At 41.0% G+C, this 72,089-nt stretch overlaps 2 long non-coding RNA genes across 3 annotated transcripts in view; both read left to right on the top strand.

Moving 5' to 3' along the window:
• Positions 1 to 1,637, top strand: part of LOC308391994 — an 8,100-nt gene extending 6,463 nt beyond the window's left edge. Inside the window, exon 4 of one of the 2 annotated variants that reach the window (XR_013970736.1) lies at positions 701 to 1,637. This is a non-coding gene — a long non-coding RNA (uncharacterized lncRNA). The remainder of the gene's footprint in view (positions 1 to 700) is intronic. The other variant, XR_013970737.1, reaches the window with a different exon arrangement.
• A 46,387-nt stretch (positions 1,638 to 48,024) lies between these two features.
• LOC308392261 lies at positions 48,025 to 49,587 on the top strand. The gene is made up of 2 exons (XR_013970785.1): positions 48,025 to 48,198; positions 48,345 to 49,587. It is a non-coding gene; the product is annotated as an uncharacterized lncRNA (long non-coding RNA).
• Positions 49,588 to 72,089: the final 22,502 nt, after the last annotated feature.

The raw sequence follows: 72,089 nt of genomic DNA, 5'->3' as shown, positions 1-72,089 counted from the left end.
TCTCTCTCTCTCTCTCTCTGTACTTCAAGAACAGTTTCCCTTTCTTCATTATTCGCTTGCTTGTTACGCACAAGTCTACTGTTGCTTACAGCGCTGTCGGCCGCTGTTTTTTTCCCTTTTACATTCTTCCGAAAAGAAAACCTCATTTCTGCTGTTCAATACTGAACAAATTTAAACTTTTTAAAATTATTCAAAATGCAAAACGCTTAGCCGTGTCTCTAATAAAACCGCTGTAACGTCAGAGGTAATGTTCATATGTTGATTAATGGTTTTCTTTCGTTTTTGATGTACTGCAGAATATTTTTATAAAATCCCAGGCCAGGAAAATCACCTTCATGTTTTTCTGTGTTTTATTCTCAGCTACTTTGACACAAAGGCATCTGCTGTGACGCTCACACCTTTGATAAAGTCTTGCGTGTGTCAGCTTCCTTTTTATTGATACAAAAATATGTAAATGTACTGATCTGAATTATATTTCTGACTGTCAAAATTTCCCAGAATTAAATCGAATCGTGGATCGAAGCGATTCGGGACCTTGTGAATCGGAATTGAATCGATTCTAGAAATCAGTGACGATACCCAGCCCTAATTATAATCCTAAAAGAAACGTGTGACTTATGAAGATTCACACCTCTAATCAATAGCATGATTTGTGTCCTTGTGGGGCTGAACTCGTTCTTGTATTATTTTTGTTTTGCAGTCAGCAGATGGTCCAGACCTCACTGACACTCCTGTGGCTCTGCTGACAGTTGTCACGGATGACACTACTGATTCGGCCCTCTTCAGTCCCGAAAGCATCTGCATCGTCGTTGAGGATGAAATACTTGTGAATGGTCCCACAAATCTGGCTGAGTCATTTCTCCTGCTCTTTGGGTACATCTATGCACTAGACCTACAATACCCAAAGAAACTTGAGCTTACATTCACATTTATCCAGAAGGTTGTGATGTGCCTTGAGGACAACAAACCACTGAAAGGGCGTCTACTGATGCTGAAGAATGATTTGTTCAATGAGTGAATCACTCACAATGGACTACTTGTTGAGCTGAGTATTGAGGAAGCTTTTTTGTTTGTTTGTTTTTCCTAATCATTTGCCTCTTCTACCTCACATTTAAGATGAATGACTGTTCAGTTCACTATTCATGTTTAATGTTCTGTTGCCTAATACGTAAATGCACTGCCTTGATGTTTGTTCCCTATAAGTACAGCAGTGGAAACCAGTACTGTTTTTTTTTTTTTTTTTTTAATGTATTTTTAAAAAAGAAAGTGAGCTGCAGCTGTCAAGGTACAGTAAGTGTTAAATGCCTCAATGTTCTAATAGCTGCAATTGCTGTTAATACTGAAAATGTTATTGAATTTTAGAATTGAGATGGAGACCCTTGGAGTCTTTTTCTCTTGTTTTATTTATGAAGCACTTTTTTATGAGTGAGCTCTGTTGTTTGTGCCTTTTTAAAAGCACATTGTGTTTAATAAAAAGTTGTTAAATTGTTAGTGTTGTTACTTTCATGTTTTCTAACACTTTTAGCTGATTATAATTTACTGGGCAAACAGTTTAGAATTATTTGTAAGTGTATTTCCCACAGTATTTTAAAAATATTGAAGATTAAGTGTTATTTCCCATATTATAAGTTAGAAAATATGAAAAAGTTTGAGTTTATTTCCCACATCGTATGAGTTGCAATATGTAAAATATTTTAAGTGTATTTCCCACCTTAATTAAGTTGAAAAATATTGAACATTTTGAGTTTATTACTCCCTAATTATAAGTTGAGGAATATCAACATTTATGAGTTAACATTGAGGTAATTTAAGGCAACTGCAACTATAATTTTTATTTTAGTTAAACTTAAAACTTTTAAAAACATCACTAAAAAATTGTTGTGTAATCTGTTACACAACAATTTTTGAGTTCTGTGAACTTATTAGGTTTTACAGTGTGTACTGCTTAGCACTCTAGCTTGGAAGTAAAAATCCATCCATTTTGTTTATCAAGGTCCAGATTCAAAGTCAAAACACCTCACCTTGGAGGCACCCAGGAAGTATACTAGTCAGATGTCTAAAGCACCTCAACTGGCTCCTTTTGTTGTGCGATTCTTCTTGAAACCCATCCTGAATGGAAACGTGGATGGCATTCAAAGACAGTTTGATCTCCAGTTAACTTTTTGTGTGGATTTGGGCACATTAACTAAAAGAAATGTAAAAAAAACCCAGATGTCCTATGGTAATTTCTGAGCTTGGTTAAAGACAGCGATAAATCACGCTGAGATATTGCGTTACAGAGAATAATGGAGCTGATTTACCTTCATCCATTATCTTCCTGAATTAGGACATTTCCAGCAATCACTTCAGGCTGGACTGCGATTGGTTACTGAGCCAACAGTCCTGTTAATCACAGATGAAGCAAACACTGAAAGTTTCTAAAACAAATACTGGCTACGACTAAAACCTGTCCATGTGTTTGTATTTAATCCTCATCCAGAGAGAGATTTAGTGTGTGGGAGTCCCTGCTGAACATCTGAGCTATTCTTTAAACTGATCGTTTGTCTTGGTTTCATAAGACTTGAGAGTAATCAGACTCGCAAACTATTTGAAAATATTCTCACACCTTAATGCTTCTAACTGATTGAAGCATCGCCCGTACTGTGTTACGACATTTCTAAAGGCACCCACACACAAATGTAGTCAGAAGTCTCCAGTTGCATTGCCTAATGTAACCAATTAGAAGCGTGTAGGGGTCCATAGACTGGCTCCTTGTTTTTTTTTCTCCTAACTTTGGCCATAAATAGGGTGGGTCTTTTCTTTTAGTTCCTGACGTCTCTGCACATGCTCACTCTGCTTTAAACTGAGGGCAGACTTAATTATCCAGAATAGATGGAAACACCTGTGTTTCCATCTATTCTGGATAGATGGAAACCCCAGAGGTGTGCCAAATATTGGCACACCTCTGGGGTGCCAAATATTGGTGGTTTATGAAATACAGTTACCATGGATTCAAGTTAACATCAAAGTCATGCTGCTCTTTTTTTTATAGTAAGAGAAGCAAAGCAGTAACAGCTCTTAAATTTTAAGTATCGAATTATAGTGAAAATGTAAAGAAAATAGAAGAATGAGGCACCAGGTGGCAGTCACAGATATACTGGATTATAATGCAGTGGGGGTTCTGGGCATTCTGTATTACTTTCAAATAATTATCCTGAGCTTTATTTAATATTCCCTGGGGAGTCACTTTTAGGCATGATTTACTCTGTACATTTTTACCTGGTTTCATGATGACTCACAACAAGGGCAGGCAAGATCATAATAAGATTTGTTAGAAAATTACAAAAAACCAATGCACTTAAATTTCAAAAGCAAAACCTACTTGGTTTTTGTAGTTTTGACCTCTTTCTCCTTTATCTATCTGCTCTTGCATGATTATCAAGCAGACTGTGTGAACACATGGACATGGCCATAATTATATGAGAAATTTGAGGTGAGCTAATGTTAATGCTACAAAACTAGTTTGATTAGCATCTGTATTTCATTTCATGTCAGGTTTGCTGTCAGGAGCAATCGCAGGACTTCAAGGCCTGGGAACGCATAATGATTTGGTCTGGACCAGTTTGCGATGGGAGACATGAAAGAGAAAACAGACAGGCGAGACAGAAAGAACGACAAAACACACAGATACAAGGCTGCCTATAAAGGAAACAATGATGGCAAGACACAGACATGAGACTAGGAATAACAAAAAAACAGAAACTAGAAATAACCTCAGATGCACCAGGGAAAATCTAAACAATACTGAGCTAACACTTTCTTTCAATTCTTAAATGCAGCAGAAAGAATCATGAGTCCACAACAAACTCCAAACGTTGGACCATGACATTCTGACTAACATCAAACAGGCTTAAAACTAAACGTACCTACTGGTTAAACTAAACTCCTAACTTTTGATGGTTGATTAGTGCAACCGAAACCAAAAGATAATAAATATCATTACTTGTTTATTTATTGTTGTTTTGTAATCAGACGAGCACCCGCTGCTGACCATTTCAAGGAGTTACAGGTTCACTTTTCAGACCACCCCAAAAATGAATGATGAATTTAATCAAGGATATGCAGTAAATGTCTAAACTGATTTCTATAAATCCACTGGGCAGTAGAGGAGACATTAGGTCTAAAACATGGATGCTGGTATTAACATGGGGCCTGTACAGTGGCTTAATATCAATATCAGACAACTTTGGATTCTTATTTTAACACTCGGTCTTGAAGAAAAGTAAAAGCATGATGAACTCACAATATAGCAGTAAATCTGCTAAAGCTGGATTTGATTGTAGGTCCACATTTAGCTTCAGGTCATGCGTTGTGACTTTTCTACAGAAAGGTAAGCGTCACCCTGAGCAAGAGAGCAATGAAGGTCCTTGCATAAAAAATAACAAACTAATAAAATATATTTATGAGAATCCACAAAAGATTAGACCCTCTGTGATTAAATGAGTTTTGGTGAAAAAATAGTTAAAAAAAAATGAAAGTGAAAAAATGAGAGTCTAACTAAAGAGAAAGCAGAAGTAGAAACACAGCGAGGTAGGACATCGGCAACAAGCAGGATGTATAACAGTGAAATATCTTCTGAATCGATAAATGAGTCAATTATTTATTAAAGACTGACACAGAAAGTGTGAGGGGACACCTCTGAACTCTAACCTGGACACATGTGATTCATTTTCAGATGCGTGAGGAAATTCAGACTTCAGTTCAGATCCAACAGTTTAAATAATGACTCTGGCTTTTTGGCACACACACACACACACACACACACACACACACACACACACACACACACACACACACACACACACACACACACACACACACACACACACACACACGCATGCACACAGACAGTGACCTCTGTCTCTGTGTCACTGATTGGTTGGAGTAGAACGGATGGAGGTGGAAAGACAGAGAGCGAGCGAGGCCAGACAGGAATGATGTCAGGGATGATGAGTTTTGGTCCACTAGGCTGAGCTGAAAAAAGTGAAGTGCAATTCAACTCCCACAGCTTCTCTGTGGGTATTAGAGGTGTTGGGGGCAGTGGCTGTCACCTGAAACTGTCATAATGCAGAGAAAATGCAAAACCTGTCAGTGCAAATCATTTGATTTTAGGGGATTTAGACTGGGTTTAGGATTAATTTAGAGGTTAGAGTCAGGTTTGTGTCAGTTTGGTCGCTAAGGTAAGTCATGTAAAGTCCCCTGAAGTGATGAAGTGATAAGATCTTTTGAATCTTCACTCCCTTCTTTTTCACTCCCCACATTTTGTCACTACTAAATACCAGAATGCTTTAGTTACTGGCTCCTGTGGTTTGTTTTGTTCTGCTTGTTGCTAATGGTCTCCTCTTTTCTGCCTTCCTTCTCCTTACCCCATCTGGTTGGGTTGGTTGGACTAGAGGACTAACTGTGGTTGGACTAGAGGAGTAACTGTGGATTTGAAACAGGTTTGGGATGAGATAGAGATGGAAACAATCAGACACAAGACGACTCTTACTGGTAACGACACAGAGACAGAGGAACAGAGGCAGAAACACAGAAACGAGACAAAAGGAAGCAGTGACAGGGAAACACAGTGGAGACTAGAACAAAATAAAAACACAATAAAGCAAAACCACTTTCACTAAACGTGGAAGTCATCACTACAGTAACAATAAAAGACTCAATAAAACAATATTTCCAAAAGTACGTTCATCTGCATTTCCACACAAATGAATTCGAGTGACATAACATTTTCAACCCACAGACTTGACTATGATGTCAGCACACCCTTTGCCGCTGTAACAGTTTCAATTCCTCTGGGAAGGAGTGTGTTTATAGGAATATGTGACCATTTTTCCAGAAGCATGTTTGTGAGGTCAGACACTGATGTTGGACGAGCAGGTCTGTCTCGCAGTCTCCCGTCTGATTCATCGTTTGTAGAAGCAGTCTGATTGATTTTATACAGTTGTGGCCATGGAGCTGAATTCAGTGATTTGGATAGTTGAGTGAATACTTTTGGTATTATAGTATACTAAACAAAAAAACAACACAAAACCAAGACATCATGACAAAAAGAGAATGAGCGTGGGCCTCCAGGCTGATAAATGGGCACCTCTACTCTTCTGACCTCTTAAGGTGGTCTTTGTAGGGTCTCTATAACAGGACTGATAACATTTGTCAGCTGATATTGCTGTGTCCAATACATCAATGAACTCAAGCAAAAGACAGCTTATGCATAATGGCAAGACAACACCATGCCTTGTGATGTGCATGGGTCTGCTTTTTGTTTTTGTGATGTAAACTGGCGAGGCTAAGATGGTTTGGACATGTGCAGAGGAGGGAGAGTGGATATCTTAGACAGAGGATGTTGTAGATGAAGCTGCCAGGCTGGAGATTTATGGATGTAGTGAAGGAGGATATGCAGAGGGTTGGTGTGACAGAAAGGATGGGGTGATGTAGGTGTAGGAGATCTGCTGTGCCCGAGACAGACTTTTGAAACTTCTTCAAGTTGCGTTGCGAGCGGAGGCAGAAGAGAGGCAAGCGGGGAGGCCTGTGGGCACGGCTAAAGACTAGTCCGTTTAAACCACCACTCCCGATCATATTCCTCTCCAACGCCCGTTCAATCCGTTACAAACTGGATGAAATACGACTGCAGATCGCCACTCGACGGACTTTTAATAACTGTTCGTGCATGATTTTCACTGAAACCTGGCTGGACAGCGCCATTCCCGATGCGGCTATCGATCTAGCAGGCCGCACCGCCTATCGAGCCGACAGGTCTGCGGACTCGGGTAAGAAGACTGGCGGGGGGCTGTGCATCTATATTAACAACCTTTGGTGCACGAACGTCACGGTAACGGAAAAACTGTGCAGTACAGAGGTAGAACTGTTGGTGTTAAAGTGCCGTCCATTCTATCTCCCTCGGGAATTTTCTGCCGTTTACATCTGCGCTGTTTACATTCCACCAGATGCTAATGCTAAGCTAGCGTTAGCACAATTGAGCAGCAGCATCAATAACAGCCTGGTAGCACACCCGGACAGTGTCTTTATTGCGGCTGGGGATTTTAACCACGCGGACCTGAAATCTGTACTTCACAATTTCCACCGTAATGTGAAGTGTGCTACCAGAGGAGATAGAACGTTGGACCAGGTGTACACCAACATGGCGAATGCGTACAGAGCCCAGGCTTATCCCCACCTGGGTCTGTCAGACCATCTCTCCCTTCTGCTACACCCAATATACACACAAAAGATCAAGAGCACTGGGATTACAACCAAAACCGTGAGAACATGGCCGCAGGACGCTATTCCGATGCTTCAGGACTGTTTCCACTGCACAGACTGGGATGTATTCAAGGTGCAGGACACTGACAATCGTGTCGCATTGGACAGTTACACCTCCACTGTCTTGGACTACATCTGTTTCTGTGTGGACAATGTAACAACTTGGAAACGATTCCGTGTGTTCCCTAATAATCCACCCTGGATGACACACGGAGTTCAACAACTTATTCGAACAAGGAACAACGCTTTCAAATCCAGAGACCAGGAGGCATACAGTGCTGCCAGGGCCAACCTGAGAAGAGGCATCAAGACTGCCAAGCAGCAGCACAGGAGGCGTATCGAGGCCAGGTTTGAGAACAACACAAACCCAAGGCAGGTCTGGGAGGGCATCAGGGCTATCACGGACTACAAAAGAAGAACACCATCACCCTCAGCCGACAGTTCTACTCTGGCTGAGGATCTAAATCTCTTTTATGCCCGTTTTGACAGGGAGAACACCGACCCTGTCCTGTCCCCTCTCCCCTCAACCGACCCTGCTCCGGTCCTGAGCACTCATGAGCTGAGGCGTGTGTTCCGGAGCATTAACACCAGGAAGGCGGCCGGGCCGGATGGAGTGCTGGGCCGGGTGCTAAAAGACTGTGCTGCGGACCTGGCGGACGTCTTCACCTCTATATATAACACCTCGTTGTCCTGTTCACTGGTACCATCCTGTTTCAAAGCAGCAACCATCGTTCCCATCCCAAAACAGTCAAATGTCACATGTCTGAACGATTTCAGACCTGTGGCACTCACCCCCATTCCCGCCAAATGCCTGGAGAGACTGGTCATTAAACACATCAGAGCGGCTTTTCCACCATCCCTGGACTCGCACCAGTTTGCATACAGGGAGAACCGGTCAACCGAGGATGCGATCGCCACAGTGCTGCACACATTACTGAAGCACTTGGAACACAGGAACACCTATGCACGGCTCCTCTTTGTAGACTACAGCTCGGCTTTTAATACCATCCAGCCATACAAACGCCGTCCCAAACTCCACCAACTGGGACTTAACTCCTCTCTGTGCAACTGGATTGTGGACTTCCTCACTAACCGTAGACAGAGTGTCAGAGTGGGTAAGAACACCTCTTCCACCCTTGTGGTCAACACCGGTGCCCCTCAGGGGTGTGTTCTGAGCCCTCTGCTATACACTCTCTTCACCCATGACTGTATTTCCTCCTGCGCGTCCAATCTCATTGTTAAGTTTGCAGATGACACTACAGTGCTCGGACTTATATCCAACAATGATGAGACAAACTATAGGACAGAGGTGCAACAACTAGAGTCATGGTGCCACGACAATAACTTGGTCTTAAACACCAAAAAGACCAAGGAGATCATTGTAGATTTCCGGAAGAGGGGCCATAACAACCATCTGCCTCTCTTCATTGGCAGTGAGGCGGTGGAGAGGGTGAGCAGTTTTAAATTCTTGGGGGTAACTGTGACCGAGGACCTGTCCTGGGGCAACCATATCACCTCAGTTGTACGGAAGGCCCAACAGCGCCTCTACTACCTGAGGAGACTGCGGAGCGCACACATTCCCAGATCTCTGATGTTGAACTTCTACAACTGTGCCATCAGCAGCGTTCTGACGTATGGATTTCTAGTGTGGTTCCCCAGCTGCACCAAGGCTGATCAGCAAGCACTCCAGCGGGTGGTGAAAGAAGCTGGCAGAATTATTGGAACAAGTCTGCCAGAGATCAGTAATATCTTCCCCACTCGCTGTCTGAGGAGGGTGCACAGTATCCTGCGGGACCAACATCACCCTGCGCGCCACCTTTTCCATCTGCTGCCCTCAGGGAGAAGGTACAGGTCTATACAGGCCAGAACATCCAGACTGGCCAACAGCCTGTATCCACAGGCTGTGAGGCTCCTGAACTCTCTGCCCCCCTCTCACGGACAATAACCATATCCAACTTCTTAATAGCAATGAACTGGTCTGCATTGGTGCATCATATCTTTATTCTCTTCCCCCTCCTGCCCCCCCCCCCCCTCTTTCTTAAATAGATAACTATCATATCTGATATCATATCTCACAGTACAATAATATTGAATGGGTTGCATTGTTGTATTTTGTCATGTTTCTCAGGTCTTTGTCTGAATTTCTACGAACATTATTGCTAAGGATTGTCTTATTGCATTGGAGTCACACTGGGTTAAATATGTACACTTGGGTTTTAAGGGGTATTTATTATTTTCTTTTTTTTTTTGGGTTGTATGGAAGCCCCAAACGCAATTTCATTGTTCTTGACAATGACAATAAATAAATAAATACTAAAATACTAAATACTAAGTTCACGTGAGAGAAACCTGAAACCAAAATCTATAGGTAAACATTTTTTTGTGTTCGTTATACTGTGAACAGCAGAGATTCAGAAACACTGCATTCCTTGGTGTACACATCACTAACAAGCTCGCCTGGTCCACCAACTCAAGCTCTGTTGCGAAGGAGTCACAATTGTGGCTCCACTTCCTGTAAAGACTAAAGAAAGCTAGACCTCTGTCACTAATCCTCACCACCTTCTCCAGTGGAACTCTGGAAGTGGAAGCCTTCTGAGCACCTACGTCTCTCTTTGCCTGTGCACAGACATGCTGCCACCATGCAGTACCACACCCTTCCTGCACACAGATTGTTTGCAATGCCGCTATGGAATACTGTGAAGTATGCCATAGCGGCATAAATGTGCATGATGCATTACAATGCCAACTGCACTCTGAGATTCTGCAAAAACTTCTTCAACCAAGCTATCAGGCAAATTCACAGCCTCTTCCCAGCACCTGATACCTGATATGAGTGAGGCCTGAAATCCTGGTGGAACTACAGTGGAGACAGAGACAGTGGAGTTTTAGAGGTGGAGCTAAGTGGAGGAAATCTAAACTCTCATCATGGGGAATGTGAGGTGTTTGGACAATAAGATACGAGCTCTGTGAGCTTATTAAATCCCAGAGTGAGTGCAATTTGATGTCTCTAACGGAGACTGGACTGCAGCACGACTGTACTAGGCTTCGGACTTTTTGGGTGGATTGCACTGTGACTGAAAGGTGGTGTAATCCCAGACATGTTAATATGAAGCAATGTTTCTGTGGCTTGAATATTGAGTTGATCTGGAATGCATCCATGTGGATTCGTAAGGGGAACTCTGCGCATGCTGTTGCTGCTTGTATCCAGTTCGATTGATAAACACCCCGTTTGGCTTTCTCCATCTGGCTGTAGTGACTGGCTACAGATTATTAATGGCTGTTGACCACCCTCTGCTTCACTTACTGGACATGCAGCTGCAGAATTTCTCTAACATTTGTTTCAGCACATCCCCATAATGAAACTCACACCACAATATCTGCAGTGATGTTTAAGTTTTATTATTATTATTTTATCATTTTTATTTTACTTTCAATAATTAAAAAAATACATTTAATTGTATTTTTTGTTCATTTTTTGTTAGTTTTACCTTACAGAAATATTTAAATTTATTTTTTTGAGCAATTTGACTTTATTTAGGCTATTTTTGTATTTTGGTTGATTTGACACATTAATTTCCAAATGTTTGGGACTAAAGTACATCTTAGCATATCTTATTTTATGTCTGTATTTGTGAAAGCTTCTGGGCTCCAGCTCTCTGAATGTGTATGTATGTAGAAGTGCTGCTTGTTTGTTCCAGATAATTCAGCCTTAACTTCATTAATCCGTGAAGTGTCAGGCTGCTCTTTGGCAAACTTCGGCCTGGGCTGGCAGTTGCTTCCCCTGTGGTGTCCTGCCATGAACATCATGATCAGTGTTTGACATGCTTGCCAACACTTAGGTTTGCCTTGGTGCTGAGAGCCAAGAGTGAAAAAAATCCCTCCTTATATTACCATCAACACTACAGAGGTTCAAGAAAAGCACGGCTGTGATCCTGGTGACTTGCACATTAAAAACAGAAACTCTTCACTTTATCTCAAGCTAAATTTGCAGTTGCAGACAACAAACAGCTCCATGTTTAAAGACACTCAATCGTGTTTGTGCTTAAGGATGAATCATCTGCAGGGGCAAAGGAGAACAAAAGCCAGGAGGTCGATGAGAAAAAGTGATGAAGGACGAAAAAAGAGGGAGTGAGAAGGTTTGGACAAGACAGAGGAAAAGAAATATAATAATAAAGAGAATTAAAAGGAGAAGGAAGTGGAGGAGGAAGAACAATGAGCAAGAACAGAAAGAAGGAGTGATTAAAAACAAGTGTGAGGGGTGAGAGAGGAGGAGGGGAGGGAGGAAGACGAGGGGAGGGCAGGTTGTTAATTTCAGGGTTGGTATCTCTGAGGCAGCAGAACCTCCAGGGTCAGCAGGCCACCAACAGGACTTTCATACTGAAATAGACAGCCTGACCCTGGGACACATACAGAAGGAGGAGGAAGTGGAGGTTAGTGGGGGCTTAAGCTGTTGTCTTCAGCCAGTCAGACTGACTGCTTTGGCATGAATTTAATATCATATTTGCATTCATAAAATGTGAAGTATTCCATAGCGGCAAAATGTGCATGATGCATTGTGACAGAAAACACCAGGAACTTAATACCAAATCACAGCTTAATAATGTAAAAATATATATATGAATAAAAATAATCAGATATAATCTGTCCTCCCATCTCAGTGAGCAAAATTCCAGGATTTTATTAGTCAGTTACTAAGCAGTTATTAGCATACACATCTGTATGTTTGCATCCATCAGATTTATGGATGCAGCTCGCTAACTACCCTCGTGTCTTATCAGAATATGGTTTCACTCCAAAAGACAACACAATGGTGGGCAAAATGCCAGTGACGATGATTCAGAACCATCCTCCTCTTCCTTCAGCTGCTCCATGTCACTCCGTCCTTAGCATCCTCTTCCGTCACACTGACCCTCTGCATGCCCTCCTTCACCACATCGATGAATCCTCTCTGCAGTCTTCCTCATTTCCCAATCTGTCATTGGGAAATATAGTTCTTTGAGCTGGTGTTTCCTGTGTCCTCTGTCACCCCTGCACCACCTACAGTTGATTTACACCTAAAGCTGGGTCCTCTTTCCTCTTTCTAAATCACACTTAGCACTTTAAAAAATGTGGCATAAGAGATGTGCATTAATGTCATGTAAGTTGACTTAAAGGAACTCGGTTAACCTGCGTTTGGTTCAGTGAAACAGATGATTAAAGCTTTCCGAGAAGAAATGCAGCTCCTAAAGACAGCAGACGGCGGATGAATGTTGGAGGAATTTTTCTAATAAACACCGCAACCTTTAAAACAAGCCTGAAAATAATGAGAAAACATCAAAACCAAGAAACAAACTGAATACATAAAGAAGACACACAGGAGAGTGTAGTGCTGCTGCGTAATGACATGACCAGCTGAGTACACAAATAATTATCATATGATCAGTGTCACTGCGATCAAACAGTGACGAGTTCACTTTTGGTTTCTGATAGCCGCTCTCTGGGAGAAGGCAGTGCACAGACAGTAGATAAAAGGCTGTCTGCAGACGTCTGGAAATGTTAGCAATTATATAGTAACTTTTCTTGTGATTACAGCATCTTTCAAAACACTCTGATGGAAAGCATTTGTAGGAAAATTGTGTGTAGCCTTGTGTTCTTGTGTCATTTTTTTGGTAAACATTTCAAAAACTGTCAACATCAGAATATACACGTAGGACCTGAATGTGTTTAATATGAATGTCGTAGGCAGTGTTGGGACTAACGCGTTATTAAGTAACGCGTTACAGTAACTACGTTATTATTGTGGTAACGAGCACGGTAACTAGTTATTATGCCAAAACCAGGAACGCGTTATTCGTTACTTCGTGTGGTGGCTATCGCGGAGCTTCCACAGATTCAATAACATTAGCAAGTGGTGGAGGCCAGCAGGTGGATGAAGGAAAAGGGAGGCAAGAGGAGAGACCCGAAGCGGCCGCTGGTCCGAGAGTGTCAGGTGAACTGAACTTCAGGTAAGAAGTTATAACCTGCAGTCCATCTGGGTCAGATATGAACCAAGTTTAGGTGGAGTTTATTTTCATTATGCTGACTTTTTTGTACTGCGTGCTAGTGTAACCAACACGTCTACTCACCAAAGAATGAGTGAAGCAATATGGATAACAGCAGAGGACCATTTATTTAGGGTCTGATGGCAATTTACCATCGGTGTCCAGCACTTTAAAGGATTGATGGACTGGAGCACATCTGTCCTTAACATACCCTCTTAAACATCAGCTTGACACTGATACATCAAAGGAAACTTAACCGACTCTAAGTGCAAATGTTTCAACCTGAACAACTTAAAACTTCCATGGGATACAATGTAAACAAAGACAAGAAGAAGAAAAAAAATATTTCCATCAATAGCCACTTCTCCTAACCAGGAGACAAGTGAATATATTATGTAAAGAGTCTTTTTCTCAGTCCTGGGGTTGTAACTAGAGATGGACCGATCCGATATTACGTATCGGTATCGGTCCGATACTGACCTAAATTACTGGATCGGATATCGGAGAAAAATAAAAAATGTAATCCGATCCATTAAATATCACGAAAGCACCTCACAAAACTTGCAACACGCCGTAACTCACCTCAGAACGTTAGCACGTCGGAGCAGTATGCATCACGTGATAGAGCGGCTGTGGCATGCGGGACCTGTCGGTGGTCTGGATAGCATGTGGAGCTTCACTAGCAACCCGGCATTTCATCTCCGACAAAGTTATCCCGAGAGAAGTAAAGCAAGTGTGTAAGTCCATCTCTGAATGTTTGTAAAGCATTCCTGCGTTAAGCTTAACGAGCGATATATGGAGCGACTGCCTCTCCTGCTGCTACTTCAATCATGAAACTGCTTAACGATCAGCTGATCGGCTTTTCTGTCGCGAGTCTGTGTCTCTAGTTTGCTTTTGGCCCACTTTGCACCAGAAAGAGGAAACCAGCGGCTGAACAACAGCAGCACGTTTAAGCTTGATCAGCTATTGTTAGAATGTATTTAATATTACTTTCTACTCCAGGATCTTTTTCTACATAGCTGACGCTGGTAACTGTGCAGGGGCGGATCTAGCAAAGTTTAGCCAGGGGGGCCGATAGGGCATTAACAGGGAAAAGGGGGCACAAAGACATACTTTTCTTTCTTATTCTCATTTAAAATGTCTAGCTTTTAATAAATAATTATCTGACACCCAAAGTTTTAATTTGATGTAAAATAAATAGAAGTCAATTACTGTATATAGTAACTATTAAGTCTAATATACCCTAGTAAGCTATAGTACTTTTTCCTTTGGGACGGTACCATCTGTGCAGTCTGCAATTTTGTTGAAGAAAGATGTTGAATCTATTTAATATTTCTTGAAAAATAATTGATTTCTGTGCATTTTTTTTCACACTGCATCAAATTAAGGTTGAGTACGTCGATTAAGCATCATGAGGTGGAGCGTGAGGGGTGGTTCCCTATTTTTTATTTATTTATTTTTGTTGTTGCTGGGAGTTGGAACCCTATTAGTTAGGTTGCTTAATATTTATGCTAAGTACTCTTTAAAATACCAGAATAGGGAGGATGGTGTAGGTTTAAGTAGGGCTGCTCAATTAATCGAATTTTAATCACGATTACGATCTGGGCTTTCAACGATCATTAAAAATGACTGAGCCGATTATTAGCCCCTCCCTCATTTATCCGCGACACCTTAAAGGCCGGTCCGTGAAAATATTGTCGGGCATAAACCGGTCCGTGGCGCAAAAAAGGTTGGAGACCGCTGATTAAGAGGACCCGAGGGAAGCTCGGAAAGCTAAGCAGAAGTTATTTGGAGAGTGACTGCCGTTGGTTGAAAAGAGAGTTTAAAAAAAAAAACTTCAGTGGTGTTGCACACTATTTTATATTATTTTTTTAAAGTCATTGTTAACCCTTTAAAGCCGGTCAGAGCTGCATGCTCCGTTTTGCGTAACTATTTTTAAATCCCTGTAGAACCTGAACCGTGTAAGCTAGCGCAATAATTTGTTTTGCATATGAAACCGGAGGAGTTGTACTTACATCTGATGCCATCAGCTTGTCCTCGGTCACGGTTTCGTTCCACATATAGCTTTGCAAAAATTGCATAAAAAGCGCTTGCAGGAACAAAAACATAATATTCCAGAAACACGCTTTGCCGTTCCTATCAGCTGTTCGTAACACTTCCCACAGTGAAATGATGCACATGCTGTTTTCTTTGCAAATTTGCATCATAGGATTGTTTTTTGTTTTTCCCGCAGTATATAAAAATTGCTGTATCTCCAAAATAAAACTATGAAGACACTCAAAATAAATTTCCTGTTGTTGTAAACTATTTTTTGCAACTTTATTGTATTTAAAGTTTTGAGGGATAAACCTCTTAAATTTCTCCAAGTAGAAATATATGTAAACAAAACAAAAGCGATTTTCAATTTTTTTTGTAGTTTATTGCACTTTTTTGCAATTTATGTAATTACTATGGACTTAATGCATACATATTATTAAAATATGGGCTATAACAGTTGTATTGATGTATAGCAACTTGAAATGCTCCCACAAATGGCACTACAGCATGTAAAAAAATAATATAAGCTCTGGTGGACTTGGTTCTATAGTAGGTCTTAAAGGGTTAAATAAATATCGTCAAATAATCGTGATCTCAATTTCAGTGAAAATAATCGTGATTATCATTTTTGCCATAATCGAGCAGCCCTAGGTTTAAGTTTATTAGATTGATCAGTATTGCTGAACTATGAAATATTTTTTTTTGCATACAGGTATAACAGAATAGCTTTAGTGTAGTTGTTGTTTTAAACTTGAGTATGAACTTATACAAAATGCAGCAATATATTTAAAAAACAGTTTTGTTGATTAAAAAACACTATATCGGATACATATCGGTATCGGCAGATATCCAAATTTATGATATCGGTATCGGTATCGGACATAAAAAAGTGGTATTGTGCCATCTCTAGTTGTAACACCACAACCTCCTCAGTCAGTAATCAGAGAGTGTCTATTTGACAATAACCAAAATGTCTTTGGATAGTCTTTGTGAATGCAAAAAGAAAAAAAACAATGGTGTTAGCTGGCCAGCAAAATAAAGAGAGTGTATGGCACTGAGTGCGGGCGTGTGTGTGAGTACTTCGGTCCAAATAATCAAGGTCCGGATGGATGAATGGATGGCAGCCACCGATCCTTTAATGGCACCAGCGAGACAGCACAGCAGTAAGGCAGCACAGCAGCGAGGCGTCTGGCAGGAGAACGAACAATAGTCTTTTTTTTAGGCTACTGCAGGAGGAGATATTCCCCGCTAGCTCACCCAAGCTTGCTCTCTGGCCCAGCTACAAGCCACGTGAGCTCATAACCCCACTGTGACATACGAACTTGGCTACCAATGTCCGCTTAGCATGGCGGCTAATTGTCGAGCTTGATAGCTTATCCCCGATTAGCACCTTAATAACCATTACTACACATCACATCATAGCAAACACATGATAACACATGGAATAATATAATATACATACGAAACAGATTTTTACCTGGCAGGGGAACGAACAATAGTCTTTTTTTTAGGCTACTGCAGAAGGAGATATTCCCCGCTAGCTCACCCAAGTAGTGATGGGATTTCCGGCTCTTTTTAGAGAACCGGCTCTTTCAGCTCGGCTCACTAAAAAGAGCCGGCTCTTTCGGCTCTGAACCGGCTCTTCAGGTTGTTTTGTTGCTTTAATTAATAAGATAAGATAAGAGATAAGATAGAACTTTATTAATCCCTCGGGTGGGTTCCTCTGGGAAATTCGACTTCCAAAAAAAAGCACAGCAACGACCAAAGTTACAGTTACAGAACTGTTATATATATATATACACACACACACACACACACACACACACACACACACACACACACACACACACATATATATAAATACAGAGACAAATATAAATAAAATATACAAAGGGGATAAATAGAATAAATAGGAATAAAAAAATAAAAATACAAGTGAATTGCACATTTCAAGTATTGAGTCTATTGCACTGTTGACTATTTACAAAAAGTATTGCACAAGGTATTGTACAGTGAGGTGCAGAGGCACTACAGCTTAGTTGTTCCCCCCTCCTTTGTCCTCCTGTTTCCCCTCCCTCTCCCCTCCAGAGAGGAGTTAAACAGTTTGATGGCGTGTGGGACAAAGGAGTTTTTAAGTCTGTTAGTTCTTGTCTTGGGGAGAAGCAACCTGTCACTGAACAGACTCTTCTGGTTGTTTATGGCCGTGTGCAGAGGATGCCCAGCATTGTCCATAATGTCCATCAGTTTCTTTAATGTCCTTTTCTCTGCCACTGTCACCAGAGTGTCCAGCTTCATGCCGACCACAGAGCTAGCCCTCCTGATCAGTTTCTCCAGCCTGGATGAGTCCTTCTTTGCTGTGCTGCTCCCCCAGCACACCACAGCATAGAAAAGTACTCCAGCAACCACCGACTGGTAAAACATCCTCAGGAGCTTCCTGCAGATGTTAAAAGACCTCAGCCTCCTGAGGAAGTACAGTCGGCTTTGGGCTTTTTTATACAGGTGCTCTGTGTTGCATGACCAGTCCAGTTTATTGTCCACCCACAGCCCGAGGTACTTGTACTTGTTGACCACCTCCACCTCCTCCCCCTCTATCTGAACCGGCAGTGGACCTTCTCTGGACCTCCCGAAGTCCACAACCAGTTCCTTAGTCTTTGAGGTGTTGAGTTGCAGGTGGTTTGTGTGACTCCATGCGACAAAGTTCCTCACCAGACTTCTGTACTCCTCTTCTTGATCATCCCAGATACACCCCATGATGGCCGTGTCATCTGCAAACTTCTGAATATGGCATAATTCAGAGTTGTAGCAGAAGTCAGAGGTGTACAGGGTGAAGAGAAGAGGGGACAGCACAGTTCCCTGTGGTGCTCCTGTGCTGCTGACCACTGTGTCAGACGTGATGTCCTTCAGCCTGACGTACTGTGGTCTGTCGGTGAGGTAGTCGGAGATCCAAGCCACCAGGCAGGGGTCCACCTCCATCCTGTTCAGTTTTTCCTGAAGCATACAGGGCCGGATGGTATTAAAGGCACTGGAAAAGTCAAGAAACAGGATCCTGACCGTGCCTTTTCCCCCATCCAGGTGTGAGTGGGCTCTGTGTAGGAGGTACAGGATGGCATCCTCCACTCCGACACCCACCTTGTATGCAAACTGTAGTGGGTCCTGGGCATGTTGTACCTGTGGTCGGAGGAGGTTGAGGAAGAGCCGCTCTAGAGTCTTCATAAGATGTGACGTCAGTGCCACCGGTCGGAAGTTAATTTATTATTAACAATAATATAAAATTATGCACAAAAGGAATTACTAATGTAAAAAAAAAGAAGTGGTTTTATTTATATATGTTTATATATAAATATATGCGGTGGCCCCTAGAGACAAAGCACGTACAAACTCCAAAACACTTTTCTAGCATGAACTGAACTTCCAAAACAGAGCTACCTAGATCAGCGGTCCCCAACCTCCGGGCCTCGGAAAGGTATCGGTCCGTGAGTCGTTTGGTACCGGGCCGTGAGTGTTGAGGCTCAGGTGTAAAATGTATGGTTTTCAGGGTTTTTATCGGTTTTCAGCGTTATTTTGTTTACGTTTTTATCATTAACTCGGTTTTCCTGGGTCTTTTCACGTGTGTTATGAATAAATCTTCTTTTTTCGGTACCGGTACTAGTTTAATTTTGTTGTATTTATCCGCGACACCTTAAAGGCCGGTCCGTGAAAATATTGTCGGGCGTAAACCGGTCCGTGGCGCAAAAAAGGTTGTGGACCGCTGACCTAGATCACCTAGATCACTTAAATTACACAATTGAAAGCATGTGTGTATTGTTTGTGTATTTATACACAAGCACTCATATATATTCAAATAATTTTAAAAAATGTTCATTTACCTGTTACTACCACACACCAAATCCGGTCGTTGGTACTTGCTGGCTTGTGTAGCCACCAGGTAACAAAAGCTCAACACTGCGCCCTAGCATCCTGGAGCACTTCTGTTGTATTTTGTGCGTGTTTTGAGTTTTTACGTGTTTTGGAGTTTTTATGTGCTTTGTCTGTAGGGGCCACCATAAATATACTTTTATTTATTCACGCCACATAAAATGTAATAAATAAATCATATAATACAAAAACCAACTATTCACATTTCAACTTTAAACTATTTAAATTTTCAGCTTTTTCCTTTTAAACAAATTTAAACTGAAACAACACAAAATACCGCAAACCACAATACAATTAAATATAAATTAAAATATGAAAATAAAAAGAAGATGCATATTCTCTGTCATATGGACCTGCATGAATAAACTTCCTGAATCCTTTATCATCTGCAACTGAATATAGTTGTGGATGATTACTATACCTTTCTAATGTGACATTGTTGTCCCTGCCTCTCTTTCTCTCTCTCTCCCTCCTGCTCTGTTCCTCTGCTACTGCCAGTGTAACTACCGCCCCTCCCCCCTCTGCCCAGCGCAAAGCACAAGGCTCGCGTGCAGAGTGAAGCGGAAAAAAGTGCAAGAGAGAGGGTGAGAGAAAGAAAAACAAAAAAAACACTGAGCCGGCTCGCGTCGTTCACGCCAAAGAGTCGGCTCTAAGAGCCATTTCGTTCGCGACCGACACATCACTACACCCAAGTTTGTTCTCTGGCACAGCTACAAGCCACGTGAGCTCATAGCCCCTCCCGCTAGGATGTACTACCACAGTCGACTGTCGTAAAACAGCCGCAAACCAATAGCAATAAAAAAAAAACTCAAAATCATTGAAAAACATTTTATAACTGAACACCCAATATAGATATATAGATATATACTAAATATCACACAATATCAGATAACCAAATTAACACTGGGTTACACTAGCTAGCATGACGGAGTTTCTATACAGCTGGGTGGGTGCTATGTTACTGATGTTGAACTTTATTTTGTTCATAAGGTTAATTATTAGAGTTGCCAACCGTCCCATAAAAAACAGAATCGTCTGGTATTCAGAGAAAATATTACGCCTTTCGTATTGAGGTGAAGAGGAATGCAGTTTGTCCCGGGCTTCAGCTACAATGAAAAAGACACAAAGCTGGAGTTATTCTGTGTTTACGCTGCACAGCTGCCTCTTCTTCTCTCATCCTCTCACCCTGCCTCTCCAGTTTCTACTTCAATCATGAAACTGATCAATGATCAGCTGATCAGCTTTTCTCTCTTGTTTATTTATCGCCCACTTTGCGCCAGAAACAGGAAACCAGCGGATGTTGCGGTAAACAACAGCAGCACGTTTAAGCTTGATCAGCTGTTGTTAGAATTTATTTAATATTAATTTCTAGTATCAGCTGATGTTTGCTGGAGCCACAGCTGTAAACCTGCTGGTCATGATATCGGTTTGAATATGTGGTGAGAGGGAAACATGAAGATGAAACCAGGAGATGTCCTTACTGAATCATCAGAGCTGTGATGGAGAAACAGGTTTACCTTTTAGTTAACATGAATGAGTTGAAGAGAAGTTATGAACTGTTTCTGAGAGAAAAATAACACCAGGATCGTTTTCTAAGTAGCTGACAGCTGGTAACTGTGCAGGGGCGGGTCTAGCAAAGTGTTGCCAGGGGTCCATGTAGGGAATTAAAAGGGAAAGGGGGGCACAAGGAAATACTTTCTTATTCTCATTTAAAATGTCTAGCTTTTAAAACAATAATTATCTGAGTCTTACAACAAACAATTGATAGATTGATACATCAGAACAGAACATTCTGGCGCATCAGAACAGTGTACATCACTGTCACAACAGTGTTTATTTTCATTCAAAGGCTTTATGATCTTTCCTATAATGGTGGGCCAGTCTCTAGTCAAAATGCCCGGGACGATTTTTTTGTCCCAGTCCAGCCCTGTATGCAGCTCATCTGCAGTCTGGTGTTACCTACATCTTCCTATTCAGAAGGCAGAATTTCCGAGTTCTGAGTACAATCGAAAGCACCACGACTGCAGTTTTTGTGTTGGATGTAAAAAGCAGGCCAGGATAGAATCAGGCGTGGGATTTCTCTCGGGGAAATATGCACATTATTTTTTTCCTTTCTATTGGTAGGTGGCACAGTGCACTTGTGGCAAGTAAGCAAGCTAGAAGACTGGCAATCTTGCTGGGTATCCAGTTATGGAAGCAACACATTAACAAGAGAATTCTGAGTAAAACCAAAGTTACTGTTATGTATGAACCAAGATTTATTGTGTGCTATGCAAGCCATCGCCAGTAGGGGGCACCACGCCCAGTTATGTGTGTGTGTTACTTCTGTGTGATCCCAATAAAGAAGAAGTCAACTTGTAAACAAACTGTTGTATGTGCAGTCTGACTCGGCATAAGCTCTAATAGTGTATTGACACTACAGTGGAAATATAACATAAATTGACGACGAGTTGTGACGTCTGGAAGACTTGGCTGTCTACTGGGCCCTATTTCAGGAAGCCGGTTTAGTGCAAACTCTGAGTAAGTATACCCTGAGTTAACCAAAAATCTGGGTTTTCGGTTTCACAAAGCGAGTTTAGATTAATTCTGAGTGAGTTACTATGACGACACACTCCGTGAAGCTAACCTGCCCCCTAGCAGGTTTACTTCAACTAACCCTGACGTTCTCCGCCTCTTTGTCGGAAACCTGACTGTAGGAAGTGTCAGACATGGCGTGTCCCTTCCTTGAAGAGCCAGTAGATGTTGAAGCCCAAATTCTCCGCAGAGCTCTCCGCCGGGAGAGAGTGATTAGAGCGCGTTTGGACATTTTATCATTTCCTGATGATTTCCTGTGTGAACGTTACCGTTTTTCAGCACAATCTATAATTTATTTGAATAACATCCTCAGGCCTAATATTGCTCATGTGATACATCGCGGACATTCTCTCAGTTCTGTACATATTATTTGTATCGCACTTCGGTTTTTTTGCAAACGGGAGCTTTCTGTATAATATTGGTGACGCTGAACACGTTTCCAAGGCTACCGTCTGTCGGGCAGTCAGGAATGTTACAGTTGCACTGAAACGTCTCCTGTACTCGTCTGTGGTGTTCCCCGGTCATAGACCCACAGGATTTATCAAAGAAGGATGCCACAAAATTGCAGGTATCAGGATGAACAAAACTTAATTCATGATGTGGTGATACTTGAACTACTACTTAAATTTTACATTTATTTTCACGGTTCCCAGGCGTGATTGGCTGTATAGATGGCACTCACATTCCAATCATTGCTCCTTCAGTAAATGAAGGAGACTATGTGAACAGGAAGTCTTTCCACAGCATTAATGTACAGGTACATAGTTCCCTGTAGCATTTCAAACTAACAAATTAGTTCATTATTAGTAATGGATGCTAATTTGTGTTCTCTGCACTGTGAAGATCATATGTGATGCTGCCAACATTATCACAAATGTGGAAGCCAAGTGGCCAGGCTCTGTGAGTGGTGGTGGTGGAGGACCCCCACCTGTTTTTCGGGCCTCCGCTTTTTTTCTGTTGGCTATAACGGGTCACATTTGAGCATACAGAGTAAGCAAATATGTACTTGTAATGTGCTCAGATAATTTCAATAAGTGCTTACAGAGGGGAAATTAATGTAGCCTCTAACTGCAATTGATTTACATCGGACAAACAGACCAAGCACTATGGCTCATAATACAATTACACCTTACCTGTTTGGACTATATTTTTATATTTCATTTTTACTTGCTGCCAGGAACGTTTGGGGCCTGTTGGGTTGCACCTGCGCTCACGTCACATCACAAAATAAAATGTATAAAATATAAAATAAAATAAAATATAATAAAATAACGTGTTAAATGGGTGGAAATCCCTAGATCAATGTTTAAATTAACACTCACGCATTGACTCTGTCGGCTATGTTTTGCCATGCATGCTCCCTTTCTTTTGCAGCTGAGGCTGTGTTACTTTTTTTCCGCATAATTTGTATGTTATCGGCATATGCTGCCATCAGAATTTCGGCCTCAAGCGCTGTAAAATACATTGACCGCGCCTTCTTTCCCTCCGTCTCCATGGTGACTCGCTTAATCTGTGCTCCACTAATCAGGGCTTTATGTATCCTCGTGCGCGCGTTTAACTTGGGGTTAAAGCAACTCCGCGTTGACTGAACTAATTGTTATCAGCCTTTCTGAAACCGAATATTCCGAGTTGGACAGTTCGGGGTTACTCAACCCTGAGTATCGTTTTTCACTCTGAGTTTTCTAAACCGGCTTCCTGAAATAGGGCCCTGAGCATGAACTGACTGCGTGGCCGAGTTCGGACGGAAAACGGACGATCGCGTGGTGAATTAGCATCGGAGCTAGCTGCTAGCTGCTTTTCGCCGACGAGTCAAAAACGACAGTGTTGGCTGTGGACAGCGGATACATCATGGCTGGAATGATTGGACAGATGGACCCTTTTGATGATGCTGGTGAGCAATGGGCGACGTATATTGAACGTTTTGAGCATTACACCCTTGCTAATGACATTCAGCCTGAGAAACGGGTCCCGGTGCTGCTGAGTGTGATGGGTCCCAAGACGTACAGTCTACTGCGTAATCTAGTGGCGCCAAGCAAGCCTGGGACAATGCAGTATGACAATATTGTGGGTGTTTTGCAAGCTCATTTTGCTCCCAAACCGCTGGTAATAGCTGAAAGGTTCCGGTTCCACAAGAGGAATCAGGGGGAAGAAGAAACGGTCGCACAGTATGTGGCGGTGCTGAAAAGACTGTCAGAACATTGCGAGTTTGGTGCGTATCTGGAAGATGCTCTACGAGACAGATTTGTGTGTGGATTAAAGTGTGAAACTGTGCAGAAGCGTCTTTTGACTGAAAAGGATCTCACGTTTCGCAAAGCAGTTGATTATGCTGTGTCGGCAGAGACAGCAACACGTGAAGTGCAGCAGTTGAGTGGTTCCCTTAAAGTGAATGCAGTGCTGTCACAAAGAGGTGAAAAATGCCGCCGCTGCGGGAAAATGAATCATACTGATGATGACTGCTGGTACAAAGACAGTGACTGTCACCAGTGTGGAAGGAAGGGCCACACGAAACGCATGTGCAAAGGTAGAGCCAGAAGCAGCCAAGATTGGAACAGGAAAGAGGGGAAACCTGAGCTGAAAGGCAATGCAGTTAAAAACAGAGCAAAGGACAAAAAGAGGAGAATTCATCATGTTGCTGCAGAGGAGGGTGAAAGTGAAGGAACCAGACCCGACACTGATAGTGAGTTGGAGCTGTATTCTTTGTCACAAAAAGAGAAATATTCACGTATCTCCCTAATGCCTGTAGTTAACGGGAAGAAAATGGAGATGGAGCTGGATACAGGGGCTGCTGTGTCTTTGATCCCATGGGAACAATATAAAAGTATGCTGAGTCAGTTGCCGCTGCAACCCACTGACATCATGCTGAAAACGTACACTGGGGAGCCGCTGGCACCAGAAGGGGTCATCAAGGTGCAAGTTGAACTGAATAAGCAGCGTGCAACTCTACCCTTGTACGTGGTAAAGGTGGATGCTCCACCACTGTTTGGTAGGGAGTGGCTGAGAGTGATTAAGCTGAACTGGAAAGACTTAAAGATGGTCCATGCCAGAGAGCAAAGCGGAAATGACAATCTGGAGGCTGTGCTAAAGAAACACTCTGCCGTTTTCTCTAAGGAGCTGGGCACAATGAAAGGAATTAAAGCCAGATTGACTCTTAGGCCTGATAGTGTCCCCAAATTCTGTCCACCACGTAACGTGCCTTATGCTCTCCGCCCTCGGGTGGAGGCAGAACTGAAACGCCTGACTGAGCTTGGGGTGATCACACCAGTGGAGCATAGTGATTGGGCTACGCCCGTGGTCCCTGTCAACAAGAAGGATGGCTCAGTGAGACTCTGTGGTGATTTCAAGGTCACTCTTAATTCGCAGCTCTGTGTGGATAAGTACCCACTTCCACGCATTGAGGACCTGTTTGCTTCTCTAGCAGGAGGTCAGCATTTCAGTAAGCTAGACTTAGCAAATGCCTACTTACAGATGGAGGTAGAAGAGGAGTCTAAGAAGCTGCTGACTATTTCGACACAAAAAGGGCTGTTCCGTTTCAATCGCTTGCCTTTTGGAGTGGCGTCTTCACCTGCATTGTTTCAGAAGGCTATGGATCAAGTGCTTCTCGGCCTACCATACACCCATTGTTATCTGGATGACATCCTCGTCAGTGGTCCAGATAAACAGACACACCTGAGAACCCTTAAGGCAGTTTTGGGCAGGCTGGAGGACTATGGCCTGCGTCTCAAACAGGAGAAGTGCCTGTTTTTCCAAGAATCGGTGGAATACCTGGGCCACATAATTGATGCGGCAGGGTTACACAAATCACCAGAAAAGGTGCGTGCCGTTATGGAAGCTCCAGCACCAGCTGATGTCAGCCAGTTACGTTCTTTTCTGGGAATGCTCAACTATTATGGACGTTTCATACCTGATTTAGCTACAGTCCTGAAACCGCTGAATGAGCTACTCAGTAAAGAGAAGAAATGGCAGTGGACATCAGCCTGCGAGTCAGCTTTCCAGAAAGCTAAAGAACGTCTGGCCTCACCAAAAATACTCACCCACTACAATCCTGAACTGCCTCTCCGTTTGGCATGTGACGCTTCACCATATGGCGTTGGAGCCGTGCTCTCACATGTCATGCCAAGAACGGCCAATTGCTTATGCTTCACGAACCCTCAGCAAAGCTGAACGAAACTATGCTCAGATCGAGAGGGAGGCGTTGGCAATTGTTTTTGGAGTGCGCAAGTTTCACCAGTATCTCCATGGTAACAAGTTCACCTTGCTCACTGATCATCGCCCACTGACCTCAATTCTGAGTCCAGTAAAAGGTACACCATCAATGGCAGCTGCGCGAATGCAGCGTTGGGCGCTCATTCTGTCAGCACATAATTTCACCTTACAGTATCGGAAGGGGGCACATCACGCCAATGCTGACGGTCTGTCACGTTTACCTCTGCCCCTTGCACAGAAAGAGAAACAGGGAGCAGTTGAGGTATTCTACGCATCTCAGCTGGACACATTACCAGTCAGTGTCGCCGAGATCAGACGTGACACTTTGTCTGATGTCACTTTGTCTCGTGTGCTGGAAATGGTAATAACTGGACGTTTTCCAGCAACAAAGGACACAGATCAAGAGCTGTCACCCTATCTGATGCGCAGACATGAACTCACAATACAGCAGGGATGCCTCATGTGGGGCTTGAGGGTGGTTGTGCCACCTAAGCTGTACTGAAAGAGCTCCACACTGCACATCCAGGGATGGTGAGGATGAAGAGCTTAGCTCGCAGCTATGTTTGGTGGCCTGGCATTGATTCTCAAATTGAGCTTCAAGCTAAAGCCTGCCACTCTTGTCAGCGTGTGCAAAAAGAGCCTGGGTTAGCGCCTTTACACCCTTGGCTGTGGCCTTCCTGTCCATGGGAACGGATCCATGTGGATTTTGCGGGTCCATTTGAAAGTCACATGTACCTGGTGGTGGTAGATGCACATTCCAAGTGGCCTGAAGTGCATATTATGGATAGCACCACAGCTGGTAAAACCATACAAGTGCTACGGGGTCTCTTTAGTCGCCATGGCATTCCCCACGTCCTGGTGAGTGATAACGGACCGCAGTTCTGTTCTGAGGAATTCAGGGTGTTCCTGAAAGCTAATGGAATCAAACACATCCGCTCCGCGCCGTACCATCCTGCCACTAATGGTTTGGCTGAGCGTTTTGTGCAGACATTCAAGCATGCACTGAAAGCCTCCAGGGGTACAGCACCTGTGCAACAACGCCTTGACACGTTCCTCTTGACATATCGCAACACTCCGCATGCAACAACTAGAGAAACGCCAGCTATATTGTTCATTGGACGCAAGCTGCGCTCTCGACTGGATTTTTTGAAGCCCAGTGTGGCCGGAGCTGTGCGTCGGTCACAGGATGCGCAACAACAATGCCGACAGCAACACTCCAGGGACAGACGGTTCACTGTTGGCGAGCCTGTCCTGGTGCGCGATTATAGGAAGGGAGAGGACAAGTGGACGCACGGTGTCATACTGGAGAAGACTGGGCCAGTGTCATACAAGGTGAATGTGGGAGCCCAAGGGGTGTGGAAACGTCATGTGGATCAGATGCTGACACGACCTGAGTCAGTATCTCAGCAGGTCACAGTGGATCCTCCGACAAGCTCTCAGATGTCACCAGCCCAGAGTGGTAGTGACACCATGCTTTACCCTTGTACAACTCTGCAGGAAGAGACTGTTGAACAAGTTATGGGGACCACCGTACCTCCAGATACACCCCAGTCTCTTAAATCATCACCGACTGACTGTACACAGGTTACAGAGCCTGTAAGACGTTACCCAGTGAGAGTCACCAAGCCACCCGCTCGTTATTGTGATGGGTGAGCGTATTAAGTAGTTCAGTGAGAGTGTTGGCGTTCAGAGACATTATTCTCAACTAAAAAGAAATTCATACAGAAAGCAACATTAGTTCCAGTTTTCATGAATGTTGTAATATAAAAAAAAAAAAGGTGCTACTTTGGTTATGGGAAATGTTTCTGCGGGTGGTGCCACGGTCGCATAGCTTAGTGGGGAGGAGATGTTATGTATGAACCAAGAATTATTGTGTGCTATGCAAGCCATCGCCAGTAGGGGGCACCACGCCCAGTTATGTGTGTGTGTTACTTCTGTGTGATCCCAATAAAGAAGAAGTCAACTTGTAAACAAACTGTTGTATGTGCAGTCTGACTCGGCATAAGCTCTAATAGTGTATTGACACTACAGTGGAAATATAACAGTTACTTTCCCTAGTAACTAGTTACTCTGAAAGTAACGAGTAACTTGAAGTAACTGAGTTACTTTTGATAGAAGTAACTAGTAATGTAACTAAGTTACTAATTTAAAGTAACTTACCCAACACTGGTTGTAGGTGAGATCAAAGAACAACCTCAAGAGCTGAAAACCAAAAATCTGCAGATCCTCTGACGCCCACTTGAGGCAGTGAATCAGTCCCCAGACTTCCATGTTGAAAAGTCCAACTTTACAGCAAAATAAACAAGTTTAGAGCCTGATACAAAAACTGGTGTTGGTCTTCATAACAGCTGTATGGGGGATGTTTTTTTATATTCACCCATTTGGATTTTGTCAGTGCACAAAGTCTGGTGTGTAGCCTCTGTGACTGACACGGCTGTAGCTGTCTGCTAGGCTTCACCTCAACTAATTGGAGTCCCTGAACTGGACCTCTGGATGGTGTTTGTGCCGTTGGTGCCTTCTGGAGTATTTTTAATGAATTTATCTGACAAATACTCTGGCTTGCTGTGTGCTACAGCATGTTCAAGGAGTTTCTGCTCTGCTAGGATTTTATTAGTCAGCTGCATGGAGACCACAGGCTGCCCTGCAGCACTCTAACATCGTCCATCACTGCAAACTCTACCACAAAACTGCAGTTTAGCTTGCATGCATTGTTCAGTATTAAGATAAAATTTGGATAAAACTTTATAAAAACTAAACAAACATGAAATAACTAGATAATTTTTACCACTGTGCTGCTCTTTTGTGGAGCTTTAACAGATCTACCAAGAATTTAGACAACACACGTCAGCTTTAAATGAGCACTGCTTACCTTTAAAAATTATTTCATTCAGGCCTCTCCTTCTTACTGCTTTCTCACTTCTAAGAGTGAATCTGTAACACATTTTTATCACTATGTTATTTTTTTATTATGAGAAATACAACAGCTGTGCCTTTAGCTTTCAGTATGACTCTAATCCAAACTGCAGAGGAACATATTGTGTGCTTTCTGATATTTGTTTAGCTGTCTAAAATGTTAACCGATAACTCTTCCTTAGCTGAACTGTGCAGCAGATGAGTTAACATTACAAGTAAGTCTCTCAGAAGTGGATACAACTACCAGAGGTGGTGCATAAGATTTATTTTTTAACTCATTCTGTTGCAAATTTTGGCACTTGTATCCACTTTTTGAAAGATTTTTTTTTAGTTATCTGCTGCACTGTTATTGATGTCTGAATGCATGATTGCACAATCGGGATGTGAATGATAAAACACGAGACCTTCTAATGCAGGGTCTCTCTGGTGAATTAACCAAAAATATTTCCTTATATGTCCCAGGATAATCTTATATCTTATAATCTTATATCAGGTGAGCTTCCTGTTGGATTTAGTCTACATTTTACACTTTTATTGATTCTTAATACATTGTTGTTGTTTAATGTTATAATAAAGTGCCGAGTGGTGCCACTGTAACACTGGGGACTCCACATATTGTTTATTTCTTTAAACTATTATAATTTCAGTTGAAATATTTGCACCTGGTGACCGTAGTATAACCCTGTCACAGGCCTGTGTTTTTGTCTTGAGTAGAATTGATGGCATAATCAAAGGAAACCCCTGAAAGTGGAATTTACAGTTCCAGAAACCAAATCCTCCCAGTGGGAATGTCAGAGCTCAAAGTGTCTGATATTGCTGCAGGTGGTTTAATGTCAGGTTTGATTGCAAACCCAGTGCGCTGCTATAGAGACGCCAAAGGGGACCCTGTGGGTGAGACAGCAGAGTCTGATGCTTCGGGAATGAAAATGTGGTGAAAAGACACAAATCTACTTAAGTAACGGGGTTATCACTCAATTATTCATACCTAATCAGTTTCTTAACAGTAGTGGTGAGCTGAGGCAGGTAGTCCTGCTCAGTGTGTGGTTTCTAGGAACAGAGTCACCTTCACATTAATCATCTTTATAAAAAAATTAATCGATTTCAGAGGTCTTATTTCTATAAACTGATATACAGCAACCTGTGTGGCTTCCCCATCTCATACTTTCCATGGAACATTTTTCCTTTCCTATTTTTCTCTCTGTGGCACAAAAATTGCTCATTCTTACAAACCTCTGATTGGGTCCGTTGTGTTTTCACAGCCATCAAAGAGCACAACTCTGGGCCCTTCTGGTTTGGGTCACTGAACAGGCAATTTCAGGGTGTGGAAGAAGGCAATAAGGATATCTGAACTTAATACCCTGTCCTTAAGGCTGACCCCAGCACCCTGCGGATCAAACTCTTTTAGCTTCCTGCATCCACCAGCTCACTCTTATTGCCAAAAAGTTTATTTTTATGAAGTCAAGAGAAGCTCTCATGAACATTTCCTACCATCTGAGCACAGCCATGGATGCTTTAACCTTCTGAGCTCAGGTCATCATATGCAATCACTGTAGCCCTAAATTCTGGAGGTAGAGAAAAGGACATTTTTGGAAATGATGATGGTTGAATATCTTCACCTGTGTCTCATTACCTTCTTGCATCCAATTTCCTGATTTACCCATCGGTGTATAAATAGCACTGTTTCCCCCTCGGTCTTTATCTCAATATCTATTGTTGTTCATCTGTGTTCTCTGCTGGTGTGTTGGCTATTATGAATTTAATTTGTCACTTCATTTCATGCACTTTGAATTTCTGGGACCTATTTCAGGAAGCAGGTTTAGCTAACAGTTCAGATTTTGTTAAGCCAGAGATGAAGGAAACATAGATTTTCTGTTCCAGAAATAGAGTTAAGTAATCTATATAAAACTATATAAAGCTTTAGACAACAACACACTATTACTAATCAGTCATTTGTTGTGTTGCGTTGTTGTCGATCACACTGATGGAAAATATTTGTCACAGCTGGATCTTGGAGATGATGGGATGATGAGGCTGAAATAACTTAAAGACTTGTGTCTCTCATACATTTGGATCAATTTAAAAGTCACTTTTTTAAAAGCAACTGCTGCGAGTCTTCCTTATTCAAAACAATTCACTCTTCCAGATAAAATTAAGCCAAATATATATAAGCTAGCTCTATAAATCCTGAGTCCTTTCTTTTAATACATTTACCATTACTGATAAAACTTCACATTTATTAAAGACTCAGAAGACTGCTGTGTATTTCAGCTGAATGTGAAACAGCTGAAATACAAATTCTTGAGCTCTTCTCTGAGCCGTTGGTATTTCTCGTGTTCCTTCTTCCTGATGTTGCTGTCATTCGGAACCGCTACATCGATCACTACGGCCGTCTTCTTCTGCTTGTCTACCACCAATATGTCTGGTTGGTTGGCCACCACCATTTTGTCCGTCTGTATCTGGAAGTCCCACAGCATCTTAGCTTGGTCATTCTCCACCACCCTTGGGGGCATCTCCCATTTTGACCTTGGGACTTCCAGGCCATACTCGGCACAGATGTTCCTGTGCACTATGCCAGCTACTTGGTTATGGTGTTCCATGCATGCCCTGCCAGCTAGCATCTTACACCCTGCTGTTATGTGCAGGATTGTCTCAGGGGCATCTTTACACAGCCTGCACCTGAGGTCTTACTCCAGACTCCAGCCTCTATGGATCTTGTGCTCAGAGCTTGTTCCTGTGCTGCCATGATTAGTGCCTCTGTGCTGTCTTTCAGTCCAACTTTGTCCAACCACTCGTAGGATTTCTGGATGTCAGCCACCTCCTCTATCTGCCGGTGGTACATACCGTGCAGGGGCCTGTCCCTCCATGATGGTTCCTCCTCTTTCTTGGGTTTCTGCTGCCTGAGGTATTTACTGAGCACGCTGTCAGTTGGGGCCATCTTCCTGATGCATTTGTGGATGTCTGTTGTCTCATCCTTGACTGTGGTGCTGACACTCACCAGTCCTTCCTTCTACTTAGCATACAGCCTCAGGGTGCTGTATGGATGAAACCCTTCATGCATGGTCAGGAGCTTCCTGGTCTTGATGTCAGTGGCTTTTATCTCCCCTTTGGCCAGTTTATTATCCCGGGCAGGGCGTAGGTGTTGATAGCCCGGATCTTGTTCTTACCGTTCAGCTGACTCCTCAGGACTTACCTGACTCTCTGCAGGTACTTAGTGGTTGCAGCTTTCCTAGCGGCTTCTTTGTGGTTTCCATTTGCCTGTGGGATCCCCAGGTACTTGTAGCTGTCCTCTATGTCTGCAATGTTGCTTTCTGGTAGTTCAATCCCCTCAGTTCTGACATTCTGCCCTCTCTTTGTTATCATCTGACTACACTTCTCCAGTCCGAACGACATTCTGATGTCATTGCTGTATATCCTGGTGGTGTGGGGATTTGACACACTTGATGGTGACTTGTGCTATGGGCTTGAAGTTCGCCTCTAGCGTTGTACGCCACATCCCCATTGAGTTCCTGATGAAGGCTCTTAATGTCCCATTGATCTTGTACAATTCTAAGCATTCCAGTATCCAGCTGTGGGGCATTGAGTCATAGGCCTTCTTGTAATCAATCCAGGCAGTGCACAGGCTGGTCAGCCTAGTCTTGCAGTCTCGGGCGACTGGTTGGTCTACCAGTAGCTGGTGTTTTGCGCCTCTGGTATTCTTCCCAATCCCTTTCTGTGCCCCACTCATGACCCATGTGTGGGTTCATCTTAGCTGCTATAATGCCTGACAGGAGCTTCCATGTGGTACTGAGGCAGGTTATTGGCCTGTAGTTGGATGGGACTGGTCCCTTCTTGGGATCCTTGAGGATCAGGACTGTCCAGCCTTCGGTTAGCCATTCTGGGTGTCTCTCATCAACTAGCAGCTGGTTCATTTGTGCTGCCAGGTACTCATGGAGTGCAGTCAGCTTCTTCAGCCAGTAGGCATGAACCATGTCGGGGCCTAGAGCTGTCCAACTCTTCATACTGGAGACCCTTTCTTGGATGTCTGCCACTGTGATGGTTACTGGACCATGTTCAGGGAGGTTGCTGTGGTCTGCCCTCAGATCCACTAGCCACTGAGCATTGCCGTTATGGGTTGTGTCCTTCTCCCATATGCTCTTCTAGTATTCCGTGTATATATATATATATATATATATATATATATATATATATATATATATATATATGTTTACACACATATAAAGTGGTTGCTATGCATTATATTGATTTGTGGTATTGGCTTCCATTGATGATGACTTTCTTTTGCTACTCACACATGTTATCAAGAGGAACATACTCAGAGTTGATTAAACTTACTCTGATCACCTGTTCCAGAACTGAAAACTCAGAGCTGCCAAACCAAAGTCAATGAACTCAGAGTTAATTAAACATCTTTTAAACATCACCTTCCCTTTTATGTGAACGTGCACAGAGCCAGAAGCAGAAAGCCCAGCTTAACAGAGAAAGCTGATACCACTGTCGTGATCACCTCAAACCCATGTTTTAGGCTTTTATTATGGGTCACATTGGTTTATTACTACTACTTATTGGTTAACTGTTTAAAAAACAAAACAAAACAGTGATTTAGCATGGACTGGAGATATATCATTCCTGAACCTGCACTGGACTGACAGTTTTTGAATGAATGAGACTATCGTGAAACTCTGTGTGTAGTAGAAGTTTATCTTTTTGATGACTTTTTAGGGCCGAGTTGATTGTTCTGACTTTGAATCTACCTATCCACTCATTTTATCCCATTATGTGACCACTGAATTTGATCACAAGGATAAGCTCCTTAGGCACAAACTGTCGTCTCAGAAATCCAACAAGCAGTTGCCATTAACCATCGCAACCTGCTGAAGTAGCATGTTTCACAATTTCTGTTTTAAACTAACAGAAATTATTAGTTTGTTTTTTAATTGTTAATTTTGCTTCTTAATTATTGTTTTATTAGTATTCAGAAATGGCTAACATTTAGCAGAAACAAGCAGAATGCTATTATGTCATTGACCACATCAGCTTCACTGTAAGTAAAACCAGAGGTCATAGCTGTTGGCTGTTTTACTCCATTCACAGCTATTCATTAAAGACTATCTCATGAGCACTCGCTAGATAAACTGCAGTCATTTTCATTGCGATGGCATCATTTGGCTCTCTGTAGAGCTGCTCCGATCTTTCCTGGGCCAGCAGAGCTGATTGGATGATGGATTCTGCAACATTCAAACACTGATGTGGTGCTGGTGCCTGAGAAATGGGACGGATGTCACTGATGGAGCGTGAGCATGTGAATGATAATGAAATTGTGCACATACAGGCTTCGTGCGCGTGTGTGTGTGTGCGCACGCGCTACCACTCTCTAGGGTTTTGGATGAGGTAATAAAGGTTGTTATGGCAACGGGTTCAATGGGTGAAGTTTTTGCTTGAGGTCTTTTAGTAATATCTAGATCATCCTAAATGTCAGTGCTATTTTCTTTCAAAAATCACTTTCAGTGAGTTGATAAAAATGTTTTTTCAAAGAGCTCTGTGGATTCCTTACATTGGAAAAGATAGAAAAGACTTCCCACTCACTCTGATTTTAAACACTTATGGTTTATATAGCAAGCTTACCGGACAACATCAAACATTCAAGGTAATTTATTATTATGCAACACAAGCTTGACCAACAGTGCTGCAGCTATAGTTCCCTCTATGCTGCTAAAAAAGAATGTATAATTTAGTCATGAATAACAAGTATTTTCCATGAAGTGTGGAGGATTAGATATGTAGCCCTGCAACCTGAGGCAAACCTGACTGTTCCAAAGTGTGTTGGTACAGCAGTTATAGATACGTGCCACTTGCCAGACGGCATCAGGGTGAGCACGGTGTTGCTGGGGTGGATATTTTTTGTTTATACGGGTGCTAGGGACCACTAGATGGTTAAACGTTGCTGCCCAGAAATGCTACTGATTTGAATGATTAATTGGACTTTTCTAATGTGATGCCAGTTATGCAGTAACCTACCACAGGTGAGGGAGAGAAATTTATGGGAAACAACTTGATGAAGGAAATACTCATTCCTTGAAGAATCGTAATGACTTTGAATCCATCAGTGTCCCACTTACGGTTAGGATTGCATTTCAGGCAAATGCTAAACAAGAATGGCAAACCGCAGCTATCATCACATTAGATTTTGGAGACTGCACTTTGATATTCCCAAATATAAGAAATGACATAGAAATGTGGTAGATGCTAATCTAACCTACCCTCACCCCTACTCCTAAACAGTTTTGTGACCTGATGGCTGTTCAGAGGCTAATCAGGCCAAACTTGAACCTTTCCCTAAAACCAAACCACGTTGAACACAGATTATCTTTGGGGTTCTTTTAATTTGAATTATAAAGTAAGTGTTCAGAAGAAAATAAAAAGGTTATAAAAATAAGGAAATAAAAGTTGTACAGACAGTTCTCATCCAGTAACAGCTTTGTGCACTGGTAACCCACTGCTACTTCAGGTTATTATCCCAACTTTTCAGGGTGTCAATTCGTGACTGATGTAAACCCATCCAGAAACCAAACAAACTTAGCAGTGCAAAAATAACTGTAGTGGCTTCTCCTGCTAAAATACAGAGCCAAAATTAAACAGTTAACAACAGTAAATTTTTCTTACACACAGAGATATTATAATACAGGTGTGAACTCAAATACATACAGTGTCTTAATCCAGCAGAAAAACGGAATACAGATTCCTATAAGATGAACAGCGAAGTCGGTCATAGCAACACCTGGTGTCTTAACTGTTCCACACTTCGTGCTTAAACAGACCACACAGCGAAAACATGGCATTGCACGCCCACGTTACAGCAATGCAAGCTAGCACTTCCGTGAATGTCTCTGTAGATCCCCATCATCCCTTGCGCTTTCAGGGGTACCCCCTAAGAAACAGCTCCATCCAGTGGAATGTCCCAGTATATATATTTATAAGTTTTGGATTCCTATTTGGAGCTTATCATTCTCAAAGTGAGTTTTTCCCCCCTGGATTTCCTGTTAATGAGCTGTTTTGCAAACCCGTGTTTTGGTTCATGTTTCCACTGTTATTCTTCAGTTTTATAGTGGTTTTATTGTTCTTTTTAATGTGTAGTTTTTTATTGAGCTCTGGATGCCTGCTTAGATGAACATCCGAGCCCTCATTATTGATTTGTATTTAGCATTGTTTCCTTCTTTGAGTAATTTGTGTTCCCTCAGTGCGGTCCCCTCTGTTCCTCTCTCGCTTGTTTCTGTGTTTATGTCTTGGTCGCTTGTACTTAGTACTTAAGTTAGTTAATTGCCAATATTTATGTCTGTATGTGTTTCCTTTGGTCTTTATTCTGCTGTGACTGTTTTCAACTGTTCAGCTGTGTCTAGTTCCCCACCTGCCTTTAGAAACTGTGTGTACGCCTACTTATGAAGGGATTCTTTTCTCTCCCTTTTTGGTTTTGGAACTTGACCCTCCACACAGTTACTCTGTGACTCACAGCTTTGTCAGGGACAGACTGTCACCACAGTTCTGTATTTGTCTACACATGGCAACTTCTGCACAATTTGATTCAGTTTCATACTATTTTTGTCATTTTTTGCCACTTATAGGGCTTATTTTGCCCATCTGTCAGTATTTTGTTGCGTTGAAACACTTACATTTCTTCCCAGTGAGGCATAATGAAGCCTCTGGGTTAACTAATGTACTTCATAATAAATTGCAGCAAAATACAGACATGGTACTTTAAAGCAAGTGTTAAAAAACATATAGTCAGCACTATGCATGCAGCAGAGCACTTGTACCTTTAATGACCTCGACATCTCAACATAAACAGTGCAGTATATTAACATAGCTTTGTAGTGTGTTTATATTTAACAATAAAAGGGTTGCCAAAGAAGATTTTATGCATTTCATATAGAACACAGTATATCCTTTAATAACCCAACAAGCAAGTGTCACCTTTTCATTATTAACTTCACTGTTACTACCAAGCATCACAAATGGTTTTTGCTCAGTATGTGGTTCAGCCTCACCCCGGCTGCTGTTGCTGCTGCTGCTTCTGTTCACTCCAACGTTGTTGTCATGCAGTCAAAGTCGTCCTTTTGGAATTACAAAGAGCTGCATGGTTAATAAGTTAATTAAAACATCAATTAGATGTCTGACCTTCATTTTCCGCTCTTCATCCTGCGGCTGAACGCTGCTCACAGCTGCTGAAAGGAAACAACAGCCGACGAGTCTCTGTTTGAACATTATTCAGACTAAAAAGCTTGTCTGAACAGAGGAAAATCAAAGCTTTCAGGACCTCCACACTGCTGCAGGAGTTTGAAAATTATTTTAAATACTTGTGTTGAACACGGTTCAAGCACATCCTGGAGAACCTGTGATGCATGAATCACAAATTGCTTAAAATGTTCTGGCACAAAGAAAAAAAGTCGTTTGAGGGCACCTCTTCTCAAAAAATGCCCCTTACAGGAGAGAGAAGATTCTTATTATAAAGTATAAATATAAATGTACTGCCTATTAATTCTAACAGCTGAGGGAAATAGGGGAAAAAAGCAAGCAGCTAAGCAGCTTGACTGGTAAAATTACTGAGCTGTCAGTCAGTGAATGTGTGAGTCCTCCAGAGGTCACATGTGCACGTGGGATGTCTGATTGACTGACAGTAGCTGGTGGGCTGTCGGAGTTCTGGTGTTACACCAAAGGGAAGGAGAAACAAAGTTAACAAACTGGTGCTACAGCTGCATGAAAACAGCAAGTGACATAAAAAGCAAAGAGCTAACAGCAGTAAATGTGATTAGTTAAAGGTGACCAGATTCAGAAATGACAGGTGCCTGGAGGATGGATAGAAAGCACCAGAATGCTTCAAATAAACACATTGCATTAAACTGGTTACCAGGTTAACAACCATACAGGACTCTAATCATACAATATAATACATTATGATATGTGTGTCAGGGAGTGGTGTGGCTACAAGCCCTGCAACAGTAAGCCAACAGCATTTATTCTGCACCACTAACAAGGAAACACTTTAAAATGTAAACAGCTTCTTTATCAGATTACCAGAAACCCGTTTGTTATAAGACAAAAAACACACGTCAGTAAAACTGTACGAGTAACCTGGATAAATGTAATTCAACTGAAGCGCAGTGAAATCACCACATGAATGCTGTTGTTTTCAGTTCTACCATACATACTCACTCAACATTAAACCGCCAAAACACTCTTCATTTTGCCAACAGCAAACCCACATTGCTTCTCGTCATGGTCCTGGGTCTTGGGTCCAAGGTTTTGAGGTTCTGGAGCGTTATTGTTCGTCTTCTATATTTATGTTGTGATTGTCATACAGTTCCTTAGTCATTTGAGCTGTTAATTCTTAGTTCTAATTTCAGTTTCACATCAGTGTTTATTTATTCCCTCAGTGTTTTTTGTCTCTTTCCAATATGTCTTTCCCATCCAATCAACTTCAGTTCCCTGTTTAGGGGTCTTTTCTTTCTTCCTGTTTTTCGTTTTGTAGATTTTTTTTGGAAGGGGAAAAACTGGATGGATGGATAGATGGATGGATTTTTTTGTCTCTTGTGTCTCATGCTTAGTTTTACTTCCGTCTTCTTCTTGTCTTCACTGTCCTCAGTAGTCTCGTTTGCCTTGTTTCCTTTTACCCTGATATCTTTAAATATTCCTCTCCTCCCCTTCTGTCATTGTCATAGCATCTGTTGAGTCTCCCCTGTGTGCTGCTGGCTCATTTGTTTCATTAGCATTGCTATCCTACTTTAAAGGCCACATTACCTGCAATACCTGGGTGCCATGGCTGAGGCAGGCTGGGTTGTAGTTTGCTATTGATTTATGTCTTTTTTCAGTAAACCTAAGTTTCAGGTGGACCTGTGGCTCCGCCGTTGGGTGGATTACTGTGTGGGCCTATTCTATTGCACCTGCTGTGAATTAACATAATCAAGCTGAGAGTGTTTGAAGGCTGGATTCTAATGAGTACACTTTTGAATGCTTGGATTCCTGCTCTGTTTCATGTCTGCTGCTGCCAGTCCTGTTTCCAAGATTTCTGTAACTCATAAGTGTACTAGTCACCTGCCCACCCACTCTCCACCATTGCTCACTCACACTCTGAACCTGCCTACCTGTGAAGATACCCTCCCCAAACTTCTATCTTCCTTGCTGCCAAGTAAGCATTCTCTTCACTCACTGTTAGACTTGTTCCAAATCCTTCCAGACCCTCACTTACCCATTTTTTCTCCCTCTGCAGAATTCCTGTAACCAAACCAAGAAATTCAAATGACTCCCGCAGTGATGAAGAAACACTTAAATCAAAAAGGTGAATGAACGTAACAATAACGCTTTATGTGTTCATACACCACTCTGCATTTATTAGGTGCTCTGTGATCCAGCATTTTGAGTTTATTTTGTATTTTTGATTTCTTATATTATATTGGAAATATGTTAAGTTCTTGTGTTGTTATTATTAGTTAGGATTTAGTTGAGTTTTAGTCTAGTTTATGTTTCTGTCACGTTCTGCAGAGGCAGGCCGTGCGGTGGTGTGTGTAATGGACCCAGGAGCATGCACAAGTGAGTAGACGGGAGTGAGTTTAACAGAAAGCGAGCCTTTAATATGACTGAAGACCAGGAATACAAACACAGCAGGGATAGCGTGGCTAAACTATAACTAAACTGGGAAAACTAATACTGTGACAAACTAAGAGAACTCTGAGACGAAGATGATCACAAAAAGACTGATCGTGAAAACATGGGGGTGAGAACACAGACGACGCGACACAGACTACATGAAACACAGAGACTAAATACACAAGAGGGATGATCAGGGGAAGTGGCCACACATGGGAACACAGCTGACACAGATAAACATAACAAGACATGGCAGGAGTAAACAACACTGACGGGAGACTGTCAAAGTAAAACAGGAAGTACACAAAGGTGCAAACAGGAGGAGAGAGAGAGCACGGGCATAGTGGGCTGGGGAAACATGGAATGAAACACAAGGAGGGGAGATGAGGGCTCACAGATACATAGAGGGGCACACAGGGGGTAAAAGTCACAAGGGGAAGTCAAATAAGGAACAACATAACAGGACAACTCAGGAAACATGACCTAAATAAGGAACGAAATACAAAAATACAAGAAACTAAGAATACTGGGCCCACATGGCCCAGGACCATGACAGTTTCACCTATGTCTCCTTGTTTATGAGTCCTTTTCTGTTTGTGTCTCTCTCCTCTGTCCCTCTCCCTCTCTCGCTCCCTCTCTCTGTCTCTCGTGTCAGGCTTGCGTGTTAGTTCATGTCTCTCCATGTTTCCTGTTTTATTTTGAAAGGTCTGGTGCTTCCATGTTCAGTGTGTTTAGTTGTACTTTCCCCTTTGGCTTCATGATCATTGTGCCACCTGTATCTCCCCAGGTGTTTCCTGATTACCCTTCTGTGTATTTATGTTCTCTGTCTTCCCTCTGATCTTTGTTGGGTCGTCTGTTTGTCTTCATGTCAGGTTATATCAAGTCACAGAGTTTTCACTTCCCACTGTTCATGCTCAGGTTTGGCTTATTTCATAGTTGCATTATTCTGTTCCTGTTTAGTTTCATGTTCTTGTCTCTTGTCATGGTTTTCACAGTTACTTTAGGTTTCAGTTTAGTTTCGCCTTGCCTTGTTTTTCTGTTTTTTGTATCAGCCGGAATGAAGGCGGCCTTTTTGTTTAAACACCAGTTCATTTCTCCCGTGTCTGCTTTTGGGTCCGCACTGGCGATCCCCGCCGTGACAGCATTTAATCATTACTTAATATTAATCTCTGGCTCACTTCATTATCTCATCTTTGTCCCGTCACCCACCCCTCACCCCAAATTGTAATGGCCACAGGCATGGAGCTCCATGAGCCTGCTGGAGGTTTCTTCCTGTCAAAAAGGAGTTTTTTTCTTTCCATTGTTGCTAAGTGCTTGCGCATAGGTGGCTGTCTAAATGTTGACAGTTTCCCTCAGTTATTATAAGGTCTTCACCTGACAACATAAAGAATTTTCTATTTGTAAATAAACTGCAATGATTGAGTCTGAATTCAGACTCCTTCTGATCCACTCATGACACTGTCATGACACTGGGTTCGCCAGTATAAATAGAGATCCTGCCTTCACTTCTAAACAATAAATTAACTTTAACTCTGATAAACAATTCTTTTTTTCTCATGATTGCTTAAAGAACTGTTGTTTTTCTGCTGTATTTCTTTTTTTTTTTTCTCCTTTCTTTCTTTCTGCTTTAAGTCCGCCTGAAATTACATTTTATTTCATCTCTTATTGTCACGATCCTGGGTCTTAGGACCCAGTGTTTTGAGTTTTAGTTCATTTTGATGTTTATAGTATGTTTAGCTCATTAGGCCTCCTATGTTGATTTGCTTATTAGTTCCCCCTTGTGTCTCAACCCATGTTAAGTCTCCCCTGCCCTTCATGTCTCTCTGTGCCCCCTCTGTTCTGTTTATGGTGTGTCTTTGCATGTTTGAGTTTCTTGTTTTCTGTCACCCTGCATTGTGCATTATGTTCTCATGGTTGGTCTTTTGTTACTCCCTCTAGTCTAGTCTCTTGTGTTCAAAGCTGAGTATTTCCCTCTGTGTATTTTGGTTCTTAGACCTCTGCCTTATGGTTTGTCTCTGTTTCTTAGTTGCTGTCTCCACTGTCTAGTTCGCGTCTCTGTGTGATACTTCCTGTTTTACTTTGAAGGTCCATGCCTCATGTGAGTGTTTCTAGTTTTGCGTCTCTGTCTCGTCCAGTCCTGATTTCTCCCAGCTGTGCCCTCCTTCTGTGTCTCATTCCCTCGTTATCCCTCTGTGTATTTAAGCCCTGTGTTTCTCTTTGTCAGTGTTGTAGTCTCCATCATAGCTGTGTGATTTTTCCCTGTGGCTCCTTGTGCTTTAGTTTTCCCAGTTTAGTTTATTTTGTATTGTTTTTCGTGTCCCACTCCACGCCAGCAATAAAGCTGTGTTTTTTGAGTTTACCTTTTGTCTCTGTGAGTTTGCGTTTGGGTCCTACTTTTGCCTGCACACAGCCGTACTGTGACACTTATTGGCATTTCTTGTCTGTCTTTTTGTTGGAATTTCTTTTTGAGTATCCTTTTGTCTTTTAAACTGTCATATAAACAGTTTATTTGCAGCAACACAAGCTTAAATCTACTGTATTTCAGAATCTCTTATAATACCTGTAAAAGGTTGTAAATAGTAACCAGTTAGCAGTTATATACATTTTAATAATGGTCCCTGAATCCTTGTAATATACAGTGCATGTTTATGAAACACGTCCTCACAAACCTGTGTGTGTGTGTATGAGTATGGGTGTGTGTGTATACACACCATCTGTGCCTGCATTGTAATCCGTCACATCATCCCTTTGTTAACCTGCGAGGCCTCGCCGGTGAAGGTGACGACCCGACACAACACTGTAATGAGTCAGGATAAAATACCCTCCACTGCAGACAGCATCAGCTTTCTTACTCTAAAGAACACACACTCTCACAAACACACACATAGATGTTAGTGTGAATACAAATCCACAGTCACACACGAGTCTTTGACTTGGACAGGTAAACCAAGAGTGTTTGCACTGACAACATAGAGAATAAATACGCTTTGAGGTCAACGAGTTAATCACCACCTTTAGCAGAAGAAGAAGAAGATGCAGCATCCTCTGTCCTGTAAATCAAAGCAATGCATCATATAACCTTTCAAGAAAACAATTCATACAATTATGCTGATAAGTGATCTGCGTCAACACAATTGACAAGTCACGCATCATCTATCACAGTTCTGTCATTAAGACTCGGGGAATCTGATGGATAATAATTGTTGACACAAACATTGTTAATGTTTGTGTCTAAGGCATTGTGTGTGGTGGTGTGTGTGTGTGTGGTTTTTCTTCTCCCAAAAGTATAATTCATTACCCAGAACGGTCCAATATTTGTTTAAAAATTAATATTGTTTAAAATATAGTTTTACAAGGATATTGTAATATTTCTTTTAATGAAATGGGCACAAAATCATGAGTGTCATGGTTTCCTCATCAAACGTGACCAAACAGTTCAAATGGTTTAACATACCAAAATGATAACCCTGTAGTGCTGTTTGGGCAGCTGTGCCATTTAACTTTAAGATTTAATAATTAGTATTAAGCTCAATTTTCAACAGCACAAAATTACATTGATTAAAAAACTAAGCAAACTAAACAAAACTCCACTAAAGTATGTTTTTATATCTCAGACAGAAAATCAGCATCATTCGCAGCTGATCTACATCTGCAAATCTCTGGACAGGGAAGGAGGTAACTGAGATCAGCATCAAGCTTTGGAAATTAGCCAGATATTATAAGCTTTTTATAATATTTATAACATTTTATAAAATAAAATTTAATGCGGTTACAAATATCACTTCTGTATCTGATGTCAGCATGCTAAACCCAGGGATGCTTGAGCTCTGTAGAATAAGAAACAGGAGTTTGTCATCAGTTTGGTGCATTTTTTTCCTCTTATTCTTTTGCTTTATTGTATCATATTGTATGAATAGCAGAAAACAGTTCTTGAATACAGTCTTTCTCTTGCTAGAAAGTCTAACAAGACATTTGGTGCAAGAGGTGTGTGGTGGCAGATGTACTAATCACATGTCTTAACCATATCACTTTAGTATAGTAAGAGCACTCCTGCCCAAGTTTTATTGCACCTTCACAGCAGACTCATTTTCCTCTTGAGGGCTCTGGACATCCTGTTTTAAAGGAGGTGACGGTTGGGCGGAGCTTTTCTTAGACTGAACAGTTAAGGATCTGCTAATAATTGATCTGCTGTGTTATGTTCTTTGTTTAAGAGTGTCTGTGTCTGCGTATATAAGATGTAAGGGCGGTGGCTACAATTGAGAGATGGTCCTGGTGTTTCACTGGGATGCTCTCTCCACATTGCAATGTGTTTATTAAACCCACTTCAAATCAAGCTCACTGGGTGTGTTGCTGGTTGTTGTTAAATTTTCCACAGCAGGTGCAGTGTCTTTATTTGACCACCTGTCATGAAAAAAAATTGAAACCAGCACAGATTTTAGAAATCAGAAATTTATCAAGTTTAACACTCAACCAAACTAATTTTTCAATTCAAGAATGTAAATAAATAACAAAAATTCAGCATCTCATCAAAAGATGTTTTCCTGTTTCTGCTTTTCTTCAGCAACAAAATAAATACTGTTGTTATCCATGAGTTCTCAAATGTAATTATCTTTTAGCAATAAAAACATTATTTTTGATTAAAGCTCCCGCAGACAGGTAACCACTACAGAAACAAATGATTTTGGTAATTACCTCTCCTGTTCATTTAGGGCAGCTGAGGTTTAAAGCTTACAGTGGATGGTGGTCTAATACATTTTTTAAAGCACTGCACCTCAAACCAGCATCAATGTAATGTCCATGTTCATTTTTACAGTTTTTTCTGAATGCTTAAACCCTAACTGTGATTCCTGTAGCACAATCTCTAAAACTATTCAGACTTATAGCAAAACCACTCACTGAGTTTGCAAAACTAAAAGCACAAAAACTGCTTTGCACTCAGTTTGCAATTTTGTAACACACACTTTGCAAAACGGTAGGCACAATTCACTGCACAACACTCAATTACCAAATTTCCAACACACTCCTAGCAAAAGTATACACATGTATGGCTATCATTAACACTAATTTGCCAACTGTCTGGCACACTTTCACATGTGAAAACTTTTTTAGATAATCAGTTCACTTTGCAATCAGCCTAAGCACTATAATACAGGTAAGCTGTGTGTGCGGAGTACAATGGAGGGAGCAGAAAGAGTGAGAAGTAGAGGAAGCCGAGGAAGAGGACGTGGAGGTGAAGAAGTAGGATGAAGAGGACGACAAGGACAAGGAGGAGCAAGAGGAAGACGAGGAAGGGGGAGAGGAAGATGAGGAGGGGGGAGAGGAAGGGTAGGAAGAGTAAGAAATAGAATTGCTGATGACATCAGAGCTACAATAGTGGACCATGTAATCAACCGTGGAATGACCCTGAGGGTAGCTGGCCAACGGGTCCAGCCTAACTCGAGCCGCTACACTGTAGCAAGCACCATAAGGACATCTTGAAATAATAATCGGTTAGTACAGTCACTTCGCACAAAGATTTGTAGCACTGCCATATGCCAATGAGAAACACACCAATACCATTGATGTAAAAATACTGAAATTGTTACTTTACAGAATTGCTAGATGACCAGATGCTGGGGCAGAGGAAGCATGTTCACTGCAGACCAAGTAACCCATATAGTCATTATGGCGATTGCAAATAATCCTATACTTGGAAATGAACACTTGTGTTTGTTTTGATGTGTTTGAATAAACACCAGTACTTGAAGTTTGGATCCCTCTATGCTTATGGATCTATGACAGAAGTGGCTCAAACTGACATAGCCTACCTTGTGCACAGAGAAAGCAAAAGCCAGATGTGTTTTGTATTCATACCATCAGTGTGTAGTTGGCGCATTGTGTGCTTAGTAGATGATGGCTTGTGTGTACTGTTTGATACGGAAACACCATTTTTACGAAGGTGTGAAGAGTTAATCTAGCTGTGTTTGCTTTTGCAAGAGAACTACAATGTTTTGATGATTGGGTGACAGGTTTTCTTATTTGTGTGAAGAGTTTTGCAAAATTAGCCAATAGTTACAAAAAATGTGCTTAAGCAATCAGAAAAAACTGTAAATTATTTCTCAACCATGACTAGACATTGACAAAAACACTGCAAACCCCAGTGTTAAGATAAAATACGAACATAATTCAAATACAGGCTTAGCATCCTTACAAATTTGACAGTAGTTTCAAAAATACAAATAGGGCTCTGCTTGTAAACACGCACCAAAAAAATACAAAACTAGACCCACCATCACAGGATGAATGGATCAAAATTATAGAACAAGTGACCTACAGAATAAGGACTCAGGAAGATCAATACCATCAAAAGTGGGAGAAATGGACTGAGTACATAAACCCAACAGGATAAAAACCAACACATTGATAACGAGAAATGATCAAATTGTAGAAACAAGGTGATCCAACATGTTTTTGTTTTTTTACCCTTGTATTTATCTTTTTTTTTTGTTCTGTTTTGTTGTTACCCCCTACCCCCCTGTATAATGTTTAAAGAAAAACAATAAAAAGAAAGTATTAAAAAAAATACAAAAATCAAGTAATTAATGTTTGAATTCCTAGAATTGCATTTTTCTTTATTACTTATTGCTGCCGGAAAGGCAAAGACTTTTGATGCTAATGAAAAACGTCTACACTATTTTTTTTAAGAGAACTGATTGGTCAGCAGGTTTGATTTCAAAACCAACCGACAGATAACACGGAGAGAGAATATGCAGAGTGAAGGCCACGTTTTTAATGCTCCAGGGAGACTGGCCAGGTGTTCCCAGGTGAACTGATTAACTCCAGCAAGCAGGGACCTGCAAGGCAGCACAGAGGGACACACTGGGGAAAAAGCACAGTCTCAACAGCTGGTAATGAAGCTGCTGTGCACAAATGTTGATAAATCACTTTATTTATAGTCAACAAACTTTTTGAAAAAAGTTAAAAATGGTGACCCAGATATGTTCGGACATGGTTGCAGAGTTGCAGAATCAAAAATCAACCAAAAACATATATTCTGAAATTAGCCTTAATTATCACTATTAGCCTTTTGTAAATATTTATTTTAACAAAATCAATACAGGAAAAATTGAACTGGGAACTGCATTTCCACTTTAGGAAACTCATCAGTTTACCAACATCCGGTAACTTTCCATGTGAAATAACTGGTACAAAAAAGGGTGGGGTGCAGATACCACCTTAAACTTATTTTAACTTTGAGGTGAGCAACTCAAGCAACTAATAGGAATGATGGATATTACTGACTGACATACAATAACATAAATTAGAGGATTACTTACGAGTGCCTGGAGTCCTTACTAGAGAGCGCTAGGCTATTACAGTTTTTTTCTGATTGCTTAAGCACATTTTTTGTAACTATTGGCTAATTTAGCAAAACTCTTCACACAAATAAGAAAACCTGTCACCCAATAATCAAAACATTGTAGTTCTCTTGCAAAAGCAAACACAGCTAGATTAACTCTTCACACCTTCGTAAAAATGGTGTTTCCGTATCAAACAGTACACACAAGCCATCATCTACTAAGCACACAATGCGCCAACTGCACACTGATGGTATGAATACAAAACACATCTGGCTTTTGCTTTCTCTGTGCACAAGGTAGGCTATGTCAGTTTGAGCTCATACTTCTGTCATAGATCCATAAGCATAGAGGGATCCAAACTTCAAGTACTGGTGTTTATTCAAACACATCAAAACAAACACAAGTGTTTATTTCCAAGTATAGGATTATTTGCAATCGCCATAATGACTATATGGGTTACTTGGTCTGCAGTGAACATGCTTCCTCTGCCCCAGCATCTGGTCATCTAGCAATTCTGTAAAGTAACAATTTCAGTATTTTTACATCAATGGTATTGGTGTGTTTCTCATCAGCATATGGCAGTGCTACAAATCTTTGTGCGAAGTGACTGTACTAACCGATTCTCTTTTCAAGATGTCCTTATGGTACTTGCTACAGTGTAGCGGCTCGAGTTAGGCTGGACCCGTTGGCCAGCTACCCTCAGGGTCCTTCCACGGTTGATTACATGGTCCACTATTGTAGCTCTGATGTCATCAGCAATTCTATTTCTTACTCTTCCTACCCTTCCTCTCCCCCCTCCTCGTTTTCCTCTTGCTCCTGCTTGTCCTTGTCGTCCTCTTCATCCTACTTCTTCACCTCCACGTCCTCTTCCTCGGCCTCCTCTACTTCTCACTCTTTCTGCTCCCTCCATTGTACTCCGCACACACAGCTTACCTGTATTATAGTGTAACTAACAGTGAAGTGTTCCAATGTTTTTCCTGTGTTTATATTTGTAAGTTTCCTTTAATTGTGGAACTTTGTTTTGTAATTGGTGGCAGCGGAAGTAACGTGCAGCACGGACTGAGTTTGTGGTGACACTAGAGCAGAGAAGCATGGCGCTCTGTGAGTTCAGCTGCATCGTCCTACTGCTTTAAACTGGACTTAAGTTTTAAAGAACACTTAAGTTAAGTTAAATTAAACCCAATTGTGGAATCACCGTTGAGAGGAGTAGCGGCTCGCGCGAAGAACGGACTTTCTCCCGTTTGGCTACAGCAGGCAATGAGGTGTGTTCAGGGTGCCTCTGTTAATTTCAGTTTCAATGAAAGTGCCATAAAAAGGCATTTATGTGTCTATACCTTTGTTGTTTGGATTTACTGTGATAAGAGTTATTGTAAACATGTTGCTTATTGTAATTGTTTTGTTTGGGTAGTTCTCACGATGATGATGATGATGACGACGCTGAGTGATCTTGTCGCCGAACATTGAATAAATCATCTGTAAACAAGAACTTGTCCGCGTGGTGGCTGACGGGAGCTACAGTGAGAACTCAACTGCTCCTTGTGAGTGGGCGAGAAAGAAAGGAACATAAGTCATCTCTAGCGTGTCTACAAGGGTCCCCAAGCTCCTGCCAGAAGCCAAGAACGGGTTTGCTCATCCTAACAATTCAAAGAAAGGACATATTGATCTTCTCAAGTGTGCTGCAGAAAATTAACCTGAAGACCATTCGCAAGTTTGGATGCTTTAAAGTGTTAATAAGGGTGTCCTGAAGTGGCTTCATTGTAGCTGCAAGCAAGAAGGTTCAAGTTTACAATTGATCATGAGTTTGAAAAATATGTGTCTTTAAGGGTTGTTAGTGATTTCAGACATGTGTTTAAGGGTTATAAGAATAAGCTACTAAAGCAGTCCTGGATTTTATGCAAGGTTTTATTCAAAGGAAGTAACCAAGTTTGTTACAAGCCATAAGCAGTGTTACTTTATGTTATCAGATTCCTTTACTTAGCCTAACATGTCAGTCACAAATCTCTCTAAACTGAGTGACAATCCTGAGGCAGAGACTGTGACCAGGCCTCAGCAAAACCCTCCACTGTGCAGTTCTCCTCTGCAAAATACAGATGGTCCACAAGAAGTTCGAGTAACATCAGATGTTCATCCATCAACAAGTAAGTGTGCACAACAAAAAATTCAAAACCCACCTCGTAAAAGCCAGAGGTCAAGAACCTTAACTGAAAAGGGAAGAGGAATGTTAAACCAAAGGATTAAGGAGTTGGAGCAAAGTTTTAAGATCAAGTACGAAAAGTGGAAGGTTCTAGCAAAGGATGCTAACCATTCAATTTCTGACAATTGTTCAGATGAAGAGCTGCAAGCAATAATAAACAACATCAATACTGCTTCCAGCGAACTAAACACAGCATATGAAAACTGGCGTCAGGTGGACATTCCTGATAACAATGCACGCCGCAGAATTGATACTTGCGAGGAGGTAACAAGAACTGTTATTAAGACTGCACAAAGACGTTTGAGAGGAAAGGCACCAGTCAAACCACAGTTTAATGTAGATGAATCTTTTTTAATGTCTGAGAAATCATATGGCGTCAGTAAGCACTCACAGGTTTCCAGTCAATACAAACAGTCACACGTTGCATCAAGAGTCGCTTCTAAGTCCTCCAGTGCGTCATCCATGAGCAGACAAGAAGCTGCTGCTAAAATGGCTGCAGCCCAAGCAACACTGGAAATCCTTCATGAACAACAGTGTCAGCAAGCAGAGCTTCTGCAGCTGGAGGCTGAAGATAAAAGACAGATTGCAGAACAAACAGCTGAAGCCTGCAGACGATGTTTAAGAATGGAGGAAGAAGAAGCACAGTTACAAGCAAAACTTGAGGTTGAAAATGCTGCCAGGCGAAAGCTTTTGGAAGACAAACGCAAGGAACTGGAACGATTGGAAGCACTCAAACAGTTAAGGGTGGCTAAGGCAACCATGCAAGTGTATGAGCAAGAGCGAGATGAAGATTCAGAAGAAGAAATTAAGCAGTTACTGCATGAATGTAAAACTGAAAGCCAAAGGGAAGGGGACCGATTTCAGCACACAAGTCACATACGTAACTCACCAGAGTTACACTTACCACAACAAGCTGTTATACATCCACAGCATGATGGTGGCATCGCAGCACTTGCCATGTTATTAGCAGATTCTATTAGTGCCAGTCGTCTTCCTATGCCAGAGCCGACAACATTCAGTGGTGACCCGCTAAAATATAAGAACTGGAAGGCTGCCTTTCAAACTTTAATCGAAAGAAAAAACATACCAGCCTCTGAGAAAATCTACTATTCGTGCAAGTACGTTAGTGGACCAGCTAAGAAGGCTGTTGAAAACTATTTCCTGTTAGGCACTGAGGCTGCTTATAAGGCAGCATGGGAAGTATTAGATGAGAGATTTGGAAACTCCTTCCTTATTGCCAAAGCCTTCAGAGACAAACTCAGTGCATGGCCCAGAATTGGCTCCAAGGACAGTCCGCGTGGTGGCTGACAGGAGCTACATATAGTGCTTAGGCTGATTGCAAAGTGAACTAATTATCTAAAAAAGTTTTCACATGTGAAAGTGTGCCAGACAGTTGGCGAATTAGTGTTAATGATAGCCATACATGTGTATACTTTTGCTAGGAGTGTGTTGGAAATTTGGTAATTGAGTGTTGTGCAGTGAATTGTGCCTACAGTTTTGCAAAGTGTGTGTTACAAAATTGCAAACTGAGTGCAAAGCAGTTTTTGTGCTTTTAGTTTTGCAAACTCAGTGAGTGGTTTTGCTATAAGTCTGAATAGTTTTAGAGATTGTGCTACAGGAATCACAGTTAGGGTTTAAGCATTCAGAAAAAACTCTAATTAGACAGTTCTATAGATGATGTTGATAAAGTAATTAAGTTTAACATGGCTTGCATGGAAATAGTGCAGTAATATGGTGAAGTTTTAGTGTTCATGGTCACAGACGTCAATTTAAACTCAAGCAAGCTTTTACATTTTACAGCTTTTACATTTGCTCATTGGATTACAATTACAATCATTGATTGTACATTTTTATACTAACTGTACATGTGTGGGTGTTGGAAAGTTAAGTTATTAATTAAGACTGGCAGCAGCGCAGATCAGCTGATCACTGTCTGCACCCAGAACCTACTGGAGCTCACAGAAGAAATCATTGTGGCTTATTTCTTTGCTTTTCCCCACACTGCACCACCACAGACGATTTTAGGTCTCCCACAGCTTTCACCCGTTTACACCGCAGGAAACCACACGTACAGCCGGATCCTTTAATTCCCTTTGTGTTTTCTTTATTCTACATAATATGTTGAAGTTGAGTACACTCATTAGAATTAGAGTTGAAATAAAAACTTATATTCCTTTTTTATTATAATATGACTTGAGGTTTTGTTAGCCTGACAAAAAGAAAAAAAGAAAAGAAAAAAAAACTGTCGCCCAAATCACTTTTTCCCTCTTTCATTTCAAAGCCTGTACTTTTCACCTTCACTTGAGTAAAGAAGTTAGATCAGTACTTCAGCTTCATTTAGAGTATTTTTAACACAAGTAAGTGATGAAAGTGTGTATTTTTACCACCCCTGTCCAAGGTCAGCTACACGTGGCAGAGCCTGAATAGGGTAATCTTGTCAACGCCTGGTGACGGTGTATTTAGTAAATACTCTGAAAACGTGACTGTTCACAACACGTGGACATGTTCTATATGTCTGATCGTCCGTATGCCAAATGCTTTACCTTCTAGCATTTTTAACAGGCTGTTAAATATAGGTTGTACAATAAACCCATTGTTCTAAACACAAGATTATCAACATAATAGTTGTTCTTTCTGTTGGTTATACAACCTGGAAAGGGCACCAATGCCCTAATAACTGTGGAGACAATTTTATAAGAACTAATAATATGGTGGGATTTCTCTTTACATACACTTAAATTTGAGATGTAGAAAATCCAGTCTAGAATGGGTAAAAGTAAGCACATGACCCACACTGGTCCAAAATATCAAAGTCTAACAGCAGTCAGAAGCAGTCGAACTATAACAAAGTGAAAATGCAAAGGATACTGGACTTTCTGAAATTTCAGCTGCAGCACTGTCACACTTTCTCTGTATGAACTTCAGACAAAAAGTTTTAACCAGCGACTAAAATGGGCGAAAACAGCGTTCCAGCCACTTCAGTTAATAAGCAATTAAATCTAACAGACAGATATTTGGTGACAGCATGGAGCTGCATGCTCAGTAATAAGAATATAAAGACATCTCACAGCGTAGTTTACAGCTCCAACACATCCTTTTTTCTTTTCTTCTCTGTGATGGTTCATCGTGCAAACGTGACAGCAGCGCTTCAGCATATAGCTAGTACTGCCAAGGGAGTGAGCATAAATAGCAACTTTTTAAAAAGTGTGCGCAAATTTCCACACATCTAAAAAAAAAATATCAGCACACAAACTGTTTCTGTGCAATTTTTTTACAAAATGTGTTAGCTAGCTAAATGCACAGTTGTATTTCCCAGGAGGAGAGGGGAAGAAATGATAATGTGCAGCACAGATGGAGGAAGATGTAAGGAGAAGGACGGGATTGGGAGTTTCAAAGGTAAGGACTGCTCAGCATGTTAGAATGTAATCTAAAATGTAATGTAACTTCAAAGTTTTTAAGTCAGATAACCCAGATATTGCTTAATTATATTTTTATGAAATATCTTGTAAAACAAACTGAAGTATACTCATTTTGTGTTATCAAACTTTGCATTTAAGCAGGCATGCTAAACCATTTGGTACAGTTTGGTTAGTTTGATGTGGTGAAGTTCACAGTACTGAACTATGTTGGATTTGTACACAGCTGGCATGGTGTTTATGTCTGGGTCAAGTGTAGCAGACATCATTTCACTAACAGAAATGCAGCTAGTATTTCTTGAAAGTGAATGTGAGATGGAATAAGCAAAGATCTAGGCATGATGTGTTTTGGGACTGGCGGCGGCTCCCGGGCCAGGCAGATCCCAAATGAAGAAATCTCCCACAAACAGTGAGCACTGAACAATAGAACTATCCCGAACATTGTTGCAAACATATAACTGGTAAGATTGCAATGACCAGTAGCTGATCACCTTAATTGGGGGTCGGAGATCCCTATGTATGATGCTGATGTTGTCAAGGGCAGTGTGGGCTAATTGTTAATGGTGGACTCAAATGTATGATTCAGATAGACTGTGTTAGCAGCTTTAAGAGATTAGTGATGTGTCGGTCGCGAACGAACCAGCTCTTAGAGCCGGCTCTTTGAAGTGAACGACAAAAGCCGGCTCCTTATTGGGAGCCGTGGGTTTTTTTTTTCTTTCTCTCACCCTCTCTCTCGCACTTTTTTTCAGCTTCACTCCGCACGCAAGCCTTGTGCTTTGCACTCGGAAGAGAGGGGAGGGGTGGTAGTTACACTCGCAGTAGCACAGGAACAGAGCGGGAGGAAGAGAGTATGGTAAATTTGATTCTTTTTACTGAATCGAGTTTTAATGAGTCACTCACCAAAGTGAATCATTTTATTCACTGAGTCAGTTGACCAGAGAGTGCAAAAAATTTACATTTTCACTCAAACTTAATTTGTTTCTCTTTTCATGTAAATCCCACTGCTAAGATGAATGATTAAAAAAAAAAAAACTATTTTATAGAGCAAAAAAGAGCAAAAACATTTCTAAAATTAAGCAATTTCCTATCAAAATTGCTTAATAAACTTTTATTTTGTTTATTTTTATTTCATTAGTATTTTCCTTAAATGTGTTAAATATATATTTTCTCATCTAAATGTCCACTGAGCTGTGAGCCAGGGGGCGGTAATGCGCCTTAACATTGGATGCCAACCAAGAAGAAGAAGAAGCTGTGAGCCAGGAGGGAGGGGGTGAGTGAGTGAGTGATACATTCGCTCGCTATTTTCTTGATGTGAGCTTCTACTCAGGGTTTTTTCTTCCAGTTCAGAGCAGAAATGCTTTTGTTAAGAAACTGGCTGTTGTTCCCCCCCCCACAATTTGAATTATAAGCTAGATATATTTCTACTAAGCGAATTAGTTTGCTAACAGAAACAGGGATGAGTCAGTGAGTCAGTTGGGCTTGTGATTCATGATTCACGAGTGAGTAAAGTGATTCTCGAGTATTGAACGATTCGTTCACGAATCGAACATCACTAGAAGAGAGAGAGAGAAAGAGAGCCAGGGACAACAACGACACATTAGAAAGGTAAAAGGATTCAGAAAGTTTATTCATGCAGGCCAGAGAATGTGCATCTTCTTTTTGTTTTCATATTTTAATTTATATTTTATTGTGTTGTGGTTTGCAGTGTTTTGTGTTGTTTCACTTTAAATTTGTTTAAAGGAAAAAACTGAAAATTTAAATAGTTAAAAGTTGAAATGTAAAAATAATGGTTTTTGTATTATATGATTTATTTATTACATTTTATGTGGAGTGAATAAATAAAAGTATATTTACGGTGGCCCCTACAGACAAAGCACGTACAAACTCCAAAACACGTACAAACCCTGAAGCACATACAAAACACAACAGAAGTGCTGTTGTGTTTTGTATGTGCTAGGCGCAGTGTTGAGCTTTTGTTACCTGGTGGCCACACAAGCCAGGAAGTACCAACGACCAGATTTGGTGTGTGGTAGTAACAGGTAAATGAACTTTTTTTAAAAAAATTATTTGAATATTTAACACACATATGCTTTCAATTGTGTAATTTAAGTGATCTAGTAGCTCTGTTTTAGAAATTCAGTTAACGCTAGAAATGTGCTTTGGAGTTTGTACATGCTTTGTCTCTAGGGGCCACCGTATATATTTATGTATAAACATATATAAATAAAACCACGTTTTTTTTTACATTAGTAATTCCTTTTGTGCATAATTTTATATTGTTGTTAATATTGTTAACAACAAAGTTGTTAAAATTGGGACCCCTTCTGTTTAACATTTACATGCTCCCACTTTCACAGATTATAAAGAACAACAAAATAAACTATCATAGGAATTTTCTCCAGCTAAACAAAAACAAAACTGAAGTAACAGTCTTTGGTGCCAAAGAAAAATGATTACAGGTCACCAGCGAACTTCAATCTATACACCTAAAAACCACAAACCAGGCGAGAAATTTGGGTGTAGTGATGGATGCAGACCTAAACTTAGAAAAACACATTAAGACATTAACAAAGTCAGCTTACTATCACCTCAAGAATATTTCAAGGATAAAAGATCTGATGTCTCAACAGGACCTGGAAAAACTAGTCCATGCATTCAAATTTCAAATTTCAAATTCAAATTTTATTTGTCACGTACACAGTCATGCACAGTACGATATGTAGTGAAATGCTTGGACAACTGCTCGTGACCTAAGGAAAAGGCTATGAATAAGATAGGAAATAAATATGAAAAATTAAAAAGGGTAAATTTAACTAGGAAGGAATAAAATATAAATTAAGGTTAAAAATGAAATAACTGTACAACACAAATTAGAATGAAGGGTAAATTTAACTGGGAAAGAATAAGATAAAGATAAATATATAAATTAAAGTTGAAAATAAAATAACTGTACAACAAAATACAGAATATAGAACTATATAAGAATGTATGAAGAAATATAAATATATACACAATAACAGCAGCTGTACAAGTATTAACTGGAAATGAAGAATATAATGTCCAGTGTTGTGCAATCCACATTATGTCTTGTGCAGTGCAAATATGCTTAAAGTGATTTAAGTGATGAAGTGAAAACAATGTCCAGAATGTCCAGTGTGTGTGTAAGAACTATATGTGTGGGTCAGTACTGTGTGGTGGTGTGATTGAGAGACCGTATCGCCTGCGGGAAGAAGCTCCTCCTCAGTCTCTCTGTGTTGGTCTTCAGGGAGCGGAATCGCTTTCCTGACCTCAACAGAGAGAACAGTCTGTTGTTGGGATGGCTGAGGTCCTTCACGATCTTCCTGGCCTTGGTCCAGCACCGCCTGCTGTAGATTGAGTGCAGGTCAGGGAGCTCGGAGCGGATGGTGCGCTCAGCTGATCGCACAACCCTCTGTAGAGCTCGTCTGTCCTGCATGGTGCTGTTTCCGAACCAGGTTAAGATGTTTCCCGTCAGGATGCTCTCTATGGTGCAGGAGTAAAAGTTCCTGAGCACCTTGGAGGGCAGTTGGAAGTCTCTCAAGCGTCTGAGGTGGTAGAGACGCTGACGGGCCTTTTTCACCACGGAGTTGATGTGACAGGACCATGACAGGTCCTGCGTGATGTGAACTCCGAGGTATTTGAAGCTGTCCACTCTCTCCACTGGGCACTCGTTGATGACAGGGGTCTGGTAGTTCCTCTCCTGCTTAGTGCTGAAGTCCACTATCAGCTCCTTTGTCTTACTGACGTTTAGAAGGAGGTTGTTCCTCCAAAATACATCAGTGACCTCCTGACCCAGTATGAACCTTCCAGATCCCTCAGGTCATCTGGATCCGGTTTTTTATCAGTTCCCAGAGTCAGAACCAGACACGGAGAAGCTGCATTCAGCTTTTATGCGCCATATATCTGGAACAAACTCCCAGAAAGCCTCAGGTCAGCTGAAACACTCAGTTTATTTAAATCCAATTTGAAGACACACCTATTCTCAGCTGCATTTGAATAAAGCACCAAATCCACACTTTAAGCTTAAATTTCAAAACTTATATTTTAACTACTGATTTTATCAACTGTTCTGATTTTATCTACAGTTTTTTAAATCAATTTTAAATCATGCTTTTTATTGTTTTTGTTTTTTAATGTCTCTGTAAAGCACTTTGAATCACCTTGTTGTTGAATTGTGCTATATAAATAAGCTTGCCTTGCCTTGCCTAATAATAAATTAATTAAATCAACAAAACAACCCGAAGAGCCGGTTGGGAGCCGAAAGAGCCGTCTCTTTTTAGTGAGTCGAGCCGAAAGAGCCGGTTCTCTAAAAGGAGCCGGAAATCCCATCACTATAAGAGATGCACAGAGGGAATACAAACTGTGAGCAATGACTGAGGTAACTCCGGAGCTGGGCAGACCACAGGGTTTGAGATTCTGGGAGAGAAGAGAGAGCTGTTAGTGCAAGCAGAGGAGCTGCTTGGACTTGTGTATCCAGAGAGGGCGCCAGAAAATGAGTCCTCTCGTTTGCCTGAAAAGTCAGGGAAGAAATCCTGAGGGAGAGGTCACTGGATTGCTTTTCTGTGGGAGCTGAGAGCTGTGGAGAGTGAGCAGACAGGTAGGCTGAAGAACGGAATGTTTCACAGAACACTTTCAGGATAAGCTCAACGGAAACAGGTAGTAGCTTCTGGTAAAAGGGCCACAATTCAGCCAACAGATTCAATACTGGAAGCATGAAGAGGCAGTCCTTAAATGAGGACAAACCTTTCCTCAGCTTCTCTTGGACTCAGCAGAAGTTAGAGACTCCAGGGAAAAAAAAAAAAAAAACTAGTGGAGGACTATGACAGATATAGCTACTCCGATATGGAAGGAATGGGCAGGAAGAGATCATGGAAAACTATGGACAATCGAAGAACTTGAGGAAAGTGTGAGAGGAGCCAAAAACCCAACTTAAATAACTTAAATAATCACTATTTAGAATGATGCTTGTCATTATGAATTTATATGAATACTAAAAATGTGGTTACTATGAGAAGTTGATAGATCTATGATAATGCTTTTTCTAATGTGTTTGGCGAGGATACTATCCACAGCATTGAGTAATTGCTAAGCAATCCACTTCTACAGCTATTCCTACGGTTGTGTCTGGAGTGCAGTGGCTTTCGCTCAGTAGGCTGTGTGTAGGAAAAATATCTACAGAAATGGGCACAAAGTGTAACTTCCTCCAACAGAAGGTCTGAAACTACATCAGTAGGTCAACCCACACACAAAAAAATTCATCAGCTATATCTACCAACCTGCAACACACATGAAAAAAAATATTATAACTTGTTTCGCAAATAACTCTGAAATGTAACAATAAAAGTGAAGGCCTCAAATAGTACTTTGGACCATTTCAGGCATGTAGACAGACTCAGGAAGGGGCAGAGCCTATTGCTTATCACATTTATCTTCATTTAACTTGAGAAAAATGTTGAGACAGTTTGAACACACTGAGCCCAAAGGACCAGGTAAACACAGGGTGTGTATGTGTGTGCGTGATGGTCTGCTGGGAGGAATCAATCAAGTAAACACCAGCGTGACACCACACTCATCCACTTCCTCACTTTCCCCCCTTTTTCTCTCCTGCTCTCTCTCTGTGTCTGTCTAATGCTCAGATGCCCTGACAGCACCCCATTAGTGTGACTGACACTGACAGACAGAGAAGGAGAGACCATGTGAAACACTGTGACTCTGTGTGTGTGTGTGTGTGTGTGTGTGCGCAGATCTTGTTCATGCTGACAGGCCCACCTGCTGTGAGTGTTTGACGTTCACATGCACTGTATAACAAGGGTTACGCTGCAGAAAAATCCAGCTTTCTGATTGGCTGGTGCATGCCCTCATATACTAGACTGCTTCTTGGCCTATTTTTAATCTTTAATCTGAGTCCTGATAGTCCGACTGAAACACATTGAGGCCAGAAGGGTTGTGGGATCATTCAGAGTGCATCCGGTGGTGTTGCATGCATCTCTGTCTATGCTTCGATGTGAATGACAAGTGTTTTTCAAATTTGTTCAAATGTGTTTCATTTTGATGATCTGGCACGTAGTTCAGGCAGACCAAGAGTCCAGCTTAAAGAAACAAACTGTCCACAATAACTCAGTCCACCATGTGCAGGCGTGTGTGTGAATCCTCTTTCAGCCCTGCACCTACTATGTAAAAAGACAGATTAAACACCAGGTGTGCCTCTCATCTCACTGGTGCACCCTAAATCACTCTGCCCCACATCTCTTCTTCCAGTTAAGCTACAAACCACAACCCACTACCACAACTGTGTATCTAGTTGTCTTAAAGGCCAGAGCGAGTTTATACGAGCTAGTTTAGAATAACCAGTTATCCCTGGATGCTCCAGTTTCTTCCCACATCTAAACTCCACACAGAAATCAGGCCAGCAGATTCAAACCCACAACCTTCTTGTTGTGAGGTGACAGTGTTTGGGTTGTTAGGGTTGATATGCAGGTGAAGGAAAACTAAAATACTGCCTCGAGAGTTCATTGTGACTGCTTTTGATTGGCCACGACAGCTTTAGGGTTTGGTTGGATCTCTGAAGGTTTGTGTGTCACGCTTGTAATGCTGTGCTAAGATAGTGTTTCAAGTGGGCCACAGATCAGCAGCTGCTCACGGTTGATCTGACTGTCACCCACGATGCTTCCTCTGAAGCCACTTTGCAACCCAACTCCATGTCAGTTCCTCGTTTTCATGCTGTTTCTGGTTTAAGTGTTTTGTGTTTTACAGTGGTCTTGTTGCTGCTTTCCACACACTAGGCTTTGCACATTTGCACACAGAAGGACATGAATAGAAATATAAATGACTGCAGATGAGAATAATAATCTTTTGGATTCTTCTCATATTTTCTATTATTCTTTTTTATTAATTTTCTGTGGATGCAAGAATTTTTGTGAGAACAAAGGAGGGAAAGCTGTTAGAATTTTTCCCTCCCTGCACTCCTTTTTCCAATTCTCTCATCATCCCTTCACCCCCTCCCCCCACCCCCCAATGCTCCATCTCAGTAGGAGGTGAACCAGTGTTAACTACCTCTAAAATAATAATCTTCTCTCCATCATAATTGCCGTTCTTCACAAATGTAAAGATGATTAAAAGTGGCTTAGCGGCTTCAGGGGGAGGATTGGTTGGGCAGTGTTGCTCCCCAGGGCACACACAGAGACTGTGTGTGTGTGTGTGTGTGTGTGTGCGCGTGTGTGTGTGTGTGCCTGTGCGTTGTGTGTGTATATTAATCTGGTAAAAGTTAGAAATGCAATTACAGACAGTGTGAGCGTGAAGCTCAACCTAACAAGGTCAGAGGAGCTGCAGCAGAAATATTAAAGCAATACTCAGACCCTTTTTTTAAAGGGTGATTTCACCTAAATTACACATAATTACACATAATACATCTGCCAACCAGTCAAGTTGAAGATGTCTGGATGTGACCTTTGACCTTTTCAATAAAACCTAATCACTTAATTTTTTTCCTGTTAAACATTAGTGTAAAATATTATTGTTTAAATCCTGAACTTAAAGAACTTTCCTCCACATATTGCCTTGACAATGAGATGACTTTAGTGATAAACCACCAGAAAACATAACTTAGGAATATTCAGTAAAAATTTGCTTCCTGTTAGCCTTTTATGAAGCTTTCAGGGCACATAAAAACACTCTCGCAAACAGCCAAGGACCCCCATTGACACAATTCTTTCAACGGTCCTTTAATGTAACATTAATTGCAACTAAATGCCTTTCCTCAGCCTCAAACTTTGTCTATACATGGCTCACACACGAGCTTCAGGAAGCTTTGCCTCAGTGGAAACCTGTTGAAATATTCTTATTTGCTCTCCATCCCAATGTTTAATCTCTTGAAATTAATGTGTGAGACTTCTCTCAAAAGACCACATCTTCTGGTTTATGTGGGTATTGATAGATTAAACTCACAAAGCTAAGATACACACATAAACCCACAGCTTCCATCACCACATAGAGCAGACAAAGGGAAGCAAACGCAAAAACAGTTTCAAATATAAAATTCAAAAAGAGTATAAAATCCAACTGACAGGGAAAACGCAGAGAGAGAGATAACAGCCACTCTGACAAGGAACACGAGATAGCACTATCAATACACAGGGGGCTAATCAGGGGAAGTGGACACAGCTGGGAAACACAAACACACGATTAAGATAATGATACAGGGGAGGAAGTGAGACTCAAAACAACATTAGAGAAAGAATTAAATATCAAATTAAAGCAGGAAATGAATATGAACAACTTAACAGAGGGAACATACTGACTACTGGCTCGATCTAATATCAGAAAAAGCAGATGAAAAGTAAACCAATCGCAAGCAACATAAGGCAATAGTTCTACCACCAGTAAACCTAAGAATGAACGCAGAATCAATCCAAAGGATAACCTAACACACTAAAGTCAAAGTACCATAAACTTAATAAAACTGAAAATCCTGAGAAGAAGATCCAGCATGACACACCTATTCTGACTGTCTTTAAAAGTAATTCATGAATGCTCAAAAATATTGAATTGAATGCAAATTTAAATGTATGTACTTTAGCCAAATAATCTTTTCCCAACTCCAAATATAATATATAATAATAAACTGCTTTGTTTATAATTAATAAATATAATATGATGCAAACTCTTAAGTCCCCCCCCCCTCCCTGAAGGCAGAGTATGTAATCACAATTTTGATTTTGACCACAATTTTTTGTGGATCATCCTCAATATTCACAATGATATGCTAGGGCTTGGGGGACATGATTACCATGATTAGCTAAGTATTTGACTTTGACCTTCAATTTAGCAAGATCGAAGTTGACCTTTGGAAAAAAAGAAGTTTCAAGCAACCATATTTTATTGTTTGGAAGTGCACGGAGCTGTACAACACTTTGTCGAAGTCCCAGTGATGCCATAACAGGCTGACGGCATCATAGTGTAATAAAAAAAGGGGGACACCATCATGTTTTATTAAAAACAATATAACTTTTACCCTCCGAGGGGAGTCTCGGAGTACTTGTTTTTTCATATTTTGCTTGTGAAATGGAAAAATAGTATTTCAGCAGTTTCAGAAAATGGAATTTATCCAACTATGGGCGATTCAGTTTGGCAGTTCTCAGTGGTGATAAATGATGTGGTGGTAAAAGTTTATAACCACTTAGAAACCACAATCTAACATTCAACATTCAGCTTATTACTGACAGCAGCTCAAGGTAAGGTCTCCAGCAGAACTCCCACGCATGAATACATAAGACATTTAGCCCTGATAGAAGATGGAGTATAGGAGTTTTCTATGACTACCTTTATTCTTCAACACAACCTGAACTCTCTGAGGCAGCTTTCTGTAATTTCTTTGAGCAGTCTTCAGGAATATTTCTCCAGGCTTCTTGGAGGACATTCAAAACTCCTTTTTGGATGTTTCTGCCTTTTGTTATGGTCTCTGTCAAGATGATCCCACACTTCTTCAGTAATATTGAGGTTGGGTTCTAGGCAGGCCATGATTTTCATAGCTCCGAGACTTCAGGTAGTCACTGTCATTCAAGTATTAAAAACAATCCTCATATGTTTGCTTATATGCTGTTTATAAAGTGATTACTAAACAGTTAGAATACTACTTTTGTCACAACCCTTGAATTAAAGCTGAAAGTCTGCACTTTTAATCACATATTGACAGTTTGATTTGAAATTGTGCATCGATACAATATCACTTGTAGCACATGAATGCATGTTTGGTCCACTCGTCCAGGAGGGGACAGGGAACAATCTTCATAAACTAAGCTACTGTGAGGGCCACCATCTGTATGGTGTATAAAAATATTTTATACATATCCTAAAACAATACACATATCATTTCAATTGAGCACTGAATGGCAACCTTACCACTGCATTCAGTGTGCACATGCATGCTCATTATGCTACCTACCATTTTTCATATTTATATCCTTCAAAATATGTAATCAAGCAAATTTGTTACATTATTGCAATCAGAATTTAGAATCTGGATTTAAATCTAGTAAATTTACCAGGTGGCTGCCGCTCCTCTGCTGGAGGTTTCTTCCTGTTAAAAGAGAGTTTTTCCTTCACACGGTCGCCAAAGTACCTCCTTATAGGGGCTCGTCTGATTGCTAGGGTGTTCCATGTATTATTGCAGGGTATTTACCTTACAATATTAAGTGCCTTGAAATGAATATTATTGTGATTTGGCACTATATAAATAAAATTAAACTGTACTGAATTTTGGCCTAACACCAAAGCAAAGATGTGGGGGGTTATGCAGATTTTTGTCATCGTCCAAACACTTTCTGTATTTTTGACCGCTAATTTACAAATAATATGTCAAAATGTCAGCAGTAACACTGCTGTGGTATTCATATACTGTTTCATGACACTAGGCTGAAAAAGCATTCGATCACTATTTAAATTCAGATTTTTTTTCTCAAACAATTATGAAACCCAAGGAATTCATAAAGGAGAATATGCATTTAAATTCATTTCAGATTGTAATAAATATTACTTGCCATTTTTTTGTCCCCATCCCCAAGAACGTCCTTTAAAAGTGCCTTTCAACAAAATTAAAAGTACAGCTAGCCCCAACACACACACACACACACACAGTTTCCACTACAACATGGGACAGCTCTTACTCTATCCATAAATCAGAACTTCACCATGTGTTAAATTATTTACATTTGTATTTGCATGTCATTATTCTTTTTTTATGTCTGTCACGGCGGGGTGCGCCGGTGTGTGTGGAAACAGGACCCAAAAGCAGATGACGATGAGGAGTACTAAGGTTTAACAGAAAGGTGAGGCTTTATTTAAATGACGGCAGGGTTAAACCAGGAAACCAAAACAAACTGGCAAAACACTAAGAAACAAAACACTAAACTGGCAAAACACTAAGAAACAAAACACTAAAGGTACTAAGACCAAAAACTATAACTATAACTGAGGTGGAAAATAACAGGCAAAGACTAAGACTATAACTGTAACTCTGGTGAGATAAACAGACTAAGACTAACGTGGAATTAACAGACGAAAACTAGAACTATGGCTGAGGTAAACAGATGAACCGACAATGGCATGAAGAAAACAAAAGGCTTAAATACAGACATGAGGTGATCAGGGGAAGTGGGGACACATGAGGGAACAGCTGACAGACATAAACCTAATGACAGGACCAGGAGAGGAAAGCTAAATACAATGAACAAAGAACACATGACATTGTCAAAATAAAACAGGAAATACTAAAACTAAACATGACAACACAACTTAACAGACCTAATACGTGATGAATAAATACAAAACCCCAAAACATAGAAAACCCAGGAACAATAACTGCCTAAACTAAAGGCAGATAGGAAATAACACAAACTAAATCACATAACAAAATGAGACAAATACAAACATGAACTCAGAGCGCTGGGTCAGAGACCCAGCCTGTGACAATGTCCATACTTCTGGCTTATTTTGTACTTTATTTAGTTCAAATTGAACAGAAAGAGAGTTTTTTTTTTTATTCAGTCTTTCACCTTTCTTTCCTTCCCTGAGCCATGCACCCTTGTTTCCTCTCATCTTCACTGTCTGATTCCCCCTTCATCCGTCTTCGTCTCCCCCCTTTGCTCTCCTCCTTTAATCAATCACTCTGGCCACTCATCTGTCCTTTCCCTCTCTGTCCCTCCCCCACTCGCTCTGTGCTACAGATCATCCATTTTAAAATCCTCACAGGTGTATTTCCTCCTGCTGTTTGGACTCTTAGTGTCTCGTGTCCACATTTATTTAAAGTACTACCAAATACTGCAGAGCAGGATAGTTTTTTTAATAAACATATTTGTAATGTTTAAAACTATTTGCGTAATATGATCTAAAGAAAAAGTCTGATGCAAAGGCAGAGAGAAAAATAAGAGTGAAACATGTAGGCTGTTCAAATGAGCTTCAGGAAAAGATTCACTGAGTGCAGTGCAGAGAAGGTCTCAGCCTTGGCCGTCAGTCATCTTGACTTATACATCCATCGGAAGGTTCAGATTTATGCTGCACCTTATGATTGATTTCATGATTGATAATCTGTCCATTACTGTGTCAATAAGACACATGGAAGCAATAAATTATGCCTATCCAGAGCTCAAGGCAACAACTTTGCAACATAATGACTTAAGGCTTCAGCCCACAAGGCAAGACATGTAGTGATGTTACCAATTAGAAAAATCACAGAAAGTATTTTCCATTTTTCAGTATAGCATTCTGACAAGCACTGATGCATTTTTCTTCTTCCTGCTCAAAATGTTTATTGTGCTCAATATTTATGGCAAAATCTGATGTTAACACTTTTCCCATTTGTGCAGAAAAAGCTACTTTCACACAAGACAGTCTTTGGAGAATCAGATCACGACATCATCCACTGCTGTCTTGATATGTAGTGAAGGCAGGACACAAAATATACTCTTTAACTGTGGCTTTACTGGTCCTTTACCTGTGTTTTTCTCATGGACTGGCAGGAAGTGGAACGCGAGAAATCCAGGTAGAAATGACAGGTAGAAACAAAGAGATGGCAAACACATGCTAAGACAAAGGCTATATATATATATATATATATATATATATATATATATATATATATATATATATATATATATATATATATATATATATATATACTGATCACATGGAAAAAGATAAGATCTTCTGGAGGAAAGTTCTGTGGTCAGACGAAACAAAAATCGAGCTTTTTGGCCACAATGCCCAGCAATATGTTTGGAGGAGAAAAGGTGAGGCCTTTAACCCCAAGAACTCCATGCCTGCAATCAAGCATGGTGGTGGGAGTATTATGCTGTGGGGCTGTTTTGCTGCCAATGGAACTGGTGCTTTACAGAGAGTAAATGGGATAAAGAAGAAAGAGGATTACCTTCAAATTCTTCAACATAACCTAAAATCCTCTGCATGAAGGTTGGGTCTTGGGCACAGTACGGTGTTCCAACAGGACAATGACCCCAAACACACATCAAAAGCGGTAAAGGAATGGCTAAATCAGGCTAGAATAAGGGTTTTAGAAAGGCCTTCCCAAAGTCCTGACTTAAACCCCATTGAAAACATGTGGACAATGCTGAAGAAACAAGTCCATGTCAGAAAGCCATCAAATTTAACTGAACTGCACCAATTCTGTGAAGAGGAGTGGTGAAAGATTCAACCAGAAGTTTGCTAGAAACTTGTGTATGGCTACCAAAAGCGCCTAATTGAAGTGAAAATGGCTGAGGGACATGTAACCAAATATTAGCACTGCTGTATGTATATTTTTGACCCAGCAGATGTGATCACTTTTTTCTGTTAACCCATAATAGAGTCATAAAGAGTTTTAGAAATAACGGGACACTCAGTAGAGCCATTATATTATGTTCTTTACAAGTGTATGTAAACTTTTGACCACAAGTGTATTTGCAAAAGTGCTCTGACGTTTTTGTAGACTTTTGTTACCCACCAGCTCAATAGCTGGCCAGGAGGTCAAGGCTCACTAGAGCCAGCAAGAACAGCGGACTCCTGGCACATCGTTTTCAGACGCTATGGGGTTTTTCGCTACTTAAGTTAAACATGATATATAAGTCTCTTAGATAACTTAAAAATGTTATTGTTGGGCTTTTTTCAGTGTTTTATTTGTTCCTTAGTAAATCGGTTTGTCTGAGATTAAAGTTATAGTTTTCACACAGCTAAATAAACGTCAAACAGAAAACCGATTAAACAGAAGTGTGAGATGACAGAGAATTTACTCCAATGTCATGTTATATTTTAGATAGCAAGGAGCGGACGTCTGACTTTATTAAACTCAGCTGAGCCAGCGGTGATGCAAATTTAAAGGCTAGACCGTCCCATTTCACAGCCTCGCCCTTCCGGCCTTCTGAGGACCCGGCCCACGTAGACCAGGTCCTCTGAAGGATGCAGCCCCTGAATTGAGACACAGCTTGTGTTCTGTCTCTGTAAAGACATTTGTAGTCTTGTCCCTGTATCCCCCCTTCCTGTTCCCTTGTTCTTCTCTCTGTGCTTTGTCCCCAGTGTGGTCTCTGGCCTGCTGCAGGGGAAGGGTGGCACAGTGAGCTCTCAGGGAGGCTCAGAGGTGTGCCGGAAGGGAGGTGCATGTGCTCAGGCTAATGATCCTTTTTTCCTTCTCCGCGCATTTAGTGACGAGAGAGTCGGAGGAGAAGGAGGTTTTTGCCAGCAGCTAAGGAATGCCTGTTCCCTGTGTACTGCGTACCAAAACAACAGAAAAGGCTGCTGAGGGTTGAATAAAGCCGTGTGTCGGGTCCATTCCTCACAGTCCCATTGTCTCCTCAGTCTGTCCCAGTCCTCGTCTCAGGTTCACATGTCCTAGTCTCAGGTTCACATGTCCTAGTCTGAGTTTCTGTGTGTGTCTTCCTGTTTAATTTTGATAGTGTCCTCTCTCGTGGATGTGGTGTTCAGTTTTGTGTCCCCTGTCTCATTAGTTATGATTCTGTTCAGCTGTGTTCCCATGCATCTCTACTTCCCTTACAACTTATACCTGTAAGTTGATTTGTAATCAGCCCCAAGAGATTAAGATTTATAAACTCTAAACTCTAAAGTTTATCTTAAAAATTTTCTTTAAAAAAAATCTTTTTTCCCCCAACCAATTTCTTCCTTTCTTCAAGAAAAAAACCCTCAAATTTTGCATTGATTTCACCTTTGGCTTTCCTTTGAACATCACATCTGCTATCTGAAAGACCCGCAGAGCAAGACGAAAGCAACACTTTGTTAAACAACTGCTCTTAATTCCTCACTCATCACACTGTATCAATCCATTTTGCTTTAGAGCTTCAGCCCTCACCTTTTTCCCCTGTCTCTTCAGTCCACGCTCTGTAATCATGGCACAAGTGGCCTTGAAATGAGTTTTGCAGGTAATTTTCTGATGTTTTCATCAGGACTCTCAAAACGTCTCATCGGTTGAGGGTCTCATTTATGTGCTCTTTAACAAACAGGAGAAGTGTGATTTTTAAAAAATGACAAAGACGAGAGTAATAGAAATGAAGGCTTTCAAAGTCTCTTTATTCACGCTGTGTGGAAAAGTCAAGGTGTCCTGAACTGTCAGTTAAAGTCTTTGTCGTGCTCCAAATTAAATGCAGTATTTTTATGTCTCCATTTTTGCTACTATGAAACAAAAGACTTTCTTCTCATGTGTACAGGACACCTACTAAAATTCAGGACTGGCTGCTGTGATGTTTGTTTTTTTGTTAATAACAAAGACCTGTTTTGCTAGATCTGGGGTGAGTTTTTAAAAGACAACAACTGTTGCTTCATTATAAGATCTTTTTCTCCGAGGAAAATGGAATAGCACCTTTGAAAGCACATTTGAGTCCGGACTGCTATAATCAAAATGGTTTTTGTAACTTGTGTTTTGTGGTGTATGTTTGTCCTCTTCCATGTACATCCCCGTAGGCTAGAGTAACAGCAATACGCCAGAGCAGAATAATGTGAGGCTGAAGTTCCAATAACCCTAAGACCTTGGTTATACTCTCCTTTGGATTTAAAAAAAAAACACACACTGTAATGGTATTTTTCTGCCAGTACATTATCCTTTTTTAAAAGATTTTTTTAATGAAAGTTCACAGACTTCCATCAATGATAAAATGGAAATTTCCAGCATATTTTTCATACCATTAACGAATACTTCCTCTACTGGTAAAATTGTGTTTATAGTATCATATATGCATCTCCTTTCACTGTTAAAAAAAGTCACTCATTAAATGTACTTCTTTATATCCTTAAGCAGTGTTTGGAAGGTTACTTTTAAAATGTATTCCACTACAGATTACAGACTACATGACCCAAAATGTATTTTGTAACGTATTCTGTTACGTTACTCAATGAGTGTAATATTCTGAATACTTTGGGCTACTTAATATTATCATGCTTTTTACAACTACATGAATGTTGTAAATAGATTTTTGAATCTTAATATAAAATGAGTAACAGTAGGTGGACATTAGGTAAGGCTGCACTTTTTGCAGCGATCTCGTATAGAAAACTATTCCGCACATATATAAAACACGTCCGCGGCTCCGAACCGTAGTAAAGGGACCTCTGGCTAATACGTTGGACTCCGTGTCAGGCTCGTAGCCGAAAACTAGTTTTACTTTGTTAAACACAAACACAGTGTACAGTCGAGTCTTAATAGCTTACTTACAACTGGGCTCATCAGGCACTCTTTTTGGCTGCAGTGGTTATTAATATATTTACCTGCTTCCGTCTCCCATTTCTGCTCGGTGACAACTCATACTTTTCGATTCTTTTTCTCCCTCCTCGCGCTCACAGACACATAACGGGTATGGCAGTTCATTCTCCCTGCAGCACGGACTACACTGCCCATGAGGCTACATTCTTTAGGGCGATACCTGTAACACTCTGCTATTGCCTTCATATTAAATAATTTTTTGAATAATTTTTAAAAATATTTGTTCATGTCATTATGCGGGCCCCAAGTAGGGGGTGACATGGGCCGCTAGATTGGGGTCCGAAGGGAAGGTCCAAGGCGGGGGTACACATGTTCCTCTTCAACTTAATCCACAACTCACTTAGAATGTCCACTCCAAAATGCTCACGCTCACTCACACACATCCACAGAAATCCAGACAGCAGGGAATCTAGAAGGCGCTAGGTAGTGTGACAATCCAGCGAGGAAGCAGCCTCTCTTGCCATCTTAAGTAGTCTGCCAGGATCAGTGTGAATGAGCCACAGGTGTGTGTTCAGGGCGGGTTCAGTGGTGGGGAATCAAGGTCCAGTTCGGCCCTGGTGGGAGAGGTGAAGACAAAAAACACACACCATGACCTCTCCAGATCTTGAAAACCATGGCACTTCAGTTCTTAAGCACCTCAGTTCAAAATCCTCCTTGTTGCACAGCATTTTCTCTGCAGTTTTCAAAAAGCTCTCATCTGTTTAACTTTTGGTAGGGGAGAAAGGCTTGCTATATTTCATGACCATTAAACGTTAGAGTAGCCTCTGAAAATGAGGTCACAGTCACATCCAGTACAAAAACCTCTCCCTGCGGATACAAGATTCTAAATCGCAAAAAATAAGATAATGAGACTAAGTGATACAGGAGGGTAGGGGAAGCGCAAACATGGAGTAAGATGCTGTGTCTGTGAACACAGCTTTCAATCTGCATGTTCACTCTGTCACATTCCACCTGAGCTTTGGAGAAAATAAGCTCAACCTTTCACTGGATTTTCAGAGTTAATACAACTCTGGCAGTCTGAGTAGATGTGTTGCTGTTTTGTTCCTCTGTTTTGAGCTTTGTCACAATTGTTTTTATCAGATAAAAAATAAGGGAAGCTATTTTTTTTATTGTTGTTTTTCTTTTAGAGCAACAACCTTTGTTTGATAAAGGTACTCACAGAAATACACAGCAGCTCTAAAACAGTTAGCAGTTCGACCAGTAAGGTGCTGTAGCCCAATCACTGGTGGCTCGGTATGTTTCCTTTAAAAAAAAAAAAGAAAAAAAAAGAAAACAGGTCCCTTGGTTAGACGAGTCAGAGTTTTTCCAGAACTTTTTTGTGCAAGCACTTTAAGTACAAAACCAGAAAATCTAAAGTCCCCACCAGCAATGTCTGCTTTTCACTGACTGCTGGCTGTTTCTGTTGTGCGGGACGGTATGTGTGGACTCTAGATTGATCACTCCTGTCATAGCAGGATTGCTGCAGAGTGCTGAACACAAGCTGCTAATTGATAGAGCCTCTCTGGGCCTCATTCACTCCGACAGCCTGGAGACGAGACAGAAAACTCTCCAGGTTTAAAAGAACGACAGAAACAAAAAGAGCCCAGTAAAACCTAATCTACATGGACGGATAATATGTCATAACCATGGGCATCAGAGTCATTTCAGGTAAATACTGATAGGGGTGATTCACTGCCTCTGAAAATGTTGGATTAAATGTCATTTTAGGGCTATGAAGACCTCTGTCTGTAGGTAATTGTTGCTGAGAATGGAAGAATTTATCATCAGTACCAAAAGTGAGACAAGAAACATCACTGTCTGAAATGTGGACATAGCTGCTGTAAAGTAACACGCTGTGAACTATGTTAATTAAAGCTTCCAGTTACCTGAAGCTGACTGACTGTCACGGTCCGTGGAGATAGACCGTGTGGGAATGTGTGTGTTGGACCCAGACGCGAACACAAGCGAAGATACAGGAGTGGATTAAACAAAAGCGAGCCTTTTATTATGGCTGATAACAGAACAAACCAGAGCGAGGGCAGTATAAGGGTAATAGTTCAAACAGAAAACCTAAACTGGACATAAACTAAGAAAAAGCTATGGCTGGAGATATGGAACACAGGGGGTGGTAACACAGACGACGCGACACAGACTACATGAAACACAGAGACTAAATACACAAGAGGAATGATCAGGGGAAATGGCCACACATGGGAACACAGCTGACACAGATAAACATAACAAGACATGGCAGGAGTAAACAACACTGACGGGAGACTGTCAAAGTAAAACAGGAAGTACACAGGTGCAAACAGGAGGAGAGAGAGAGCACGGGCATAGTGGGCTGGGGAAACATGGAATGAAACAAGGAGGGGAGATGAGGGCTCACAGATACATAGAGGGGCACACAGGGGATAAAAGTCACAAGGGGAAGTCAAATAAGGAACACCACAACAGGACAACTTAGGAAACATGGCCTAAATAAGGAACGAAATACAAAAATACAAGAAACTAAGAATACTGGGCCCACATGGCCCAGGACCATGACACTGACGTTCCATTAGCCCTACATCCTCTATGAAATTCCAAAAATGTCCCCAAGCCTTATTATATATTCCTTGTTTGTCCTCCAGTACAGACACACTATTACTTGATTACTGTAGGTAGGTACACTTGTTCAACTTGTTAATGAAAATATCTATCAATATCAATCACATGACAGCAATCCAGTGCACTGAGGCATGCAGACATGGTCAAGATCACCTACTGAAGTCCAAACCATGCACCAGTATTGGGAAGACAATTTATTTAAGTGGTTCTAAATGTGGTGTAGTTGTTGATGCCACACATGCTGGTCTGAGTATTTCAGAAACTGTTTATCTGCACAAACTAACATCTCTAGGCTTTACGGGGAATGTTCTCAGGGCAAAAATGCTTTCCTGATGATGCAGGTAAGATAAGATAAGATAAGATAAGATAAGATAAGATAAGATAGAACTTTATTAATCCCTCGGGTGGGTTCCTCTGGGAAATTCGACTTCCAAAAAGCACAGCAACGACCGAAGTTACAGTTACAGAATTGTTATATATATATATATATATATATATATATATATATATATATATATATATATATATATATATATACACACACACACACACACACACACACACACACACACACACACACACACATATATAAATACAGAGACAAATATAAATAAAATATACAAAGGGGATAAATAGAATAAATAGGAATAAAAAATAAAAATACAAGTGAATTGCACATTTCAAGTA

This window comes from Rhamphochromis sp. 'chilingali' (assembly GCF_963969265.1).
Source record: "Rhamphochromis sp. 'chilingali' genome assembly, chromosome: 2".
Lineage (NCBI taxonomy): Eukaryota > Metazoa > Chordata > Actinopteri > Cichliformes > Cichlidae > Rhamphochromis > Rhamphochromis sp. 'chilingali'.
Note: the sequence above shows the minus strand (reverse complement) of the source record. Positions and strands in the feature narration are given on the sequence as shown.